The 69,214-nt window shown below is 47.2% G+C and overlaps 5 protein-coding genes, 1 non-coding gene and 1 pseudogene across 9 annotated transcripts; all 7 read left to right on the top strand.

Annotated features, from left to right (window-relative positions):
- Positions 1–20,224: 20,224 nt before the first annotated feature.
- LOC120681490 (zinc finger CCCH domain-containing protein 32-like) lies at positions 20,225–23,952 on the top strand. The gene is made up of 3 exons (XM_039962991.1): positions 20,225–20,604; positions 21,483–21,593; positions 21,707–23,952. Exons 1-3 carry the CDS (start codon positions 20,476–20,478, stop codon positions 23,549–23,551), a joined length of 2,085 nt encoding a protein of 694 aa, XP_039818925.1. The 5' UTR covers positions 20,225–20,475; the 3' UTR covers positions 23,552–23,952.
- Positions 23,953–26,785: 2,833 nt separating this feature from the next.
- On the top strand, positions 26,786–30,862 carry LOC120683195 (annotated as a pseudogene).
- Positions 30,863–42,340: 11,478 nt separating this feature from the next.
- Positions 42,341–46,484, top strand: LOC120681805 (polyamine oxidase 5). 4 transcript variants are annotated; one of them, XM_039963418.1, is made up of 11 exons: positions 42,877–43,047; positions 43,139–43,232; positions 44,132–44,244; positions 44,329–44,404; positions 44,500–44,613; positions 44,693–44,780; positions 44,873–44,958; positions 45,042–45,144; positions 45,281–45,378; positions 45,460–45,889; positions 45,971–46,484. In XM_039963418.1, the coding sequence occupies exons 4-11, from the start codon at positions 44,391–44,393 to the stop codon at positions 46,289–46,291; spliced, it is 1,254 nt and encodes a 417-aa protein (XP_039819352.1). In that variant the 5' UTR covers positions 42,877–43,047; positions 43,139–43,232; positions 44,132–44,244; positions 44,329–44,390; the 3' UTR covers positions 46,292–46,484. The 4 variants fall into 4 exon arrangements, with proteins under 4 accessions (XP_039819349.1, XP_039819352.1, XP_039819350.1 ...); XM_039963416.1 differs by having other exon boundaries at positions 44,316–44,404; XM_039963415.1 differs by lacking the exons at positions 42,877–43,047; positions 43,139–43,232 and adding an exon at positions 42,341–42,836 and having other exon boundaries at positions 44,316–44,404.
- Positions 46,485–49,931: 3,447 nt separating this feature from the next.
- LOC120680766 (polyamine oxidase 4-like) lies at positions 49,932–53,410 on the top strand. The gene is made up of 10 exons (XM_039962291.1): positions 49,932–50,451; positions 50,668–50,783; positions 50,921–51,009; positions 51,111–51,224; positions 51,312–51,399; positions 51,492–51,577; positions 51,687–51,789; positions 51,935–52,032; positions 52,256–52,685; positions 52,793–53,410. Exons 1-10 carry the CDS (start codon positions 50,424–50,426, stop codon positions 53,102–53,104), a joined length of 1,464 nt encoding a protein of 487 aa, XP_039818225.1. The 5' UTR covers positions 49,932–50,423; the 3' UTR covers positions 53,105–53,410.
- Positions 53,411–54,266: 856 nt separating this feature from the next.
- On the top strand, positions 54,267–56,988 carry LOC120680767 (probable adenylate kinase 6, chloroplastic). The gene is made up of 4 exons (XM_039962292.1): positions 54,267–54,664; positions 55,289–55,429; positions 55,887–56,159; positions 56,573–56,988. Exons 1-4 carry the CDS (start codon positions 54,356–54,358, stop codon positions 56,714–56,716), a joined length of 867 nt encoding a protein of 288 aa, XP_039818226.1. The 5' UTR covers positions 54,267–54,355; the 3' UTR covers positions 56,717–56,988.
- Positions 56,989–57,417: 429 nt separating this feature from the next.
- Positions 57,418–57,490, top strand: TRNAA-CGC. The gene has a single exon. It is a non-coding gene; the product is annotated as a tRNA-Ala (tRNA).
- Positions 57,491–59,709: 2,219 nt separating this feature from the next.
- On the top strand, positions 59,710–62,266 carry LOC120680571 (WAS/WASL-interacting protein family member 3-like). The gene is made up of 2 exons (XM_039962077.1): positions 59,710–60,893; positions 61,668–62,266. The coding sequence occupies exons 1-2, from the start codon at positions 60,056–60,058 to the stop codon at positions 62,009–62,011; spliced, it is 1,182 nt and encodes a 393-aa protein (XP_039818011.1). The 5' UTR covers positions 59,710–60,055; the 3' UTR covers positions 62,012–62,266.
- Positions 62,267–69,214: the final 6,948 nt, after the last annotated feature.

The raw sequence follows: 69,214 nt of genomic DNA, 5'->3' as shown, positions 1-69,214 counted from the left end.
ATATTCTTAGAGAATAATTTCAAAAACATAGTTCAAACAAAATTTTGCCAAAACCAAAGTTGTAGCATTGTTGATGTGAAACAACTTTCAAGTGCAAATATTTTCGAGTTTCGATACAAAAGTCGAAGAAAATTTGAATTTAAATCGAATCGGGATTTAACGTACATTCGTCGGGTTTTCAAATTAACTTTTGATTTGAGTCTCAAACGAGTTGGTGCCTGAAGCGAAAAATATAGAATTTGAAATGCCCTACAACTTTCGTATTCAAGGTTTTCCATGTTTCAAAAGGAATTTTTGAGAAAGATTCAAATTTGAATTCAATCAAATTTTTCTCTCTCTTTTTCTCTCTACTCTCTCTGCTCTCTCCTCCCCTGTTCTGCCGGCCGACCAGGGCCGCCGGCCTCACGCCGCGCGCCGCCCGCCCGGCCAGGCCACCTCCCCGGCACCTGGTTCGCCCAGACCGGCCACCCCAACCCGCTCGACCTCGCCACGCGGCGCCATCCCGTGCACGCACGCCAAGGATCGCCGCAGAGGCGCCACGGCGACGCCGTGAAGGCCCGGCCGACCGCGCCACGCTCCTTCTCGCGCCTCGACTCGCCTAGAGTCTTCCCTCGAAGCTCAGAGACGTTCCCGACTCGTCCTTCTCCCCTCCTGAGCCCGCGCGCCACGCCCCGCGAGCCCCTGTTGCCAGGAACAGCCGCCGCCGCCACCATGGCCGCCGCCCCCTTCTAGGTCGCCGCGGAGCCTCCTCCTCCGCCCTCCCTCGTGCCCCACAAGCCCCGCAGATAGCTCCCTTGGCCTCCACCGGTGCTCCCCGACCCGCTCGCCGCCGCCCCGGGCCACCGGACCGCCGCCGCCGCCGCCAACTGCCGCCGCCGCCGCCCCTGTTCCGCGGAGGCGCCACCACCGGCCGTCCCAAGCTCAACCGAGGCCACCCCAAGGTTGCTCTCGCTCTCCTCTTGCTCCTCCCCCTAGCTCCCCTCGCCGCCGTTGAGCCCCCACGCCGGATTCCGGCCGCCCGCCCTTCCTCTGTTTCTCAAACCAGCCAGGGACCCGCGGTGAGAAGAAGAAAGAAGTCCAGGGGCCTAGATGCAAGTTTTCCTTTTTCTTTTCTTTTGTTTCCCAAAACAGCAAACTTTGAAAATTCCTAGAAATTCGTAGAAAAATCAGAAAAATGCAAATCCAAATGTTTTGGAATCCTTGCAACAAGATCTACAACTTTCATTACATGCACATATTTATTTTCTGTCTGTATTTTAATCTAGGAAAAAGATTAGATTTCAAAGGCTATAATTGTTCTAGGAGTTCTACTTAGAATATATAGGTGATTTTTGGCTGGTAGGTAGTACATGCCATGTTTAGTGTTGTGTAAAATTTTGAGAACCAGTTGACCTTTGTAACTAGATGAAACCCTAGTCTTGGCTAGATCTAGTAAAATATTTTGCTTTTTATTTCTGGATTCTATGACTTAGATATATGTATGAAACTTTTTCTGTGTATTTCCAATACTAAATGAGCACCACTGTCCAAGTTTCAATATTTTTAGATTTGTGTAGCTATTTCTTTGGGTTAATGCTTGTTTAGTAGATATTAATTATGATAAATAGTTTATGTTGATAATAAGTCATGAATATATTTCTGAGTGTTCCTTTTGCATATTTTAGCTTGTCCATGGAGTTTGAGCCTCTGTTCATGATTAGAACAGGATCTAAAAATGAATCTTGATGAGCTAATGTATGTTTTGTTTATTTTCTCCTATTAATTTCTGTGCGTAATAAATCCTGAAAAATTCACAGTAGCTAATTAATCCCTTTTTAGACCTACTGTTAAAGTTTGAGATTGTTTTATACTCTAGTCTAATCTGTATAATTCAATATTGATCTAGGAGTTGTCTGATTACATGATTTGTCTGGTTAATTGGCTACAAGATTTAGGATGAGTTTTGCAGGATAGCTAGTACTGTTTACCTTCTGTTTGAAGTAACTTTTGTTGAGTTTATTACTGTATGTGTGTTGAGTTACTACTCTATAAACGATTGCCCAGTAAAATATGAATGAAAGTGATTCACTTAACTTCGGGTTTTGTTTGCATTACACCGTTGTTGTGAAATAATTCATACCATCACAGCAACTCACCTATGTGCATCTCATATAGATACTACTACTCTCGCTGACGGAACTTACGAGCTGGTGCCCGAGTCCGAGAGTGAGCAGCGCGAAGCTCAAGTTAATCTAACGGAAGCTGCGCAAGACCCGAACCCGAGTTCGGAAGAGCCCAGATCCAGTTACGCCCGGGAAGGCAAGCCCCGGAGCATGTCCTACTATTTTAAATTTATGCAACTTATTATTGTTCCTATCTATTTGTGCATTTAAGTTTACAGGAGTTGACTGGAACCTTAATTGCATAATCCTAGGTACCGATGTTTGAACACTAGTATGTGTAGGTCGCTAGTTGGCTATGCTAATGTTTCGGTAGAAGTCGAGTGATTTCCTGTTACTCGCGAGAAATATAGGAGTTGGATGTTTACTACCTGCTGCAACTATAAGGCCTACGGGCGGGACTGTGGTACTTGGGATGTCCCGTCTGTTTAGTGAAATGTGATAAGGCCGCAGTGTGTGGTAGTGGTAGTTAAGCGTTTGAACGTACTAAACACATGCCGAGAATATGGTAATCGGTAAGCTTAAGTACCTGATTGGCCCGGCAAGTGGACTTCTCCCTCACCTTCTTTGAACGTCGTTTCTCATGCGCGCACATGCGGGTGCAGAGTCGTCGTACTCTGTAGTCGAGGACGGTGACCCTGATCCACAACCCGGAAAGAAAGGGGAAATGTTGCACGTGTGACTCTGGGAGTAACCACGTGACGTGTGTTTAGGTCTGCCTTGCAAGGTTAACAAATTCGATTCGAATCGTCCGCCTCTCACGGATAATGGGACTGCTTAACTCTTCTGCTACATAGAGTAAGAAGTGGAACTTGATGACGATGATGAATATGTTTGATTGATGAAAGATAATTGTTTCCCACCATGTATGCTATTGGATAGATGCTCATCTAGAATGGTTAATTGAACTAGAACATGAAAGCTAAAATATGAAATTAAGGATCTACTCTTTACTGCTTTTCGGCAAAACAAATCCCTCAAGCCAAAAGTCTTGCATGTCTAGAGAAAGGGCTAAGTATACCCTTAGTCGGGTAAGCCTTGCTGAGTATTAGAATACTCAGCCTTGCTTGTGGCTATATTTTGTTTCAGGTGAAACCTTTGAGGATATGAATGCCAGTTTGACCTGGCCTTGCACTCTTCCGCCTGGTTGGTCCGTGGAGTGGGATACGTTCCCGGCCAATGATGACAAGAACGAGTGATGTCTTGTATCGGGCTTTCTCGAGACATCCGTATCGTCGTTAGTTCTCGTGTTTACTTTCCGCTAAAATAAAGAACTCTGATGAACTTTTGTTACTTTGGTTTGAAAAGTACTTTGTAAAATTGGAACTTGGTTTGTAATTCTGTTTTTATGTCAAACTCTGTGGTGTAATATATTGTGAGGTGTTGTAATCTCTGAACTCGCCTTCGTGTGAGTTATGCTGCTTTGTTCGATCCAGGTTTAAGTGGTTTTATCGGGATTTTACCCGACAGCACTGCCGGATTACTCCGTTTTAAGTGTGTGTTAACCCCGATTGTCGTTTTGATGATGGTTAGCGCACTTGAGCCGGTTTATGTCGGGCGGGGCTGCCACAGCTGGTATCAGAGCCGAACAAAGCGTGCACCAGAGTTAGTGACGAGTTTTTGAAGGATTTTATTAAAATTTTGACAGTAATACTTGCGTTTGTAAAATACGTTGGTTCGTTAAGGTGGTGCCTAGTTCGTAAAGCCCTAAGGGAATTATGGGAAGTTACTAGGTGGCTATCTAACTTATGTCATTATATATTTGACTTCCAGCACTTTACTTTTCGTCAGACCTTATTTTGTGCTCAATCAACCCTTGAATTCTGTAACGACGCACCTACGCTAAGGTAAGGAGGTAAGGATCCTCAGTCAGCTGAGGGAGTCTGACCTTCCCGTCGGTGATGCGAGCCGAACGTTGCCCTCAAGCAATGGCTTACTTGAGGTGCTGCCAATATATCAACTATCGGTTGATTATATTGGGAGTAAAGTATACTCAGTCAGCTGAGGGAGACTGACCTTCCCGTCGGTGATGCGAACCGAACGCTGTGCTCAAGCAGTGGCCTACTTGAGCTGCTACCAATATACCGACCTCGGTCGATTATATTGGGAGTAAAGGAACTTGTGAATACGCCGCTGAGTAGCGTATGTTTAACGTTGGCCATACGGCGGAAAATTGTATGGCTGCCGTTTCTATAGTAAATGGCAATGTATGGGTGAATATGTGGGCAACTGCATATGCGTTACCCATGTGGCGTAGGACACATGGGGGCCGTTCGTGAGTGCTGGCACGAAGGGTCCAGTCGTGGATATTCATATATATACATGCTATGCATCTTTTGCAGGTACACTAACCGCGATTACGTTAAGTTAAGAACGGTTAGAATTCGGCTAGACATATATAGGGAGAGACGTAATTTTGTGCTATGCTACCGGCGCTAACCCCGTAAGTCCAAAGCTATTTGGCAGTTGTTTGTTTTGTGAGGACGAATAGGTCGTGCATGCATCATGATCTTAAATTGGAAATCAATCAAAGTACACGGGGTAATGGGGAATACTGAGGTTTGCACCTGAGCACGTGATATTTTTCACGATTAAGGTCTATCTAGACTCTGTTCTGTCTGCCGTGTTTGAATATAGGAAGTTACCGAACTCAGCAAATGAATTTATTTGCCGAAGTGCTTGAGTAGAATACAAAGGCGTAGAATGTTAAAATACCCCTCTGCTGTCAAGTGTTGTTCTTGAAACGAACAGCCTTTTGTCCATGTTGTTAGATAATTCATACAAGTTTCATTTATCTGCACCTATTCTTTTGTACTTTGGAGCTTTGCATCCCAATTGCTTACGAAGGAATTTTTCTTATTCCAGATGGTGGGATCAACGCGTGGTAATCCGGAGGGTTTCGTGAACGCGAGTGGTAGCGGATCACAGCAGCCGCCACCCCCACCACCAGGCATTGCGGAAGTCCTGGCCGCCCAGACTGAGTTGCTTCGCCAACTTGTCCAAGGGCAGCAGGGAGGTGGACACCACGCCCATCAACCTCAAGCTGCTGGTTATCAGGATTTCTTTGCAACCCAGCCTCCTCTGTTCCACAAGACAGAAGAACCACTGGATGCGGATGCTTGGATTCGCACAATCGAGTCCAAGTTTGCACTACTTCCGGTGCCATGTTCGGAGGAAAATAAGACTCTCTTTGCCGCACAACAGCTTCGCGGTTCTGCTCGTCTTTGGTGGGACAACTACCATGGCATGCTTCCGGCCGATCATGTTGTTACTTGGAATGAATTCAAAAATGCATTTAGGGACCACCATATTCCAGAGGGTCTTATGGAAAGGAAACTGAATGAGTTCCTGGCTCTCACTCAAGGGACTCGTACAGTTATCCAGTATGCTCAAGCTTTTAATGGTCTCTGTCAGTACGCGGGTTATCATGCTGACACAGATGCTAAGAAACGTGACCGCTTTCGCAGAGGACTCAATACCAAGCTCAAGGAACGTCTGAATCCCATTAGGGTTGACACATATAATGAGTTGGTTAATCTGGCAATTACACAAGAAGATTGCATTGTGGCTCATCGTGCTGATAAGAAGCGGAAGGCTCCACCTGGACCCTCGAGTGCTCAGTCACCGAGGTATCGTTTCGTGCAGAATGTTTCTCCTACAATTCCTCAGAAGGCCCCTCAGCCAGGGCGTTGGGTTATTAGGCCGCCACAGCAGCAGGGTGGAATGCGACCCCCTGTTCCTCAGATAACTAGTCCCAGACCATTTGCCCCACCACCAGCCCGTCCAGGCGATAAAAATCGTTGCTTCAACTGTGGGAGTTCATCTCATTTTGCTCGGGAGTGTCCGCAGCATAAGAAACAAAACCAGGGTCAAGGTTCTATTCAGAACAACCAGAACAAGGGAAGAAGGCAGACTGTTCAGGTCAGGCAAGGGCGGGTCAACTTCACCACTCTTGCAGAACTTCCTGAGGGTGCACCAGTGATGACGGGTACCTTTTCTATCCACAACAAGCCTGCAGTTATACTATTTGATTCCGGTGCATCCCATAGTTTCATTAATGCAAAATTTGGTGCAAAAGTGGGTTTGGATTTTTGTCACACAAAAGGGTCTTATATGATATCAACACCGGGTGGAAAAATTGCTTCCAATCAGATTATAAGAAACGTACCCCTTAAGCTGGGTAGTAAAATTATCAGAACTGAACTGATCCTTTTGGCACTTGAAGGCATAGATATCATTTTGGGGATGGATTGGATGACGCGACATGGAGTAGTCTTAGATATTCCTTCCCGAGTTGTGGAAATCAATTCCTCTACCCATGGAGCCACTACTCTTTATTTGCCCTCCCAAGAGTGCACCAATTCTTGCGCATATGCCACGAGTGAATCCAGAATAGAAGAAATCCCAGTGGTATGCGAGTTTGTCGATGTTTTTCCGGATGACTTGCCAGGAATGCCACCGGATAGGGACATCGAGTTTATTATTGAGTTGCAGCCAGGCACTGCACCTATCTCAAAAAGGTCCTATAGAATGCCACCTAAGGAATTGGCCGAATTAAAAATTCAACTGCAAGAACTTCTTGACAAAGGTTTCATTCGCCCCAGTGCATCACCTTGGGGTTGTCCGGCCTTATTTGTGAAGAAAAAGGATGATAGTTTGAGATTGTGTGTGGACTACCGGCCTCTCAATGCGGTGACAATCAAAAATAAATATCCCCTTCCCCGCATTGATGTTTTATTTGATCAGTTGGCTGGAGCTAGGGTGTTTTCAAAGTTGGATCTTCGTTCTGGATATCATCAGATCAAAATCCGACCCTGTGATATTCCTAAAACAGCCTTCTCTACAAGATATGGACTATATGAATATTTAGTCATGTCCTTTGGCCTCACAAATGCACCTGCCTATTTCATGTACCTTATGAATTCGGTGTTCATGCCTGATCTTGATAAGTTTGTCGTGGTCTTCATTGACGACATCCTTGTTTATTCCAAGAATGAGGAGGACCATGCCAAACATTTGCGCATCGTTCTTCAACGTCTTAGAGATCATCAGTTATATGCTAAGTTTTCCAAATGTGAATTTTGGTTAGACAGGGTGAAATTTTTGGGTCATACTATATCCAGTGAAGGCATAGCCGTTGATCCTAGTAAGGTGCAAGAAGTGATGGACTGGAAATCTCCTGCTTCCGTTCATCAGATTCGCAGTTTTCTTGGTCTAGCTGGATATTATCGTCGATTCATTCCGGACTTCTCAAAAATTGCTAAGCCTATGACCGAACTGTTGAAGAAAGGAATCAAATTTGTTTGGGATGAAAGATGTGAGAAAGCTTTCCACACTTTAAGGGAGTTGCTGACTAAGGCCCCCGTCTTAGCTCAACCTGATAATGCCAAGCCCTTTGACGTGTATTGTGACGCGTCTGGTACAGGTCTTGGTTGTGTGCTCATGCAAGACAATAGAGTCATTGCCTATGCTTCACGATCTCTTCGGCCTCATGAGCAGAACTATCCCACTCATGACCTCGAGTTAGCAGCCGTCATTCATTCTCTGAAGATTTGGAGACACTATCTTATGGGCACTCATTGCAATATCTATACGGACCATAAGAGTCTCAAATATATCTTCACCCAAGCCGATCTAAATATGAGACAAAGAAGATGGTTGGAATTAATCAAAGACTATGATCTTGAGGTGCACTATCATCCGGGCAAGGCCAATGTAGTCGCGGATGCACTAAGCCGCAAGACTCATTGTAATTGCCTAACGGTGGAATCTTATGACCAGACACTGTGTTCTGAAATGAGAAGACTAAATTTGGAAATGATTCCCCAAGGCACTTTAAACCATATTTCCATTGAACCAACCCTCCACGATCAAATTATCATGGCGCAACTACATGACGAAGGCATTAACATCATCAAGCAGATGCTCTCCCAAGGGGAAGAAAAATATAAATGTTTCCGCCAAGACCACAATGGAATTCTATGGTTCGAAAGCCGCATAGTCGTTCCAAAGAATCATGAGCTCCGAAAGCAAATCCTCGATAAGGCACACCTTTCCAAGTTTTCCATTCATCCAGGCAGTAACAAAATGTATCAAGATCTTAAACAAAACTTCTGGTGGACTAGGATGAAAAGGGAGATTGCTAAATATGTTTCCGAATGTGATACCTGTCGGAGAGTAAAAGCCAGCCACTTGAAAGTAGCCGGCCCTCTTCAACCTTTGTCTATTCCATCATGGAAATGGGAAGACATAAGTATGGATTTCATTGTTGGATTGCCAAACACCTCTCAGAAGCACGACTCCATTTGGGTTATCGTGGATAGACTTACAAAGACGGCCCATTTCATCCCAGTGCACACCACCTATAATGCCAAGAGATATGCCGAGATTTATCTCGATCGCATTGTTTGCCTACATGGCGTACCTAAAACGATCATTTCTGATCGTGGCACCCAATTCACAGCACGCTTTTGGGAACAATTGCAAGCTTCTCTTGGTACCAAACTGATTCGAAGCTCAGCTTATCATCCTCAAACCGATGGACAAACAGAGAGAGTAAACCAAATCCTAGAAGACATGTTGAGGGCTTGTGTTATCCACTTTGACAAGAGTTGGGATAAGTGCCTATCTCTAGCAGAATTCTCGTACAACAATAGCTATCAAGAGAGTTTAAAAATGGCACCATTTGAGGCCTTGTATGGTCGAAGGTGTCGTACTCCTTTGAGCTGGTCGCAAGTTGGAGAACGAGTGGTATTTGGACCTGATCTTGTAACCGAGGCAGAAGAAAAAGTGAAGGTAATCCAAGCAAATATTAAAGCGGCACAATCTAGGCAAAAGAGCTATTTTGACAAAAGAAGAGATCCCTTGCAATTCGAAGTTGGAGATCATGTATACCTTCGGGTTTCCCCAACCAGGGGTGTACAAAGATTTGGAGTGAAAGGAAAACTAGCTCCCCGATATGTAGGCCCCTATGAAATCATCGAAATTTGTGGACCCGTGGCCTATAGAGTGAAACTTCCTCCGCAACTATCCACCATACACGACATCTTCCATGTTTCTCAGCTCAAGAAATGTGTCCGAGTTCCCACGGAGGTTGTTGAGCAAGAGGATATACAGGTAAAACCGGACCTTTCCTATGTGGAATATCCTATTAAAGTTCTGGATCAGAAAGAAAGGGTAACAAGAAGAAAAGTAGTTAAAATGTACAAAATCCAGTGGAGTCATCACACTGAAGAAGAGGCCACTTGGGAGACCGAAACCTATCTAAATGAACATTACCGTGGTTTTCTAGCTTCCCTCCAAGGTACACACACCTTTCACACTTAGCCTAATTACTCGAATCTCGGGTCGAGATTCTTTTTAAGGGGGGTAGGCTGTAACACCCCAGGTGTTTAATTAGTTTAACCAGGGTCGTTAGCACCAAATCTTGTACCTTAACCAAGAAACATCAAAACAAATAAATGTGTGCATGTGTGTATTTGTGCATAGTTTGGAAACCTTAAATAATTTTTAATCCAATGCTAGTATGCATATGAATTTGAGTTGGCATGTCTTTAACATCACGATAAATCAAAGTCTAGTTGAAATCAAAATGAGAAAGTGAAGTTTCGCGCATGAAATGATGAATCATTTGAATCAAGGTTTTAGAGATTTAAATTGTATTCTTTTCAAGTTTTGAACAAATATTCTTAGAGAATAATTTCAAAAACATAGTTCAAACAAAATTTTGCCAAAACCAAAGTTGTAGCATTGTTGATGTGAAACAACTTTCAAGTGCAAATATTTTCGAGTTTCGATACAAAAGTCGAAGAAAATTTGAATTTAAATCGAATCGGGATTTAACGTACATTCGTCGGGTTTTCAAATTAACTTTTGATTTGAGTCTCAAACGAGTTGGTGCCTGAAGCGAAAAATATAGAATTTGAAATGCCCTACAACTTTCGTATTCAAGGTTTTCCATGTTTCAAAAGGAATTTTTGAGAAAGATTCAAATTTGAATTCAATCAAATTTTTCTCTCTCTTTTTCTCTCTACTCTCTCTGCTCTCTCCTCCCCTGTTCTGCCGGCCGACCAGGGCCGCCGGCCTCACGCCGCGCGCCGCCCGCCCGGCCAGGCCACCTCCCCGGCACCTGGTTCGCCCAGACCGGCCACCCCAACCCGCTCGACCTCGCCACGCGGCGCCATCCCGTGCACGCACGCCAAGGATCGCCGCAGAGGCGCCACGGCGACGCCGTGAAGGCCCGGCCGACCGCGCCACGCTCCTTCTCGCGCCTCGACTCGCCTAGAGTCTTCCCTCGAAGCTCAGAGACGTTCCCGACTCGTCCTTCTCCCCTCCTGAGCCCGCGCGCCACGCCCCGCGAGCCCCTGTTGCCAGGAACAGCCGCCGCCGCCACCATGGCCGCCGCCCCCTTCTAGGTCGCCGCGGAGCCTCCTCCTCCGCCCTCCCTCGTGCCCCACAAGCCCCGCAGATAGCTCCCTTGGCCTCCACCGGTGCTCCCCGACCCGCTCGCCGCCGCCCCGGGCCACCGGACCGCCGCCGCCGCCGCCAACTGCCGCCGCCGCCGCCCCTGTTCCGCGGAGGCGCCACCACCGGCCGTCCCAAGCTCAACCGAGGCCACCCCAAGGTTGCTCTCGCTCTCCTCTTGCTCCTCCCCCTAGCTCCCCTCGCCGCCGTTGAGCCCCCACGCCGGATTCCGGCCGCCCGCCCTTCCTCTGTTTCTCAAACCAGCCAGGGACCCGCGGTGAGAAGAAGAAAGAAGTCCAGGGGCCTAGATGCAAGTTTTCCTTTTTCTTTTCTTTTGTTTCCCAAAACAGCAAACTTTGAAAATTCCTAGAAATTCGTAGAAAAATCAGAAAAATGCAAATCCAAATGTTTTGGAATCCTTGCAACAAGATCTACAACTTTCATTACATGCACATATTTATTTTCTGTCTGTATTTTAATCTAGGAAAAAGATTAGATTTCAAAGGCTATAATTGTTCTAGGAGTTCTACTTAGAATATATAGGTGATTTTTGGCTGGTAGGTAGTACATGCCATGTTTAGTGTTGTGTAAAATTTTGAGAACCAGTTGACCTTTGTAACTAGATGAAACCCTAGTCTTGGCTAGATCTAGTAAAATATTTTGCTTTTTATTTCTGGATTCTATGACTTAGATATATGTATGAAACTTTTTCTGTGTATTTCCAATACTAAATGAGCACCACTGTCCAAGTTTCAATATTTTTAGATTTGTGTAGCTATTTCTTTGGGTTAATGCTTGTTTAGTAGATATTAATTATGATAAATAGTTTATGTTGATAATAAGTCATGAATATATTTCTGAGTGTTCCTTTTGCATATTTTAGCTTGTCCATGGAGTTTGAGCCTCTGTTCATGATTAGAACAGGATCTAAAAATGAATCTTGATGAGCTAATGTATGTTTTGTTTATTTTCTCCTATTAATTTCTGTGCGTAATAAATCCTGAAAAATTCACAGTAGCTAATTAATCCCTTTTTAGACCTACTGTTAAAGTTTGAGATTGTTTTATACTCTGGTCTAATCTGTATAATTCAATATTGATCTAGGAGTTGTCTGATTACATGATTTGTCTGGTTAATTGGCTACAAGATTTAGGATGAGTTTTGCAGGATAGCTAGTACTGTTTACCTTCTGTTTGAAGTAACTTTTGTTGAGTTTATTACTGTATGTGTGTTGAGTTACTACTCTATAAACGATTGCCCAGTAAAATATGAATGAAAGTGATTCACTTAACTTCGGGTTTTGTTTGCATTACACCGTTGTTGTGAAATAATTCATACCATCACAGCAACTCACCTATGTGCATCTCATATAGATACTACTACTCTCGCTGACGGAACTTACGAGCTGGTGCCCGAGTCCGAGAGTGAGCAGCGCGAAGCTCAAGTTAATCTAACGGAAGCTGCGCAAGACCCGAACCCGAGTTCGGAAGAGCCCAGATCCAGTTACGCCCGGGAAGGCAAGCCCCGGAGCATGTCCTACTATTTTAAATTTATGCAACTTATTATTGTTCCTATCTATTTGTGCATTTAAGTTTACAGGAGTTGACTGGAACCTTAATTGCATAATCCTAGGTACCGATGTTTGAACACTAGTATGTGTAGGTCGCTAGTTGGCTATGCTAATGTTTCGGTAGAAGTCGAGTGATTTCCTGTCACTCGCGAGAAATATAGGAGTTGGATGTTTACTACCTGCTGCAACTATAAGGCCTACGGGCGGGACTGTGGTACTTGGGATGTCCCGTCTGTTTAGTGAAATGTGATAAGGCCGCAGTGTGTGGTAGTGGTAGTTAAGCGTTTGAACGTACTAAACACATGCCGAGAATATGGTAATCGGTAAGCTTAAGTACCTGATTGGCCCGGCAAGTGGACTTCTCCCTCACCTTCTTTGAACGTCGTTTCTCATGCGCGCACATGCGGGTGCAGAGTCGTCGTACTCTGTAGTCGAGGACGGTGACCCTGATCCACAACCCGGAAAGAAAGGGGAAATGTTGCACGTGTGACTCTGGGAGTAACCACGTGACGTGTGTTTAGGTCTGCCTTGCAAGGTTAACAAATTCGATTCGAATCGTCCGCCTCTCACGGATAATGGGACTGCTTAACTCTTCTGCTACATAGAGTAAGAAGTGGAACTTGATGACGATGATGAATATGTTTGATTGATGAAAGATAATTGTTTCCCACCATGTATGCTATTGGATAGATGCTCATCTAGAATGGTTAATTGAACTAGAACATGAAAGCTAAAATATGAAATTAAGGATCTACTCTTTACTGCTTTTCGGCAAAACAAATCCCTCAAGCCAAAAGTCTTGCATGTCTAGAGAAAGGGCTAAGTATACCCTTAGTCGGGTAAGCCTTGCTGAGTATTAGAATACTCAGCCTTGCTTGTGTCTATATTTTGTTTCAGGTGAAACCTTTGAGGATATGAATGCCAGTTTGACCTGGCCTTGCACTCTTCCGCCTGGTTGGTCCGTGGAGTGGGATACGTTCCCGGCCAATGATGACAAGAACGAGTGATGTCTTGTATCGGGCTTTCTCGAGACATCCGTATCGTCGTTAGTTCTCGTGTTTACTTTCCGCTAAAATAAAGAACTCTGATGAACTTTTGTTACTTTGGTTTGAAAAGTACTTTGTAAAATTGGAACTTGGTTTGTAATTCTGTTTTTATGTCAAACTCTGTGGTGTAATATATTGTGAGGTGTTGTAATCTCTGAACTCGCCTTCGTGTGAGTTATGCTGCTTTGTTCGATCCAGGTTTAAGTGGTTTTATCGGGATTTTACCCGACAGCACTGCCGGATTACTCCGTTTTAAGTGTGTGTTAACCCCGATTGTCGTTTTGATGATGGTTAGCGCACTTGAGCCGGTTTATGTCGGGCGGGGCTGCCACAGCGGGGCGGGGCGGCGCGACGACCAGCGCAGCCGGGCAGGGCCGGGGCGCGCAGCAGCACGGCACGGATGCCGCGCGGACAGGGCCCGCGGCGGCAGCATGTCACGGATGCCGCGCGGACAGGGCCCGCGGCGGCAGCAGTCACGGCGGCGACGGCGGCGGTCGTGTTCCGGCGTCGGCGGTGCACGATACAAAGGGGAAAAAGGCCGGGGAGCACGAGTGACTCACCACGAACCCATTCCTGGGGTCGATTTGAGCGGAGGATGGCCGGAGAAGCGGATCGACGAGAGGGGGCGGAGCTCGGGTTGGGCTCTAATGGCGGCCAGTGGTAGGGTTAGAGATTCCGGCCAACTCAGTCGGGGAGGAGCTCGGGTGAGGGTCGGGAAAGGTGGAGGAGGAAGTGAGGGAGCTCGGAGCGCAAGGAATCGAGAGATGGTCGAGCGGCGGCGGCGGATTCCGGCCGGCGGGGCGAGCTGCTCGGGGAGGAAGAAAGGGGCCGGGGGAGGAAGCGAAGATGGACTTGGACGTCGGGAAAAAGGATGTGGCCGCGGGGTACGACGAGGCGACGATGGTGCGGACGCCGAGGATGGCCGGCACGTGGCCACGCTTGCCGGCGACACGCAACGCACCGCGATCCGTGCAGACCGCGTAACTGGTCTGACCGGCCACTGAGACAGGTCGTACCGGTCAGGCTGAGCTAATCCAGATTTGACTAATTTGATTCATTTGGAATTTGCTAATCTAGTTTAGGGATTTAATGATCCTCTAAACACCAGAGGTGTTACAGGAACGTTGAACTCCACGTCTGTTTCCATACTCCATGTAATGGACAACGTTAGTTCCATGGAGGCATAGAGCACTAGAGCATAGCCTTGCCAGAAGCATATGGAAGAGTGGAGCCCTTGGGACCATGGCTTCCCTCAATCGCTCGTGCTATCTTTTTTTTACTGATGTTACTACATGAATTTGTTGGAACTCTATATGAACACTTGTTTATATAGATATTGGTTTCTCCGTATAATTATTAAGTTTTATCGTTCCGATAAATTAGAGGATACGAGTGCCTTGCGCGCGCCTTGGCGCGCGTAATTTATTTACTTGTTTGCGTTTGGCAATATAAGTTTATATAGAGGTTTGTAGTAGATGTATAGACAAATGGATATATATAAATAGAAATAGGATATTTATTTTTAAAACAAAAAAGGCAAAAAATAGCAGCTGAAATCCGATGTCTCAATCTCGCCGTCGAAGACGGCCGGGAGCGGTCCTTGGGCATCTCCTCACCATACAATGCGCGGCTATCACGCCCGACCTGCGGCACCGCGGCGTACCGGAGCGAGGCCGGGTCGCCCGCCGGTGATGGCATGAACTCGCCGCACCCGTCGAGGGCGTGCCCAGCGGCCCGCCCAAACTCGCCGCGTGGCTCTCCGGCCTAGCTTCACTACTGTCGTTGCAGTAGAGCACACACCCATTCGGAGGCCACCAAAATTACCGGTCGAGAGTTCTAGATTCAGATATTTTGCAGTGACCGAATGGAGAGCTGACGCGTGGACCATTCGTGTCTCAAGGCTTCAAAGATAACGATGGCACGGCTGTAAGGATCACCGGGGTGTCCGACCCTAGAGGGGGAGGGGGTGAATAGGGTCGCTAATCGCTTTTTAACCTAGGGCTCAAACTAATTGCATAAGATAAACCTAACACGTCCTATACATGCTAGTTATGACTAACGTTTATCTATGCTACTCTCTACTTACCCCTAAAAGACTTGCAACCTAGCCAATCCTAATCAAACTAACTAGGAAAGTACAGGTCCGCAAGATAGAGTAAATGCGGAAACGTAATGCGGTAAGTAAAGAGGTAAGTGCAAGAGGGATGCAAACTCCCGAGTAGACACGGTCATGTAACGTGGTTCGGCACAAACGCCTACGTCCACGGGACACCGAGGCTCTTCCGATCACCGTCTTGCACTACGCCACCAAGGCGATGCCGGCAAGCAAAGGCAAGTGCCCCTAAGACACCGAGTCTCGTGCACCGCCACCGTCTCTCTCGGTCACCCGGCCGTAATCCACTACGGAGCTTCTCCACCAAGGAGGGGGCCTCCTCTTCCCCCGCACAAAGTGTCGTTGCCACTCCACACAAAGACGGAGGGTCACACGACAGATCACAAGTTGCTTGCCGCAGCAAGACTTCTCTCAAGGGAGCTCTTGCAAGAACTAATCCCTATTACAAGCACTAATCACTCTCACAAGTGTGCTTAAGCCTATATGATGTACAATGAAGCTCTATGGTGGTTGGAGATGATCTTTAGCTCTTATATACTTCCTTGAACTCCAGCCACTCTCAAATGACCCGACCTTGGGGGTATATATAGGCAGCACAAGCAAATATAGCCGTTGGAGAAAAGCTGCCCGAAATGTGCTTAACGCCGGTTAATCCGACGTACCCCAAAAGCCATCATCGGTTCAACCGGTGTATGTAAACTGCTACTTGAAAAACTAGCCGTTATCAATCAACTGGTGTATCGCCGGTTTAACCGATGTAATCAACCGGTGTATGTAATATTAGCATCGGTTTAACCGGTGAGTGTAACTTCTTCACGTTCCTCCAAAAACCACCTCTCTGGACAACTGAACCGATGCAATTGACCGATGCATCGTTGGTTCAACCGGTGTAGGCATTTTCCTCGGTCTTCATCTGCCAATGCACCGACGTATACAATTTCCGTAGCGTCGGTTCATCCGGTGTAAAACCCTAGCCCGCAGACCTTCTCTGTGATTGCACCGGTGAGTTCATTTTGCCCTACGTCGGTTTAACCGATGATAGCAAAATGCCTCGATTCTTGTCCCTTGGACCGAAGAGCTGTCCAGAGAGGTGGCCCTTCGGGCCTTGCTACGCCTCTCTTCTCTTTGTCATCACTTGAACCTAAAAGCCTGAGAATAGTCATCTTAACAATCACATTAGTCCAAGTGTTGTGTGTGTCATCAATCGCCAAAACATTATATTGAAATATGGCATGAGAGGCCATTTTCGCTACAATCTCCCCCTTTTTGGTGATTGTTGACAACACAACCAAAGCAAGCAAGATGAATTGCAAGAATATGAAATTGATACAAATTTGAGAAGTTAGAAACTACTTAGCTTGCTTGGATGACATTTCAATGCCCATTTTAAAAGCCCTTGATACCAATTGTAGAAAGAATTGTAGAACAATGGCTTGTGTGTGGTTTGAACCATATGAGCAATGAAAAATTTGTACCTTAGTCTATGGGATCATCAAATTGCACTTCTCTCCCATATTGACTAAGTACCTCCCCCTATCACCATGCATCCTTTTGCATTGCATATTCCATTCCTCCCCCCTTGCTAATGGCATCATTTGTTTGCTTTTAGGGTACATTTCTCCCCCTTTGTCGTCAAACACCTAAAAGCTTCATATAACCACTAGCAACAAAGAGCATTAGTAGCAAAAGAAATTTACTAGCGATAGAGTGTTTTACCTAGCCATGCCTCCCTATATCATTTATCTCTTTAACCTTTGGGAGTTATGGCTTGGTCTTTTTCCTTTGTCCAATCTTTCTTGATCCATTGATACCAAATGTAAGGTTAATTGCGATGCGCATTATCTTGATATCGAAGGATTGAGTGTATTACCATATGGACAAAAAGAAGTGTGACTGCAACAAATATCACTTTGAAAAGCATGTTAGTCACAAAAACACAAGCTATAGAGTTAGCTCCCCCTAAATGTGTGCAATAGTGTTTGAATCACTAAGCAAATGTATGCACTTATAATTCACATAATGGGGATCAAACTCTACAACTCGAAAAACACGACACCAAATGAATACCAAAAAAGGATTGATACCAATTGTAGACTTTGGTATTTTCTTTCGAAAATATGTGTCGTGGAGAAGCAACGGTTTTCGCCCATGTAGGTTGCACTAGATAAGAAGTTAGTACTAAAACAACCAACGGCTTTCAGGGCGCTGCCCTGAGACCCGCGAGGGGCGGCTCCCCCTCGACCCCAGTCCGCTAACCGGGTAGCGGAACCCCCATAGAGGTGGCCCTTAGGGCCTTGCTACGTCTCTCTTCTCTTTGTCATCACTTGAACCTAAAAGCCTGAGAATAGTCATCTTAACAATCACATTAGTCCAAGTGTTGTGTGTGTCATCAATCGCCAAAATATTATATTGAAATATGGCATGAGAGGCCATTTTCGCTACAACGGCCAATCACATGCACCGTCAATTTAGGATCAAATGGTGGGAATCTTTTTTTACTGACGTGGCCGGTCTGCCCTTGCGCGTAAATTTTTTCTTTGATTCCGTGTGGCAATATATTTTTCATTAGCATTTGTCTAAATTCATGTGGTAGGATAGAACTGTGTTTCGTTGGTTTGGCGTGGGAAATTCAAGGATATTTGTGGAGGTAAGGACCGCGGGTTTATTTGCCGGGAATGCAAGGGTCTAAATGCAAAATGTCGGCAGCAATGGTTAGCCATTGGGTTGCGATCGGGTGGTCGAAATAATTTGGGCCGACGTGGCCTGTCTCAGCTTGTGCCGAGCATCGAGGATATTTTTGAGGTAAGGACCGCGGGTTTATTTGCTGGAAATGCAAGGGTCTAAACGCAAAATGTCGGCAGCAACGGTTAGCCATCGGGTTGCGATCGGGTGGTCGAAATAATTTTGGCCGACGTGGCCTGTGTCAGCTTGCGCATTGTGCGGCTTTGCCACACAGAAATATGCCCTCCTTCTATTTGTTGTTGTATTGTGATTTGGTAAAAAAATTGAACTGCAAGAAGTCCGGGGGATTTTCGTAAAATTGGTAGATTGCGGGGGTTATTTGGTAAATTTGGTGTCCACGGAGTACCGGTCAATTATTGAAAAGTTCAAGGGTTTTTTCATAAAATTAATGGACTTCAGGATCATTTTAACAAAGTCCGGGAGTTTTTTTACAAAATTCACGGAGTACGGCACGATTACTAAAAGTAAGGCTCCACAAGGTCTGGGGGTTTTCATTAAATTGATGGACTTTGGATTCATTTTATCGAAGCCTGGGTTTTTTTTAAAATTTATGTCCCTATCTGTGCTTGCCGTCGGATCGCCAGATCCGACGGCCAATGTTTTCCGGTCTACGTGACCTGCCTGGCCGCGCGCCGCCCCTCGGGGCTTTGTCATATAGAAAAATATCAATTGATATTTGTATCTAGCGATGTAATGTTCAGAGATCGTGCAACATTGAAGACTAATGATAATATAGGAAAGTTCTGATGACAATACTAATGCATGAACGTGAACTGAGCTAAAAAGGTTGGTGTGAGTGGAACTAGGTGAATTGAACTAAACGATCGAAAATCTATGAAAAAGGAAAAAAAATAGGCTGGCCTCGTGGTAGCTGGACTCTGGAGGCATCTCCATGGGTTAAGAACATCAGCTAGCAGTGGTTGATTTGATTGAACCGATTCATGGAGACCACGGCCGTGTTTGTTTGCGCTCTGTAAAGTTTTTGAAAAGGCATCTTTCTGTATTTGAAGTACTAAACATAAACTATTCATAAAAATAATTACAGAACTCGTCTGTAAATCGCGAGACGAATCTAATGAGCCTAATTAATCCGTCATTAGAGGTTGTTTACTGTAGCATTACGGTAGCAATTTAGCATCTAATTACAGCCTAATTAGGTTCATTAGATTCGTCTCGCCATTTACAGACAGCAGTCGCAATGCGTTTTTTATTTCGTCTAGATTTAAATCTCCATGCAGGTGCCGGAAAAAAAATTTGGAATTTGGATTTTTGCATCCAAACACGGCCCACATGTGCTCCAAAATAATATAGATTCTCTCTCCTCCGATTTCATTTAATGCAATTCTGATAAAAAAAAGCCCACTGTCCTCCTTTCTCTTTGGTGGTTCAGTACACCCAAGATAGCTTTGGGCCGTGTTTAGTTCGGTAGGGTGTAAACACAAAAAAAAATTGTGTTTCGAATCTTCCTAAATTGAAGTACTAAATGAAGTCTATTTACAAAATTTTTTGCACATATGGGTTGTAAATCGCGAGACGAATCTAATGATGCTAATTAATACACGTTTAATCAATAATTAGCGGATGGTTACTGTAGCATCACTGTTGCAAATCATGGATTAAGTAGGCTCATTAGATTCATCTCGCGATTTACAGTCCATCCATGCAAAAATTTTTATAAATAGACTTCATTTAATACTTGAAATTAACAAGATTCCTTTTCACTTTAATGCATTTACGGCTTTTTTGTGTTTACCGGGTGGAACTAAACACACCCTCGATTCCTTCTATTTTGCAGGAGTCGACTCTCAACGACGAGTCGAATCTTCTCTCTCATCGTAAAAATCGTCTCTCTCCAGCAGATGAATCGATTCATTTCGGTGCCACGTCAGCCCATAATTTGGCCACCGGAGAAGCTCTAACACTAACGGTCAACAATGCAGATTTTTTTTTCCTTTTCAAGACGAACGGTCAATACCGAACAACAAACGCTCCGCCTCCCTAGCCCGGTGGTTGCTTTGCTTCCTGTCCGTGCGGTGGCTCCTCCCCCGTGCCCCGTCATCAATATACCGTCGCGTCGCGCTTTCTTTTTGGTTTCGTGTACGTTTGTTTAAACCCGCGGGCTGGCGAGGAGAGGCAGAGGCTGCTCCAACCCACCCAGTCCAGAGTCCACCCGCGCAGCCAGCCAAGGGCGCGGGCGCGGCCCATCCCACCTCCCCTTCCCCAACCCTAGCCTCCGCGGCGGGGATAGATCTAGCCCTCCGCCCCCGCCGCCAGGCCCGCCGAGCCCTAGCTTCCCTCCCGAACCGCTGCGGTCGCGATCGCCGCCGCGTCGCGCGGGGCGGAGGAGGATCCCGCGGCGCCCCCAGCTTCGAAACGGGGGCCATGGAGGTGGACGGCGCCGCGGGGACGGCGGCGGCGGGCGGCGCGAAGCCGCTGACGCCGGAGGAGGAGGCGCTGCGGCGCAGCACCGACTGCGTCTACTTCCTCGCCTCGCCCCTCACCTGCAAGAAGGTACGCCGCGCTCGCCCCCCGCTACCGGTCTCCTCCACCTCTGATTGCGAGTCTGTTTGGTTCCCCGGTGGTATTTTGGGCGATTGGAGCATGCTATTCTATGCACGAGGCGGGTTCGGTTCGGGGATAGGCCCTGGGGTAGGGTTTCTGGCCTGGGTACCTGGGAATTTCGCCGTGAGAACATCGAATTTTGTTTTGGTTCTGCACGCATGTCTTGTTTAGGAGCAAGGGCGATAAGTGGAACCGTATAGGATTGCGATTTGAGCAGCATCAGGGAGTTTGAGAAATTAACACACGTATGTGCAAGTGCAAGCCTGTGCATTTTCCTTGTTTGTGATGCTAGAGCCAGGTTAATGTGTGCCATCCAGTTGCGTCATCAAACGCTATGATTGTAGCAACAGGCTTACTGGGAATTGAAATTCCAGAGGATCGAACAGCAACCCCTCTACCGTAGCTATGGATTTAACCATACATCTTTTATATGTTGGAGAAGGTTGTGGGAGATATTCTGGTGCCTACAGCCTCAATGGGCTTTGCTCGATTAGTACAAGCTGCTGTTTTTCCTAGCATTGATGAAAGAGTACCCTTATGTAATGATTTTATGTGACCGAACATGTACAATACATTATGAAACCAACAACCAAAATCATGATCTGTCAGAAAGCCGTCATGCTTGGCTCTCCACTGTTTCTTGTGTGTATAACTTCACACATTGTTAGCTCATTCAATTTTTAGCATCACATTCATAATTGTGCTTGATTAGACTATAACGCTATCTCATTCGTAACAGAGTTGGGTTTTTAATTAAAATTCATGTTTGCCTGCCATTGTTTCTTATGAACTTTAAACTAATCATTATTTCTTTTTCCTTCCTTTAGGGTAATGAATGTGATTTTCGTCACAGCGAGGGTGCCCGGATGAACCCTCGAGACTGTTGGTACTGGTTGAATGGCAGTTGTTTGAACCCGAAATGTTCATTTCGCCATCCGGTACGTCTATTTCTATTTTCTTAATATCTAGTATTATATCTATGCAAATCATTTGCACATTTTATTTGTTGAAATTATTTTCTGAATTTTGATTTTCGTTTTGCCTTCTCCAGCCAATTGATGGTCTCTTTGGTGCCCCAACTCCTGGAATACCTCCAGTTTCTTCGCACTATGGTGCTTATAGCTCGGGCAAGCAGATGGTCCCGTGCTATTACTTCCAGAAAGGGAACTGCCTGAAGGGTGATAGATGCCCTTTTTATCATGGACCGCAAGCGGCTGGTAATAATACCACAGATCAGGCGGTGAAGGTTTCGTCCTTACCTTTGGAACTGCCCCAGGCTAAAAAGAATGAAGAAACTGCGGCTCCTAATAATTTAACTCAGCAAGGTGCTCGAATAATTGATGACAGGAGTATGGTCCATATTACTAAGAGTGGTGTAGGTGTAACACCTACTGAACTAGCTTCCAACGCAGTGGAGTCTAGGCCCAACTCAGAGCAGGCACCCAATAGTATACCAGCAGCGAAGAAAAGTTTCACAGTTGAGGAGGATCATCCTATGCACTATCAGAACCAGCTTCCTGTTGAAGGTGATTCTGTCCAAGACTGGAACCAAAATTTCCAAATACCCCCAACAGATGACCTGCCACAGAATAGCAGGGAGGCTGATGATTTTTTGGGGGAGTCTTCTCCTGGTTTTGATGTTCTTGTAGACAATGATGCAGATGGTGCTGCTTATTTACATGACGAGGAAGATTTTGGAAGGGATATGTACCCGGTAGAAGATTATGAATATGCTCCAGCTGATTTTGATACTCAGGCCCATCATGAAAGTGAACAGTTCAATGGAATGGGCGAGAATGGACAAATTGGACAACTTTATGATGGCTATGATAGGAAACGGCACAGATCCTCATCTGAGAGGAGCATAGACAGACCTTTCCATTCAGATAGAACGTTTCACCACAGAGGCCTTGATCGTGATGAGATAGATGGGTCAGATCTACGCCATCAGCTCCGCAGGAGACGGATAAATGGGCCTTCTACAACCATTAGCCCAGAACGGGCTAATGGGGGGCGGCACTGGAGGGATGAACACTACAGAGAAAGGGCACATGGTGTTCACCACATGCACAATGATCGCCGTCAGGGCCCACGAGGAAGCACTCTGAGTTCCCGTCTGCAGGCCAGAATAAAGCTTCCTGGAAGATCACCTGATAGAGTTGAAACTCGCTTCGAGGATGAGCGAGACGGGAGACTCCGGGGGAGATTCTCTCCAGCTAGACGGGTGGATTTTCATGGTGGTAGGAATCGAGAGCCTGGAAAACATCAGGAAAGGAGCCACCAGATATCAAGTGAGCTCGTCTCAAGTGTCAGGCATGCAGATGGCCTCTTTAGAAGAGATGCAGTGGATTCAGCTCGCTTTCCTGCTCGTAGAAACTTCGGAGAGCCAAGGAAGGCAAATGGAATTGTGGAAACTGAAGTATCTCTTGATTTTGAGGGTCCGAAACCCCTCAGTGTCATCTTGCAGAGGAAAAGAGAGGCAGCAGGGGGTAATAACTCATCTTCCAACTATGAGAAATCTGCTGAGGTTGCAGTCATGCGGACTGGTTTTCTGGTTGAATCTGAGAAGAAAGGATGTGCCAACACTATCATGTCTGAAGATTGCAAGAGTGGATTAGGTGATGAAGAGTACAAAGAGGAAGATGATATCCCTGTGGAGGGTCATGGGCAGTCTTCATCGCATGGTGACAAATTTGAGGGTGAAGATGCTGCTGAGGTGGATCCAGAAGGAAATCAAGAGGCAGATAACTATGACCAGAGAGAGGGTGAGTCAGATGACTACGAGACAATCGAAGGTCATGACTACAAATCTGAGGACGAAAATGCATACCAAGATGACGAAGACCTCGACGACGATGATGACTTTGCTCAGAAAGTAGGGGTTGTTTTCTCTTGAGCTCTACTGTGTCACTGCTTCTGTTGCTTGAGGCAAAGCGTTCTACGTTGTCGTTGCTCGAAGCAAAGCTCTGAAGTGCCTGCTTAGCTTAGCGCATCTCTTGGATGAGTTCATCGGGCGCTTTATGTTTCCATTTTAATTTTGATAGTGCCAACGCCTACTATTTTTTTTTAGGCTGATAACTGATAAGTATAGGTCAGATATGAATCGAGGTGGCATTCATAAACGATTGTGGTCTACATGTGAACAGCTGTGCTTTGTTCAGCCTATCTGACCTACCCTCGAACTCTGTATTGTATTAGTTTCCTTACTAACAGCAGTATATTCCTTGGATCAGTTTATGCCGGAAATGAAAAATTATAATCAGTCCCCAGAAGAGGGGCTTTGTTTGTGTTCACAAATATCTTGTGATCTCTGCAGGATGGCTGAGTTTTTTTTTTTAAGATTTCTCCTTTTTCCCCCCGGGGGGGGGGGGGGCATTAAGCTTTGAGGTACGACTGTCGTTGGTTTGAATCGTTGTGAAGCCTTGATAATCTTCAAGTTTTGGGGCAGTAAAGTTGTCACCATGAATGGTGTTATGTCACTTCGTGAAAATGGCACTCTGCTGGAGTTGCTGATGAACACATTTGAAGAACAATCAGCAACCAGAGCTGAAGAAATGTCGATATGATCGTTCAACGTCTGTATCTGAGCTCCCATTTTCAAAAAAGATATGGGATCCTGTCCAGACTACAGGTGGCCAAACGGGCCGCCTGGGAACGGCCCGAGCACAGCGAGGCTCGCATGCCGGGGCACGGCGGTGCCGCCGTGCCGTCCCGCGTAGTGCCACCGTGCCGGCATCCCGGCCCAGGCACGACCCGGCAAGGGCGCCGGCGTGCGGTGCCGTGCCCCAGGGCACGGCGGAGGTGGCCGGCGGCCCGGCGCAGAGCAGAGCAGGGGAGGACTGGAGGAGGGGATGTCGATGGCGGCGGCGGCGGCCAGGGAGGTAGGGACGACCTGCGCCGGCGGGGGGCCGAGGGTGGCAGCGGCGGCCGGAGTAGATCTGCGCAGGCCAAGGGGCGGGGGCGACAACGACCTGAGGCGGCGGCGGCCGGCGGACGCGGGCGCGCAGCAGCTGCGCGTGGAGGCAAGGCAAGCGCGCGGGCAGCGGGCGGGCGGTAGGAGCGGCGGCGGCGCGTGAAAGGGGTTGACGGGATGCTGCCTGCTGGTCCTGGTCGATGGAGAATTGGAGAGAGAGGAAATGATTTAGGGTTAGGGATGGGGATCGGGGAGGCGGTGAGGCACCGCCGACCGTCCATCGCCGTGCCGCCCCCGTGCAGCTGCCTTGAACGGGCCGTGCCCGTGCTCGGGCCGCGTGCCGCGATCGTGGCCCAGTCACGGCACTGGGCCTGGCACGAGCACGAACAAGTCCGGGGCGGATTGTTCTTGGGCCGTGCTAGTGCCGGCCCATCTGGCCAGCTATAGTCCAGACTACTGAAAATCCTGAATGAGCCAGTATGCCACGAGAGGATTATTGGCTCCTCTGTTGACGGTCAGTTGTAAAACTGCTGCTCTTTTAATCGGCTAGCAGATCAGGAAAACATATATCGGCTAGGAGATCATGTCCTGATTTCTGAACGATTCTCCCTATCAAAGCAAACGAAGATCGAAAAGTCAGTCACAACGCGTAAATTATTGGAGACGAAATGTTCACGCTCAAATAAAGACAAAATTCAGAATGGAAATATTTTCTGAAAAATAAACTCACGATACATCCGAAAGAGGACAAGCAAACAGGAGACTAGAGACAAATGAGAGCCAGGCGTTCTCCGGATGGATGACTATACAGCAGGGTTAACAATTTCGGCGAAAATTGCGGAAAATTTTCCGTTTCCGCTAGTTACCGGGAAAAGAAATTTCGGTACTTTTCGCTATTTTTCGTTTTCAAATTTAAAAAAATTTGTAAAAAATTGGAAAAAAATATGATAAAAATCTAGGTGTTTTTCTAAGCAAATAGGACTAGAACACACTCAAATCTAAGATCATTTGCTAGGCTAAAATTAACATTTAAAACCGTAATTTGAATGACTCGTCATTTCATGTGCAAAAATTTGTTTTCTCCCCTCGACTTCAACTAGACTTTGGTTTATCATGATGTTGGTGAGGTACCTATTCAATTTCATACGCACATAAACGCTTCTTCTTTATTTGTCAGGAATTTGCTTGTGGTTTGGACATGACATGGGCATGTGTGCAATACACGCGCACGTTTACTCTTTAATTATGTCGCTTCTGCTAGCTATACGCAGAAACCATGAGAAATTGTAGTAATGTAGAATTAACTCTGACGATGAATCCTTACGTATCATGCATGTGAATTGTTTTTTTCCTGTAATAATATCTATATGCATGCTTTTCCTTAAAGTTAGCGACAAAATTTGTGAGAGACCGTAATTATTTTAGGATGGCAAGTAGTAGGAGTAAAGCAGATTGGAGTATTTGAGAACTTGAAAATTTTAACCAGCTATTAATATGTTTTTCATGACCGAACTCACACTTTAAAATAAAAGTTTGTCTTATTTTACAATGTATGCGCAGTCAACAGAATAATTTCTAACATTGTTACACAAATTAAGCTTCCTTGTCAGATGATGAATATATATAACAATTGGTGTACTCTGTTGTATTTAAATGCAGAGAATATGCTACATGGACTTAGTATGGACTATGCCTTTGCCTTTGTTGTATCTTTGGATTGTAATAATTCTAATAGACTTTGGATGTATTGTGTTGTAATAATTTATAGGCATATCCGCAATAATAAGAATAATAAAAGTCCAGTTGAGGCCTAAGAGAGAAAATGGAAGTTGTCACATGAAATGACAAGACTTTTAATTGGTAGTTTTTGAAATAATTAAATAACTTTCAAATCATTGCTCAAATGAAAAAGTTCGTAAAACAAAAGTTGTAGATCTCGAAAAACTGAAAAAAGTTGGTATTCAAAAGTTTTTCATTTGACCTCGGGAACAGTAGGAAAAACACAAATTACATAATTTTCCGGTCGAAAATCACCGAATTTCGGTCGAAATCACCGAAATTTCGGTCGGAATTCATCGGAATTTCGTTTTTTGAATTTGAGGTCCCTTTCCGTTCAGAATTAGCGAATTTCGGCGAAATTTCGGCCGAAATTTCGTTTCCGGCAAACGGCGGGATTCGAAAAAAAAAGGTAAACCTTGCTATACAGTGGCTACAAAAAACACTGTACTTCCGGAGGCTAGATAGACTAGAGAGGAGGCTTCTAGGCTTCCAGCTCGACGACACAAAGCCGAAGAGTCTCGCCTGTGTGGTTTCGAGCGTGGGAGGGGAATTAGAGATGGCGGCGAAGAAGGTGCTCCTGCTCTGCGGCGACTACGTGGTTTCCTCTCTCCGCCTCCTGCTGAATTAGTTGTGTTTGGATCATGAATCGGCCATGGATTGGTCTGTCCTGAGACCAAATCGGTTCTTGAATTGATGGGTTAGGTCATGGTCCCGTTCCAAGCGCTGCAAGCGTATGGGGTCTCCGCGGATGCCGTCTGCCCCGGCAAGAAGGCCGGCGACGTCTGCCGCACTGCCGTCCATCTCCATCAGGGGATCGGCCACCAGGTACTTTGGATTGATCTCCTGTTCATTAAACTTTTGCGTGGATCCATTGGGTAGGGTTAGTTTTGTCGGTTTTGCTTCCAGTGAGATGAATCGGACGAAAAAAATAGAGTTGTGTAGCAAACTTGTTCCGTGTTTATTAGATTGACAGTGATTCAGTGAAGAGTGGAGACTTACACAATCTAGTTTGGATGCTGCGTCTAATTTATTGACTACTCCTTGATATTCAAATTGCAGGCAACTCATGTTTCTTTAGTCAGGGTAGGTGAAAACATTTTAACTGTTTTGACTTCTGAGAAGAATCTGCTTCAGGAGGTTTTTTAGGATTAACCGGTTTGAGATACACAGCTGTTGCCGACCTGCATTTTTAAATGTAGATGGTCACGGCGGATCGGGGGGGGGGGGGTGGGTAAGAATGAAATAGAGAGGAGGAGGAAGAAAAGGATGAGCAAATGAGCCCCCCTTGCTTCTTAGGCTGCCTCCACCACTGAAGATAATACTTGGTCTCTTAATTTAATTTGAACATTTAAATTCAATACTTCTTTAAACATTGAGAGAACTGCAAGAGAGTTGTAAAATCATTCCAAAGTTGTCTATGTATTGGTGATTCCCATATTCCATGTTATATAAGATTCACATATTTGGCAATAACAATGAAGATTTGACTGTGTATTTGAATTGTAGTTGTTGACATTCATGTACAGTCAGATATTTGGAGACTTGTCTAGCCTCTAGTTGTCTGCCTGTCTATTCCTAAATGGTGTTGCTTCTGTATAGTATAACTGACCTTGAGGCCCTTGTAGTATTGTAACTCACTAACATGCTCTGTCATGCTCCTATTGCTTACTTCCACTGGCATCTACACTGATCTGGCTTGGATTGTTAGCTGTAAGAATGAGCCGTAGTGTTACTCCTTTTATCATTGTTTGATGTTACCTTAATTCTTTATAGTTGCTCTGAACCTTTGAAAAGCCTGCATGCATTATATCGTTTTCATATGTCATGCAGACATACTCTGAGACAAGAGGACATAATTTCGCACTAAATGCTTCATTTGATGAGATTACTGCCAATGGATATGATGGATTGGTAATCCCTGGAGGCCGTGCACCAGAATACCTTGCAATGGATGAAAAGGTGCTTGACATAGAAAGTTCTCTGATGCTAAGAAACCTATTGCATCAGTTTGCCATGGACAGTTGATTTTGGCAGCAGCAGTAGTAGTTCAGAACCGTATCTGCACAGCATATCCAGCTGTTAAACCAGTTTTGGTTGCTGCTGGTGCTAAGTGGGACGAACCTGACACCATGGCAAAATGCACTGTTGATGGCAACCTCATCACTGCAGCGACTTACGATTCTCATCCTGAATTCATCAGCCTATTTGTCAAAGCACTTGGAGGCTCCGTGGCAGGCTCAGACAAGAAAATATTGTTCCTCTGTGGGGTATGCATCGAGAAAAACCCATGTTCTTAAGTCTTTCCACATTCGTATATACCTTTTTAACTATCTTTGTTTTATATTTCACACTGCATAAATGGGAGACACCAAACTGGCTTTCTCAGACAATCTAATTCATATTGTGGATCTTCGTATACCTTTTTTTGTCACAAGCAATTACCACTTTGCTGAACATTTTTGCTTAATTGCATCGTCATTAATAGGACTACATGGAGGATTATGAGGTCATGGTGCCATTCCAGTCTCTTCAAGCTCTTGGCTGCCATGTCGATGCTGTTTGCCCTGACAAGGGTGCTGGGGAGAAGTGCCCGACAGCCATTCATGACTTTGAAGGTGATCAAACTTACAGTGAGAAGCCTGGTCACGATTTTACTTTGACAGCATCATTTGAAAATGTGGATGCTTCAAGCTATGATGCACTTGTGATTCCTGGGGGACGGGCTCCCGAGTATCTGGCTCTGAATGATAAGGTCATTAGTTTGGTGAAGGGCTTCTCAGATAAAGGAAAGCCAATTGCATCAATCTGCCACGGCCAGCAGATTTTATCCGCTGCTGGAGTCCTTAAAGTACATCTTGATCTATATGCTATCATTGTTCTGTATTAATTCAGTTTCATTTGATATGCCCTTTAGCCCTTAGCTTACGATTGCGTACTGTATTCTTGGAGTATTTCGTGGAAAACATTGATGGGCATATGAGCTGACACTTCCTTGCTGGTTGATTGATTGATATGCAGGGGAAGAAGTGCACCGCCTACCCAGCTGTGAAGCTCAACGTGGTTGTCGGTGTTCTGTAGCAGGGATACCCACTCCTACTACAGTAAGGTAGGACTCGCGTAGTCATCCGTAACTACGCCATGAGGGGCGAAGCAGCCAGGCCACACGAGTCAGGCTCTTTCTTCACTGGGCCATCGGCCCCGGACCCGCTCCCCGCTCTGGGACGGGTCCGGTGATGCCACGTGTCCTTGAGGAGGGGAAGCTCCGAGCCAACAGCCGAGGGCTCGGACCCCCCCATAGGGGTCCGGGACCTCCTCGCGCCCGTCCGGACCTCCCACGTGCGTAGAACCAGCATATCGCCGGGGCGGGGTCCGGGGGCGCCACGTGTCCCGCAGGCGCGGGCGCGAATCTTCCGCTGGAAGACTCGCCCACCCACCGCATTCAATGCGGGTGGTTGAGGCGTGCTCTGCCGCCGCGGCACGCGGGCCAGCCTTTGTCAGGTCTCACTGTAGACCGCGTATTACCGAGGTACACAGTGCAGCCGTCTGCGCCGCACCCGCGCAGAGCCCGTCTGCCGCATTAATTGGATACGACGGCACGGCACTTTTCCATCATACCGCCTACGCCGCAAGCTACACGGCCCGTTCAGCTATGCTGCAGGCAACGCCGCAAGCTACACCCTGGTGCCGTTTCGACAAGACGGTGCATGGATATGCTGGACGGAGGAATCCTGTAGGCAGGCAAGGAAATCCAGGAATGAGATCTCCTTCGCCTGCAACGCCATAATGTATGAACAATATGCTATTTTATACTACATCGATTGGGCCCACCTGTCGGGGACCCAACGGCTATGTACGTGCCTCCCTTGAGATATAAAAGGGAGGCGCTCGCTGCACACATCAGACTCTCTCAAGCTCTCTCAAGTTCTCTCAAACTCTCTCGAGACGAAGGGAACACAAGCAATACAACACACAGTGGACATAGGGTATTACGCTCCGGCGGCCCGAATCACTCTAAACATGCTATGTTCATCGTGTTCTTCCAGCGAGATCGAATTAGTCCTAGCTAACCCCCGAAGCTAACCCCCGAGTACTCATCCTCTGGGCTTAGACGGGTGCATTATGTCACCCGGCTGTGGGTTTGCACACCACGACAGTGGTGCTCGGGGGCGGAACCTGGCTGGAGCCTGACCCGATCCACCGCTGCTTCACGGACGGCAACCTTGTGACAGGTGCAGCTTGGCCCGGGCACCCGGAGTTTGTCTCCCAGCTCATGGTTTTGCTGGGCATCAAGGTCGTCTTCTGAAAATCTGAACTGAAGGATGAGGAGAAAGGCTCCAAGCGTTCCTGGGCGCAGCAGAGGTTGACTGTATAGCTTCGGGCCTCCATACAGACTAGATGCCCGATGGTACTCAACAGTATACCCTGGTTGGTACAGTTGTTCTTACCGGTGGCTCCAAGTTTCAGACTTTGGTACTGGTTGGTACTCCACACATCTGGTGAAGAACATTCTCTCTACACTACTATACTACTAGATAGTAGATACCCTGGTTTGTAGTCGTTTGGGCTTCGCAATTTCTGTGTTAATGTGTGTGGTTGGACCAGTGTCCAGTGGGCTTTCTCTGGTCGATAATAATAAAGGCCTTTTTCCGAGCTAATTTGATTGGGCCTACAGCTGCCCAACAAACCTGCTGCTGGCCTGCAGCCGGCGAATCGCTCCTCGAGTCTCTTCCACGTGGGGTAACGGATCTATTCCACAATCCAGTTTATTTAATTCTTTATTTTTTTAGCTTAAAATTAGATGAGATATAAGAGCCCAATCCATAAATTTTATATCTAGAATAAAATTTATGACCTTTTACCAGACGCCGGAGCCACCGCACTCTCAACTCCGCCGCCTCCGGCTTTCCCCTCCGCAATGCTGAGTTTCCGGATGACCGCACGCAAGGAAAGTTACGGTCGACATGCCCACCACGTGATTCCCTCCCCCACCTGCTCCCTTCCTCCTCTATCCATTTTTTTTCTCTTTCTCATTCTGGATCTGGATCCAGGCGAGCCGCCCGGCGCTGGCCGTCCGTCCTCCTCCCCATCCCTTCCTCTCCTCCATGGCCGGCCGTCCTCCTCCCCATCCCTTCCCTCTGCCTCCCCCTTCCTCTCTCTCCCTCCCTTCCTCTGCTCCATGGCCAGCCGTCCTCCTCCCTCTCTCTTTTTTCTCTGCTCCATGGCCGGCGGCGGGGGAGGAGAGGCGGGTGGGGCCCCTCTGCTCCGTGGCCGGCTGCGGGGGATGGGAGGCGCGGCGGGCCTCTCTCTGCTCCATGGCCGGCGGCGGGGGAGGGGAGGCGCGGCGGGCCCCCTCTGCTCCATGGCCAGCAGCGGGGAGGAGGAGGCATAGCAGGCCTCTCTCTGCTCCATGGCCGGCGGCGGGGAGGGGAGGCGCGGCGGTCCGGCGGCAAGGAGGTGAGGGGTGGCGTGGCGGCGGCAGGGACGGGAGGCGCGGCGCCGGGCCAGCGGCGTGGAGGGGAGGCGGCGGGGTTGGGAGGAGGCGCCGCCGCGCCAGATCCAGTTTTTTTTTTGCAAAAATTTTTGAACAATTTTTTTTTGAATTCCTTTTTGATTTTTTCGAATGAATATTTTTTAATGATACAAAACAAAATTGAATTTTTTCTGCTCTCCTTTTTTTCTCTTCTTTTTTTTGCTTGAAATTTTTTTGGTCTCCAAAATTTTTCGTCAAAAAAATTTCTGTCTCCAAAATTTCTCTTACAATTTTTTTTTTCTAAAATTGGAAAATGACATAAAATTATTAAAAAAAAAAAACAAACAGTCGGGAGATCGACCGTAGAGAGCCCCTCCCTACGGTCAACCGTAAATTAGCTATACCCTTTCCCCTCCTCGCTTCCAAGCCAATCCAGAAGGCAGCGACGATACCACCAAGCTAAGTGCTAGTTTGTTGGTATTGGTTTAGGTCGACGGCAGGTAAAGCAACCAAAGCCACATTGCAAATCCCAACCGAAAAAAGGGGGCAGGCAGAGGCAGCACAGGCAAGGAGGCGGGCAAAGCGAGCGCAGGCAGGGAGCACTAGCTAGGCTAGTGCCAGCGGCTGCCGCGCCGCGCCGCTTTCCGGTCACGACCAATATCAGACGGCACTCGCGCCAAGCCATGATGAGGCGGCCACTCAGTGGCTGGCGTGCAAGCTTCCAGCTCCTAATCCCTTTCTCTCAGTATTTTGTTTTCAATAATGGAGTAACTTGGCTAGACGAGCGCTTCGTTAACAAGGAAAGAGACTTTAAAACAAACAAAGCAGGACCTATAAGCCTGCTAATCCCGTTCGGCCGCTCGCCTTTGCCGCACTGCTCATCCGTCACACAGATGACGCCGCCGAGCGGGAGTTTTTTTGCTTTGGCGTCCTCTCCTCCTACCTCCCTCCTTTCCGCCGCGTGATTCCTATATAATCTTGCAAATGGGTTGGAAACAAAATTATACCCACACCCAAGGCGCGGAGCCACGTGGGGCGCGCAAGGCCTGCCCCCTAATCCTTCCTTAGCACCATTAATACCCTCTAATGAAATGGTTGATTCTGCTAACATGTCAACCAGTAGAAACGTTGATTTTGCTCTTTTCAGTTTTGGCGGCTGGAGCTGCCGAAGAAGAATTGTGTCCGTACACTGCCACAATGGGGACTGTACAATGGCCTAGTGCTATTGTTGCCAACTCCTATTTCGAATGGAATATCCTAGCTGGCTAGCGCGATCAGTGCCCAGTGGGTGACTGCAAGTTGCCGCTACGGAGATGCACGCATGGTCCAGACGGAGAGGACGGATCGTATCCCTTCCCATCAATCAGAGCGTTTCCGGGCTTTACCGGCTTGTTAAGCGACCAAAAATCTCATCATGCACAATTCAGATCCGCCGCCCTTGTGCATTATCCTCGAGTGGTAGCCATCATCTAGCAAGGCTACATTAGTGATATGGCGCCCGGTTGCTTTACTGGGCAAAAACTAGTATAATTCTAACACGTAAGTAAGTCTGTACTAAGCATAGCAGCTACTAGCTCAACTGCAAAAGAAAAACCCTTTATTTACGTGATAGCTTTCCAAGGTGGCATGTTTGGGCGTCGTAGTTTGTAAAACTGTGGTATTAAAACATTGTAGTTTTATATGCTAAATAAATGCAAAACAATGTGTTTTAAAAAGTCCCGAATAGAGTTTACAAGACTCCGAAATGACTACGGTTTTGACAATACTAGAAAATCAAGGGGTGTTAGATTGAGACGAACTATATTTTAAATTGTTGCCAAGACCATAGTCACCTTCAGTTCCTAACATTTAGAAATATGGTTTGTAAATTTATAAATATTAGAAGGTTTGTTGCATTTAGGACCCAACAACAACTTTCAAATATCAGAGTATTTAACAAAAACCATAATATTTATCCATAATTTTGTTAAAACACTTTTCATCATGCATAATTCAGATCCGCCACCCTTGTGCATTATTACTCGAGTGGTAGCCATTATCTAGCAAGGCTACATTAGTGATATGGCGCTCGGTCGCTTTACTGGGCAAAAACTAGTACAATTCTAACACGTAGTTAAGTATGTGCTAAGAACAGTAGCTACTAGCTCTCCTGCAAAAAAAAAAGAAACAATATTTACGTGATAGCTTTATTTCCAAGGTGGCATGTTTAGGCGTGGTAGTTTGTAAAACTACGGTAAAGACTGTAGTTTTATATGCTAAATAAGTGCAAAACCGCTCGTTTCAAAAGTCCCTGATAGAGTTTATAAGACTCCGGAATGACTATGGTTTTGACAATACTAGAAAACCAATGGGTGTTAGATTGAGACGAACCATATTTTAAATTGTTGTCAAGATCATAGTCAACTACAGTTCCTAGCATATAAAAATATGGTTTGTAAACTTATAAATATTGAAGGTTTGTTGCATCTAAGACCCAACAACAACTTTCAAATATCAGAGTGTTTAACAAAAACCATAATATTTATCCATAATATTGTTAAAACACTTTTCATCATGCACATTTCAGATCTGCCGCCCTTGTGCATTATTCCTCGAGTGGTAGCCATCATCTAGCAAGGCTACATTAGTGATATGGCGCTCGATCGCTTTACTGGGCAAAAACTAGTACAATTCTAACACGTAATTATGTATGTGCTAAGAACAGTAGCTACTAGCTCTCCTGCAAAAAAAGAAAAGAAAAAAATTTACGTGATAGCTTTATTTCCAAGGTGGCATGTTTGTGCGTGGTAGTTTGTAAAACTATGATATTAAAAGATTGTAGTTTTATTTGCTAAATAAGTGCAAAACCGTGTGTTCCAAAAGTCCCCGATGGAGTTTATAAGATTCCAAAATGACTATGGTTTTGACAATACTAGAAAACCAATGGGTGTTAGATTGAGACGAACCATATTTTAAACTGATGTCGAGACCATAGTCAACTACAGTTCCTAACATTTAGAAATATGGTTTGTAAACTTATAAATATTGGAAGGTTTGTTGCATCTAAGACCCAACAACTTTCAAATATCAGAGTGTTTAACAAAAACCATAAGATCCATAATATTGTTAAAATACTTTTCAAAATGCACAATTCAGATCCGCCGCCCTTGTGCATTATTCCTCGAGTAGTAGCCATCATCTAGCAAGGCTACATTAGTGATATGGCACCCGGTTGCTTTACTGGGCAAAAACTAGTACAATTCTAACACGTAAGTAAGTCTGTACTAAGTACAGTAGCTACTAGCTCAACTGCAAAAGATGTATATATATTTACATGATAGCTTTCCAAGGTGGCATGTTTGGGCGTGGTAGTTTGTAAAACTATGGTATTAAAAGACTGTAGTTTTATATGCTAAATAAATGCAAAACCGTGTGTTTCAGAAGTCTCCGATGGAGTTTATAAGACTCCGAAATGACTATGGTTTTGACAATACTAGAAAATTAATGGGTGTTAGATTGAGACGAACCATATTTTAAACTGTTGTCAAGACCACAGTCAACTACAGTTCCTAACATTTAGAAATATGGTTTGTGAACTTATAAATATTAGAAGATTTGTTGCATCTAAGACCCAACAACTTTCAAATATCAATGTTTAATAAAAAGCATAATATTTATCCATAATATTGTTAAAACACTTTGCATGAAACAAGACCTAACAATGTTTTTTTAGAAATAAAACAAGATCTAATTTTGTACAAAATGACAGCGGAAATTAGCTAGTCGAAGTGGGACCTACACGCGGCATCTGTCAGCTACGGACTGCCCTCGTCGTCGTCATGCTGGCTGGGCACTCATGCAAGCAGACAAAACATCGGCAAAGCTGCAAGATACGCCCCCGTCCATAGATGGCCTGGAAAGGGCGTTACGCCACAAATAAACTAGGCTCGGCACCTAATCTATGAGTAGGATGGAATTCGTTCAGTACATGATAGCTTTTCAAAACTCTGCATCTTCCAATCATGAACATACTATAATCTCAAAAAAGGAGTACGTCTGCAGACCTCATTGCTCAGGAGATATTTTGCTCCGGCAGTTGGTTGGATTTTGTCTTTTGTCCACCCATTTTAAAAGTGCCATAGAATTTCACAGAAACTCACCTGATGAACACTAACACTAGTGTGCAACCAAAATCAGCAATATAGCTAGGTAAGTGCCGTAATAACGATGTAATAAAGTATGAAAAGTTAGATGGGCGTATCAGTGTCACACCCTGAAATTTTTGAATTTCAGGATGTGATTAAAATTAAAAATAAAACAACAATTTTCTCATAGTTTTTAAAATTTTCCAACATTTATTTTCTTTACAGGGAATTTAGTACAAGAAAATAAATATTGGTTGTTTTTCCAAATTAAATAGGGTCTTTTTGTTTGTGTTGCATTTATGCTGCAGTGCATTGTCTATTTGTTTGGGTTTCAATTTGAATTTGAATTCCTTGAATTCGAATTTTAATTGAATGTGTTTGTTTCTTCTCAAGAAAATGCCAAACCTTTTCCGTTTCCCTAACTCGTTTTCAGCCCGGCCCAATCCCTCTTCTCTTTTTTTTCCCGCGGCCCAGGAAACATCCACGCGCCGGCCCACTCCCTTTCCCCGGCCCAACCCGGCCTCCCACCCCTTCCTTTCCTCCCTGCCACCGACAGGTGGGGCCCACCTGTCGGGGCCATCCCCGAGCTCGGGACCGACCAGGACTCTCCCCGAGTCCAGCCGCGCCCCGATTCCGCGATGCGCCGTCCGCGCCTTGGCGCACGCCAAGGTGGCCCCACCTCGCCCCTATTTAAGCGACGCCGCCCCCCTGGAACCCTACCGAGCCGCCGTCGCCGCCCAGTTCGCGAAACCCTAGCGCCGCCGCCATTGATGAGCTGGAGCTCGGAAGCTCCACGCCGCGCCGTCGTTCAGCCGCCCTTCTCGACGTTCACGCCACTCCAGAGCTTCGGGTCGTGGTGAGCAACTTCGCTGGTCCCGTTTCCCTTTCCCTCGCGTCTCCTCGTCGCCGCTCTAGCTCGTCGGAGCTAGGCACCCGTGTGCCTCCGCGGAACGCCCTGTTCCTCTCGTCGTAGCGCCGAGCCGAGCCTGCAATCGCTTTTGCCGCGGTCCCCTCTTGCTCCCAGGCCGATCCGCGCCTAAATCCGAGCCCCAGAGCACCAAAAACGGTGAACTTCGGCACCACGCCGCCGCTCGCCGCCGAGCGCCGCCGCCCGCTCGCCCGATCGATCCCTGGCCGCCCGATCCCAATCCAACGGATGAGATTAGATCCAGCCCGAGTCAAAATCCCAGGATACCGGTCAACCCTAGGGATTTTTGCAAAAGAGCCCCTCAGTTTAGTGCAAATCAACCCGCACTCCAATGCAGTTCAAAAATAATTGCGAAAAGGTCCTTTCTTTTCTGTTTCAGCCCCTGTCTTTTCCAGATATAGAAGCCGCCGTCCAAGAGCTGTGGTTTTCAAGCTAGCCCCCGAGTTTAGGGTTTAATTTCGTTTTAGTCCCTGGTTTCTTTAGAGCTAGCCCCTGGAAGTTTAAATCTATCGCAAACAAGTTCTTAGAACCTTGTTTTAGCCATAACTTCTTCGTTTTAGCTCCGTTTTCATCAATTCTCTCGCTCACGTGATCCATGCAACGTGTGCGATAGCTTTATGACCTTGTTATCATCTGTGAGCACAGTTTTCTGTGTCTTGCAAATCTTTTCCGCTGGCTCTTAACTCTATAGTTAATCGCGACTAGATCCTTGAAGCATCGTTTGTCCCATAGAATCGCCGTTTTAGTTCCGTTTTTCGTGTTTCTTGCGCTCTCGTAACCGTAGTAGCGAGCCCTATCCTTTAGTGCGTTCTTTTAAAGCTTTTCTTTTATTTTGGTGTATTGTTCTTAGATGTATCTTTTTGTTTGCTTTGTATGTTTGCCCGATGATTGCTTCGAGTAGAAGGATAGTTGTTCGAAGATTGAAGATCAAGAATTGCAAGTGAGCAAAAGCTGAAGAGCAGTGAAGAGCAGTAAGACTAGCTTTTCGTTGGAGAAAGACAAGTGACCCTAACCATACTTCTATCTATGCTTTATTTACAAGATGATATGATTTAAATGGAACATGGAGAACCACCCAAAAAAACCGTACAACCACAATACTATATGGCTCTGGTCTTGGCTAAGTAATTAGATGAACTATATGTTGTGTTGGGGTTGTTTCGCTTGGTGGTTATGAGTTTGTGTTGTGGAGCGGGTGAAGGAAGCTGTGTCTTCTGAGGGACCGCAATGGCAGGGACCAACACATACATATAGGGATTCTTTGTAAAGGCCTCGTAGCGTCCCTATGCAATCACACCTCGAAAGTGTGGTATTGTGCCTGATCAGCACATATGCGTGGTTGGGTTCAAAGTTCTTCGGAACTTTTATGCGAATTGTGGTGAAAGTGTACAACTTCTGCAGAGTTAAAAACTAACCGGTTAGCCGTGCTCACGGTCAAGAGCGGCTTGGACCCTCACATGATTAATAAACTTAAAGATGGATATAAATCACATTCTGGTTATTTCTTGTGGCCTTGCTGAGTACCAACCATAAGTGTACTCACCCTTGCTTATTGCTGCTCAGAAGGAGAAAATTGTGGTGAAGTCTTTTGAAGATGATGCTGAGTTCTAGGCGTACGCAACCCCCAGTCGATTGCCTGTGAAGTTTGGAGCCTTCGTTTCCAGGATAAGCTGTATAACTCTGATAATCTTCTATTTGTTGTAATTCTTTTTTACGTGATATTGTTACTGATTATTCACTTATGATGTCTTCATATGTATAAAACTTGATCATGGCATACATATAGTTATGTATTCGGTTTTATCCTTAAAACCGGGTGTGACAATCAGCCTCACAATGAAAATGAAAAAGAAATCCAAATACTCCTCAGCATGTACAAGGCAAAGGAAAGAAATCCGAACCCTCACAATGAAAAGGGAAAAGAAATGCAAAAGGAAAGAGAAAGATACCCTTAATGCATGAATTAAAATTCGTATTAACTATAATAGCGGCAAAACCGTGAGCCTTTCTAGTTTCACAAAAACTCACATGATCAACACTAGTGTGCAACAAAAATCAGCAATATAGCTAGGCAAGTGTCCTAATCCTCGTCAATGTCGTCATCTCATCCTCCTCAGCATGGACAAGGCACAGGAAAGAAATCTAAATTCTCAAAATGAAAAGGGAAATTCCCTCAAAAAAATGAAAAGGGAAAAGAAATGCAAAAGGAAAGAGGAAGGTGCCCTTAATGTCGTCATCTCGTCCTCCTCAGCATGTACAATTTCGCCATCAACTGGGCTGGCTGGGCCTGATGAATATTCGCATCGCGCTGTGCTGTCCGGCTTTAGATCACAAAACCGGTTGCAACCTTTTCCCCACATGAGAAAAGTGAATCCATGAGAATTATCGGAGCTTTTCATTCAGAAGAGAAAAGACGAGGCCTGGATGGGACGGCCACTGGCAGACTTTTGCAGAGCCGAAAAGGATTCCAGCGGTACGATGAATCTAACCAGCAGAACACAAAATGCACACCGCGATTCCAATAGTTCAATTCTCTGAATCTCTTTCTTTTTTAGAAAAAAAAAGAGAGGCAAATCTCTGAATCTGAAGTCGGTGAAGTGAAAAGTTTTGCTAGGAACATGCCATTGGGAACCCGATGGCATGCAATATCCTGAAAGCCTGGTTTGGTTTGACAGCAGTTGGTGATTCTGCTCATCGATCATCACAGCTAAACAGGCTTACAGGCGTGGTGAGCACAGAACGTGTGCGACAGGACAGCTAAACAGGCGTTCGTGGACCGTGATGGGGCCGGCTGTGGGCCACAGGTGCAGTGATATTTTGCAGCTTGATTGGCGACGAGGCGGGAGGGAATCCCGTCGGCCGCTCCTTTCTTCCCCCCTTTATCACTGCGCCTCCGTCGCCGTTGGTCCGGTCTCCATCTCATCACCATTTAAAAAGTGCGCAGTTGGCCAACGGATCCAGATGATATTTCCATGGACGTAGGCAGCACAAGTCTACAGTCTAACAGGACGACGTACTATCTCATCTCTTGCAGACCGGCCCGTCAGATTCCTTGTCACCGAACGTCTCTGATGATCTGATCCATCCATCCGCATTTGGGTTAGTTTCCGACTCAATACGCGTTCTTGCATCTTGTGCGCCGTCTATATTTTTCCTTGAAGAATGCAAGAGTAACCATCTTTGATATGAGCTGACGACGAGCAGAACTCAGGCTTTTTTTTTTTTTAGCATAGCAGAACTCAGGCTTGTTCAGAATTCAGAAAACCAAGTTGCACATACAACGTCTGAAGTTACAGTCTGTCGTTTAGAATCGTTCTTTCTCGCTATGTCTGCTAGATGGGCAGGTAGCATGCATGATCCATGTAGAAAGGGCACCCTGCAGTATACACTAGCTAGTATGCCGCAGTAGCAAAAGAAAAAGCGAAATAAAAAGATGGGTCCTGGGGCTTTGCACTTTTCTCCCTCAACAGAAATATCGGGGCAGCATCGACATCCATCAATCAAAGGGTCAAGATCATCACGGATCCAGAGACGTGGTCAATCGTTGCTAATTGTTTTTGGTAATGGCGTTTAATTATGGATTTCGACAAGGTGTGCCCATACAATACGGGCACCGCTAATTTACGGTCAACTGCACGGAGGGGTTCCGTGCGGTCGATTTTCCGACCATTTATTTTTTTCCTATTTTAGTAAGTTTTTTTGTTGTTTTTTGATTTTAAAAAAAAATCAAGAAAAAAATTTTGAGAAAAAAAGACAGAAGAGAAAAATTTTAGAGAAAAAAATTTGAGAAAAAAATTAAGATGGAAAATGAAAGAAAAAAATTGGAGAGCAGAAATTTTTTTGAAAAAAAAGGAAACAGGGAACCTTCAAGAGAAAAAAATTTTGCAGTGGAAAAATTTTGCAAAAAATTTTTGCGACAAAAAAAACTCAAAACCTAGGAGCTCCGCCTCCTAGCCGCCGCTGGCCCGCCCCGCCACCTCCCGTCGCCGGAGCCGCCGCGCCGCGCCTCCCCGCCGCATCCAGGGAGGCGGATCCGGCAGCGGCGGAGCTGGAGGAGCCCGCGGCGACGCCGGAGCGCGGATCCAGCGGCGTGCGGCGCGCGGAGGCGGATCCGGCGGCGCGCGGCGGCGGGGAGCGCGGATCCGGCGGCGGCGCTGCGCGGGAGGGGGCAGGGGGAAGGGGGAGTGAAGGGGGAAGGGGAGGGTCGCCGGGATCCACTCGGAGGGCGGGGGGAGGGGGAGTGAAGGGGGAGAGGGGAGGGTCGCCGGATCCACTCGGGAGGGCGTGGGCGAGGGGGAGTGAAGGGGGAAGGAGAGGGATCGGGGGAGGGGCGGACAGACTCGGGTGGAGGCGGACGGGCCGGGGTGACCGTAAGTTTGGAAGCTTACGGCCACCCGCATATTCATCATCGCGCTACAATACAGACCATGACCAACAGAACCATGTAGTATGGTCATGGAAGTTGTGGAGAGTTAAACATGGCAGATGAAGGCACCCATTGCAGAATCAAGCAAGCGGCAACGAGTGGTGTGTACATGCATTTTGATGGAGGTTGGAAGATGCATGCATGTACTTCACATCGTAGCAAAAGGGGCGACTTGCTTGTCTTTATGGATCGGACGGAATGGAATATACCACCACCAGCTCATGCACCTGGCCTAGAGAGATGGCAGTGCTGTCTGCTGCTCCGTGCCGCTACTTGCGTGAACTCTCTTGCTCCGGGTATCTTGGCAATTTGGAGAGGGCCAAGAACTGCGTATCTCCGCGGTCACATGGATTGTAGACACGCTGCTCAGTTTTCACGTGCACGCAACCATCATATATATGATGGATTATTGCGTGTGTGTGTTGCCGATGACGGCTTTCTTGGCCCTTTGACCCGAGACTATTGATCAGGCAGCTAGCAAGGGATGGAAGCTGTTGCTGGACTCGTCATATCATCATCATCATTCGGACGGATCGGAGCTGCAAGGGATGGACACGCCGCCCGCCAAATTCTCACCGGCTGGTAATAATCACACTGCATGCAAAGACTCTGCTCCTTCCTCCGATCCATCCGTTGTTCCCAAAGTGCTCGCCGGGTGGTGTGGCCACTGTCTTCTTCCAAGGCCTCCTCCAGCGGTCCGACACAGCACTGGCTCTAACGTCGTGAGGAGAGAGAATGGAGGCACAGTGCACCAGAACAGTGCTGTGAGAGAGGAGGGTGTCTCCACGCTAGCGTCGAATGTAGAGACTGTCTCTCTGTTTTTCAACTGTGCAGCAAATAAAATAGTCCCCCTGCTGGCTCTAGGCCACCTCATTGGAGAAGGCCTAGGGTCGTGGTCGCGGTGGATCGCTGCTGCATCGACCGACAATCTATGGCGCAAGCGCAAGCACACCACTCGGCTCGGCCGGCCTCAGCCCGAGTCCGGGCCGGCGGCCCCCGAGCCGAGGCTATAAAAGCCACGCCTGCACCGCGCCACCCCCGCACCCACCGAGAGCCGTAGCCGTGACAGACCAACAGCCAACCGAGCCCCTAGCTACCAGGCCTCCCCCCTCCCTCCACCGCGCTCGGCTCGCGGCGTGGCTCCGAGGGCGGCGACCGCCGGTTTGGGGACGTCGGCGGCCGCGGGGGGCCTCGCCGGCGGCGAGCTGGTTTGGGTATGAGAGGGGTGGTTACGCATGCGGCGCCGACAACCAGCGTCCCCTGCGGATTCATGGACGGCCTCCTCATCTTCGTCTTCTACCTCTCGCTTCCTATACGTGGCGGCCGCGCCCAAGCGTTAAGCGCCCCCGATTGCTAGCCGCCGCCGCCGGCCCCGATCGGTCGGTCCGCCCGCATCCATCCCGCTCGCTCCGCGCACACCACGCTCTCGTGTCACGGATTCGGGCCGGGCCTCCCCCCGTCCACGCGCAGCTCGGATCGGCTCAGCTTCGTCTCGTCGCCTCACACCATGGATCAGCCACCGAGTGGCTTCGCCGCCGGAGGTGCGTGCGAGATCAAATCACTCTTCCCTTCCCCTGCTTCCCCTGCTTTTATTATTTTTCCCCTTCTGATGAAACGCTTCGCTTCTACTTTCGTCCAAGTGGGATTCTTCGATTTGATTTGGTGGGAGCTACTTAATCTGAAATTGTTTGACGTCCGGACACGATTGAAATCTGCCTCTTAATCTGAAATTGTTTCCAGTGGCATTGCGGAGTAAGAAATCCCAGTAGTAATAGCCGGATTGAGTTACGCCATGCGTCTCTGTCATGCACTGACGTCCTAATCCTTGTTGACTGTATGACAGCCGCTTGGTGTCTTCTCCAATGCTAAAAGGGTGAAACTGAAATGATGATTGCGGGACGAAAACTGTGATTTGATTTCTTTTAATTTTGCAAAAGGTGGGGCCTCTTTCATGCCGGGGAACGTGATAATAATTTTGTAAAAGGGGCTTTCTAAGTTGATTGATCACTCGGCCTTAAAAAAATGATTGATCACCCAATTCAAGTCATTGTGGTGGCCGTGGCCTCGCCTGAATCATTGTAGGGTGCATACCGAAAAGTTATGTCCATCTCAAGGATCTAGAATGAAGAATATTACAAGGAACCTCTAGGGGGGGGGGGGGGCAGAGGCCCATTATTATCTTAAGGATGACTCGGAAATTAGCAACTGAAAGGGATGTAGGAGTAGGTTCCAAACTAGAGGCCACTAAGCTGTCAAATAAAATAAATGGGCTCCTTTGCTCCCTGTAGAGATATTGAGGAGAAGCATCCCATGTCAACTTGCTTCCTTGTTCTTGTTTGCACTTTTGCAGAATACCATCTTTGTTTTTTTTTTGGTAAGGAACAGAATATCATCACCATCAGTTCATCCTAGTTGATGCTCATTGTATTGTTCTTCAGACAACTGTTTTTTTATCTGAGTCCAAAATCACACTTTTCATCTCTAATCAACCATAAAAGAATAACTCATGAGGTACATTCCTAAGATTATCCTGACCCCAGAAGACAAGACAGTCCCCTTCAGCTAGCCAGCCACTGCATGTAAGACGGCCAAACTAGGCAATCACCTTCAGCTAGCCACTGGGTGCTTAGAGAGCCGAACTTTTCCCGCTCGTAATTTAACCATTAATTGACCGATGAAAACGATAGAGATAATAATTTCCCTGAATGGACCATTTGCTATGTGCTTATGCAGGTGATACTAGTTACAGTTTTAATGCCTTATTGGCTTTAATATGTGAAGTCTCTATAAAATTGATGGTTCTCATGCAATGGATACCTTTCACGTTTGCCATCAGGTTTTTTCAAGCACATTGATGGGCAAAACTCGTCTCCCCCTTCTGTAATTGTAATAGGGGGAGGGATTTCAGGCATTGCAGCCGCTCGTGCTTTGTCGAATGCTTCATTTAAGGTAAATTTCTAGTTTATAGTCCAGAAGAATGTCACGCTGTTTGGTACTTACACAAAGTTAGATAATTACAGGTCACACTTTTAGAGTCGAGGGACCGACTTGGTGGCCGTGTGCACACTGACTATTCTTTTGGATGTCCAATTGACATGGGCGCATCTTGGTTAGTTGCATCTCAGAGCTAATATTTAGTTGATTTTATCCACCTTGGTTTAAGTTCGGTGCAGTGTGACATTATGCTTATATCTTGTGATTCAGGTTGCACGGTGTATGCAATGAGAATTCTTTGGCACCATTGATTAGGATGCTTGGGCTTAGATTGTATCGCACAAGCGGTGATAACTCTGTGTTGTATGACCATGATTTAGAGAGGTATACATATCCATAATGAACTTCGGTCTCTCTAAGTTGGTGGGGAAACTTCACCTACATTTCTGTTTTATGTTTTCAGTTATGCCCTATTTGATAAAAATGGTCAGCAAGTTCCCCAGGAGATAGTTACCAAAGTTGGGGAAACATTTGAGAAAATTCTGAAGGAGGTACTGCAATCCTTGGGCCTTAGATATTATCTGTCCAATGCTTTTTCAGAACTACGAGTCTATAATAAGCTCACTTCTTGTTAATATCTCAGACAGTCAAAGTAAGAGATGAACATGCAAACGACATGGCTCTTATTCAAGCTATGGCAATAGTGTTTGACAGGAATCCACATCTGAAGTAAGTGGGAGTTATGATTCACCTAATTAAATGTCTTACAGTGGTGAGTTCAGGTCTTTGATGTTGTGCAATTACATTTGCAGGCTGGAGGGCCTGGAATATGAAGTGCTGCAGTGGTGTATATGTAGACTGGAGGCATGGTTTGCCACAGACACGGATAATATATCTCTGAAGAACTGGGATCAGGTATGCCATGCAGAACTTTGAATTATTCACATGTCAATACAGAATATGCTTTATTCGTTCATCATATTTTCCCGATCAGCACTGCATACAAGAACACAATTGCATGACAACCATGCTGAGCTTTGCAAATTTGCAGGAACATGTGCTTACTGGTGGCCATGGTCTTATGGTGAATGGCTATGATCCTGTCATCAAAGCTCTCGCTCGAGATCTTGATATCCACCTCAACCACAGGTGTGCAGAACAACCATGTGACACTCTGATTGTCAAAAGATAATTAGCTTATTATCTCCTTTTTTTGTGTGTGTTGCTCAGGGTCACAAAGATCATCCAGCGTTATAATAAGGTTATTGTTTGTGTGGAAGATGGGGCTAGTTTTGTTGCAGATGCTGCCATAATATCTGTCCCTCTCGGGGTACTTAAGGCAAATATTATCAAGTTTGAACCTGAGCTACCAAATGAGAAACTTTCAGCAATTGCCGATCTTGGCGTTGGCATTGAGAACAAGATAGCTCTCAAGTTCAACACTGTATTTTGGCCCAATGTAGAGGTACTAGGTCGGGTTGCCCCAACATCTAATGCCTGCGGTTACTTTCTCAACCTTCACAAAGCCACAGGAAATCCAGTTCTGGTATGCATGGTAGCTGGAAGATTTGCATACCAAATCGAGAAGCTATCGGATGAAGAATCTGTAAAATTTGTTATGTCCCAGCTCAGGAAAATGCTACCAGAGGCAACTGAACCGGTAAACCAGCAGTGAAGACGCTGAAGCTTTCTAACTGCACGATGGTTTTTGAAAATCCTAACACCCGCCTCTCTTCTCCAGGTTCAGTATCTGGTTTCACGGTGGGGCAGTGACCCAAACTCACTCGGTTCCTACTCATGCGACCTAGTAGGGAAACCAGCTGACTTGTATGAAAGATTCTGCGCTCCGGTGGGCAGCCTGTTTTTCGCTGGGGAGGCCGCCTGCATCGACCACTCTGGATCGGTACATGGAGCTTATTCTTCAGGCATTGCTGCTGCAGAGGACTGTCGAAGGCGTCTCTCGACGCAGCTAGGCATCTCTGACCTGTTTCAGGTCGGGAAGATTGTTATGAGGGAGGAGATGACTGAAGTCATGGTCCCCTTCCAGATATCCAGGCTGTAAGAGAAGGGTGTCATCTATTTACTTGTAGTCTGTGTTATCCTGAAGCAGCAGAGAGGGTGAACACTTAGCAATGTAACTGCTTCGCCGTATGTGTTACCTTCAAAACTGTTGTATTATCGAAGCTTTGTTGTTTGATGTAACTTCAAAATAAGACAAGACCTTGCTGTTGGAATTTATGGATGTTTCTGTGGTTCATCGACGACCGCAGTATTCTGTCCGACACTGATCTCTGTAACACCCAGGGTGTTTAATGTCTCATGATGGTCATTAAGCTCATAAGAAAGAATTTTGAAGTCAAATAAGGTATTATGAGCCAAATTGTTAATTTGTGGAGCTTTGAATTCGGAAAAGTTCAAACAAAAAGTGAAATGTTCGGTTTGAAGCGTTTGAAACTTAGGGGGGTCAAATTGGGATTGATTACAGGTCATAAGAAACCCCAATTGGCAAATCAAAATCAGCACCTTGGAGTTACTGTTCATGATCTGAAAATTTCAAATTGTAACTGAACTGGTGCCAGTAACCTTAAAAATGCTTTTCTGGGGAATTTTTCATCTAACTCTTGGACAAAGAGTGGAAAAAACTGAATGTACAAATTTTAGATGATCTATTCAGTAGCTGTTCAACAAAGAAAATAAGGTTTGCATATTTAAACTTAAGATAAAAAATGGCAAGATACTGCTGTCAGTTCTGGTTGGCAGACACAAATATTTCCAAGTCTGGAATCTGAAAACAGTTTCTGCTATCTGTTTTTGGAAGTATTTTCTGAGAAATTTTGCATATAAGATTTGACCACAAAGCTACAAAATGGAATTCACTATCTCTGGAAAACTTTTAACAGCAGTTCTTGTATCAAGAGAAGGAGTTTTACACATTTAAACCTGAGCTCAAAGATTGCTAGTTGGTCTGTTTCTGAATTCGAAATACCAGTCGAAAATGGCTATCTGAAAACTGAAAACAGTGAAAGTGGCCAAATTTGGGAAAGAATAAAATAGTATTTTATGAAATAACTTTGGGTAAAAAATACCCAATTGGAAATATGGATGTTCAGGCTTTACAAAAGTAACATTTTTGCTTTTGTAAAGTGGCAGGAAGTTCCTCAAATTCGAATTAAAAATGTGCCAGTTTAAAGAGCAAGTCTGAAACCCTGAAAACAGCATGTACCCGATAAGTTCAGGTCGATTTTTGACCAAGTTTGAGGCCGAATTTGAGGAGATGTCTGAAAGAGATGTTTTAGAAAAAATTCAGGGCTACAACTTTTATTTTGGATGATTTTTAAGTTTGGTAATGAAATTTGGAGAATAAAGGGTTCAAAGATCAGGGTTTAGTGCTAAATGGAACTCGATTCAGCAAATTCATCCAGCTACAGTAAACTGTCGAATCCGCGCGTCAGCTAGGCAAGGGTTCCACGCACAAGCAAGCAGGCATGAGGTGGTAAAGGGATCACGGTAAAATTTTCAAATAAATACTCTGGGGAAGTGATCATCGTCTTCCTCGCGGCATTGTTTTCCCCGTGCCCGAGCTCCACACCTCGCTGAAATTCCCCATCCTCAGACCTCAGATCGCTTCCATCAATTCCTTGCAACTACATCATTTCCAGATCACCACGAACCAGTTTTGGGGGAATCAATTCCCTCTCTTCCACCACAGCCGTCGTTCTCTCTGTTCTGCTTGTCGCCGTACAAAAGAAGCTAGCCACCGGTGAGCACAGGGTTCTTGGAGTAGAGGGTTGGATTGGGATGGCCTGGGAGAGTGAGTTGTGTGCGATGATGGTGTTTTGAGCTGCTGGTTGGGCCGATCGGAGCACGGGCAACAGCCATGGCCGAGCCGCGGCTATGGGGGTTACCGTGGAGCGGGGTGCTCCGGTCAGCTTAGGAGCGAGCTAGACGTTGTGGCGCAGGGGGTCTAGGCGAAGGCCGTGTACCCGGGGCTGGTCGCCGACTTGGTCGCCGCCGGCGAGCTGCCGGGAGCTGCCGCTCCCCTGCCCATGGTTCTGACCGTGGAAGAAGGAGAGGGAGCTGTTAAAAGAAGAAAAGAAAAAGAGAGGGGGCTGAGTGAAAGAATGAAGGAGTGGGGTAGAAAGGAATAGGAAGCAGGAGGTTTTTTTTTGGTAAAACTGCTTAGAAAATTCTTAGAATTTAGATTTAAATTCTGTTTTCTTCCACAATTCCTTATAATTTGTAAACCCAAATTGTGTAGAACTATTTTATTTTTCTTTTATGCATTAAAACTCTTAAACTCTAAGAAAAATAAAATAAAAATAAAATATTAGGTACTTATTTCTATGCCTTTTACTTAAGATATTTAAATAAATACTTAATAATTATAAAATATAAAAAAATTATGAATAATGTTTTATTCAATCACAAAAGCTTGGTAAGTCATAGGAATTAGGTTTTGAGGTAGAAATTAATTATGAGACCCTTGTATTTAATAAAGGAAAATGCTTAAGGTTCCACCACTTAAGCTATTTCGGGAGCATTATGGTCCTCTGCCGACAAACTAGCTATGCAAGATGCGAAGGATGCTACACCAACAAGGGGGGGCATATATATGCTCCTGCTGTCCTGCAAAACTAAGGCAAACGGAGGATGTATACAGTTGCAACTAGCTGCAGACCAGTTGGCATATGGCACGACCGTTTGGCACCGATGAGTACGAGGATGGTGGTGGCAGAGCTCTTCTCCTCTCCGAGTTGAACGTCCCGTCAAACCCCCCCCCCCCCCCCCCCCTATAAATTAGTAAATTGCAGTGCCCAATACCCATATCTGCGTGTCCGCGAATAATTCCACAAATCGACTGGCCCAAACCAGACGCGTTATATTCAATCCGCTGTCTCGTTTGATGCTGCAACATGCAATTAATTCCTATTCTATTCTGTGTCGCCGTCTCTCGGATGAACCACAGGACGGACACTCTTGAGTTCGCTGGCCCTTTTGATTTCCTAGAATGCTAGGGAAATAATAATTTGATCACTAATTATAGTGTCAAACTAAGTCAGTTTACAAAACTAATTTCAGAAGCGCTAGAAATCCTGAAAAATCTAATGAGACCTTTGACCGCGTAATTAGAGGATGATTACTGTAGCATCACTGTATGCAATCATTAATTAATTACCGTAATTAGATTTATCGGGAAAAGTTACACTCATCTCTTAAAATGTTTTGCAAATAGACTTCATTCTAGACTTCATGCATGAAAGATTTTTTTCTCAGCTTACGTGCACTAAGATTCATGGAAGGAATCCAAACAAGGCCGCTAGCAACCCAGCAATTTTTCAGCCAAGCAAATTGGCCAAAGAAACGTCACGGCTGGATAGGAGGCTGCGTGGAGATGTTTGGGTGCATTAAGGTAGTCGCTAGACTTAAGAAAAAAGCTAATAGTCCTACGTAAAAAATTAAAATGCCACGAGCTCGCCGGGGGCAAAATAGGAAGTCGCCGGGCCGGCTATAGAAAAGGGAAAAAATCTGAAATGCGTGGGCGAAAACGAAATACCCGTCGCCTTGCGGACCCGGAGACCCCCACGCGGGCACGCAGAAGCAGCGCGCCAGCCGTGTCGTCGCCGACTTCTCCTCCACGCACAACCCCCCCCCCCCCCCCCCCCCCCCCCTCGTCTATTTAAGGCCGCCTCCCACCTTCCCCGCCCTCAGCTGCAAACCAACCAAAGCCACCCTGGTCCGCAAAGCGTAGCCGCAAAACTCCATCCCATAATCCACACGCACGCCATCCAGATCAGAGCCACCGGCCAGAGGAGAACAAAAATATCTTCTCCTCTCGTCCCTCCATCGGATCGGTTCCCCGACTCCTCCTGCCGCCGATCGATCGAGAGGGCGACCGCGGCGTGTGCGGGGCACGAGATTTTGCCGGTTTGGAGCCAGAGAGGGGTATGAGCTGTTTGGCGCACCGCCGCTGCTCCGACGCCGCCCGCCGCCAGGACGGCCTCCTCGTCTTCGTCTTCTTCCTCTCGATTCCCATACGTAGTATTAGTAATTCCAATTTAAGTAGTAGTAATAGTAGTAGTAATCTCTTGTAAACTGCGCTCGCCCTCGCGGTTGCGAGTACGGGGACGGAGGGACCTTCTGTTGCTTGTTCCTCTTTCTCCTCTTCTTCCTCTGCGGCATTGGCAGCGGTGGTTATGGATCCCAATGGCCTCAAAACTGGAGGTACTAAAACATTTCTCAAGCACCCTGTTTTTTTTTGTTCAATTTTAAATATTTCTCGATCTCCATGATTTTTATTATTCAGACCATGTAGACATGTAGTGTTCAGAATGCCGTACTATATTGTTGGTATGCAGAGAGTCGTAGAAGCTCGTAGATATTTTGTACCATCTGATTCTCTTTGAATCGAACGCTGATTTAAAAAAATTGGAAATTCAGGCCTTTTGCTCCCAACCATTGAAAGGCGGTGCACATCGCCTCCATCAGTCATCGTGATCGGCGGTGGCATCTCTGGCGTGGCAGCTGCTCGTGCTCTCTCCAATTCTTCATTTAAGGTAACTGATGAGTGATGTAGATGTACTTTCATCAACAGTGAGTCAGTGATGTAGATATGCTGTGTAGCATCAGTCCGATGCTCATATGTGGTGACTGGTGAGTGTTCTTGTTACCGACTCCGATTCTGCATGATCAGGTGACTGTTCTGGAGTCCAGAGATCGTATTGGTGGACGTGTTCATACTGATTACTCATTTGGATGCCCAATTGATATGGGAGCCTCATGGTTAGTTGCCTTGCCTTAACTTGAATTGTTCATCACGACCACTGAAGATTTCCCTAGTGTAAGCTCTTACTTACCTTTTCGTTGGTCTTTGTCAAATTCAGGCTGCACGGTGTATGCAGTGAGAATTCACTGGCACCATTGATCGGCTATCTCGGGCTCAGGTTATATCGCACCAGCAATGACAACTCTGTTCTGTATGATCATGATTTAGAAAGGTACCTATTATCTGATATACTCTTCATTTTACACTGTCATCTTGATCATGTTCATGCATCTCATTGTGTTCATTGATTCCTCTGCAGCTATGCTCTCTTTGATAAGGATGGCAATCAGGTCCCAAAGGATACAGTTGATAAAGTTGGAGAAACATTTGAAAGAATCCTTGAAGAGGTACAGAGTGAACTCATTCATATGTACTACAGTGCTTTTGGTGCTCCTTTTAAGAGTATTTTTAGCTGACTCTCTGCTGTGCTGCATTACAGACGGTGAAAGTGCGTGATGAGCAGGAACATGACATGCCCCTTCTACAGGCTATTTCTATTGTGTTTGAGAAGCACCCCCATCTAAAGTAATTTTTCTTCTATCACTGTGTCATGATACCTTGTTAAAATTGAATATAAATCACGAAATCTTCTCTTTGGCTAGTACTTTACTTGACATGGTTGCCACTTTTGTAGGCTGGAAGGGCTAGATGATCAGGTCCTGCAATGGTGTGTCTGCCGGCTCGAGGCATGGTTTGCTGCAGATGCAGATGAAATATCTCTCAAAAACTGGGATCAGGTTAGTGCGATGCCCTGGAGTGAAGTGAAACTCAACCATTTAGCTGACTGTAGTATTCTGTAGAAATATAGGCTCTGTATGATAAAACTTAGGGCAGGTTAGGTCTAGCAAGTTAAGTCTGACTCCTTTTATTTTCGATCTGCAGGAGCGTGTTCTTACTGGTGGTCATGGGCTGATGGTAAATGGGTATTATCCTGTTATTGAGGCTCTTGCTCGAGGTCTTGACATCAGGCTTAATCAAAGGTTTGTTTTCCTCACGTATCTTAAACTGTTGGGAGTGTACTCTTGCCAAACATGTTTCCTTGGTTATTATGGTTGGTGAATAGAACACTAGCAAAAATATAATTGCACTGAATAAGCATCTGAATCTTCATTCTGTATGTCTGAAAGGAATGATCACAGTTCCATTTTTACTTCATCCAATGACAAATAAAGTTGCTTACTGTACTTGAATGATTATCTCCAGGGTCACCAAAATTGCCCGGCAATACAATGGAGTTAAGGTCACTACTGAAGACGGCACGAATTATTTTGCTGACGCTTGCATAATCACGGTGCCGCTCGGTGTGCTCAAGGCAAACATAATCAAGTTCGAGCCTGAACTGCCCCCATGGAAGAGCTCCGCCATCGCCGACCTCGGTGTTGGCATCGAGAACAAGATTGCCATGCACTTCGACAGAGTCTTCTGGCCCAACGTTGAGGTGCTAGGAATGGTTGGCCCGACGCCTAAAGCTTGTGGATACTTCCTGAACCTCCACAAGGCCACTGGCAATCCGGTCCTCGTGTACATGGCTGCTGGAAGGTTCGCCCAGGAAGTGGAGAAACTGTCGGACAAGGAAGCTGTCGATCTGGTCGTTTCTCACCTGAAGAAGATGCTTCCAGATGCTACTGAACCTGTAAGCTGTCGCTGCACATGCCGGTTTCGGTTTATGTAAGCTGTTTCTGAATGTTTTTGTTCGTGTGATTGACGCATTTGCATGTGATGATCTATTTGCTATTGCAGACGCAGTACTTGGTGTCACGCTGGGGCTCTGACCCGAACTCTTTGGGGTCCTATTCGTGCGACCTCGTCGGGAAGCCGGCCGACGTGTGCGCGAGGTTCTCCGCCCCCGTGGAGAACCTGTACTTCGCCGGTGAGGCGGCCAGCGCCGAGCACTCGGGGTCCGTGCACGGCGCGTACTCGTCGGGCCTCGCCGCCGCCGAAGAATGTAGGAAGCGGCTCCTGACGCAGAAGGGCGTCCGGGACCTCGTCCAGGTCGCGGCTTGGGAGGAGGTGGCCGGAATTGTGGCTCCCCTGCAGATTTGCAGGACCTGAGCTTGGAGCAGCTGCGCGGCCGTTTGGCCTTGATCGACTCGATCACTTCGTTGACTCAGATTGGGGCAAAGAAGCCATGAACTCTCCGAGTCGTCGCGAGCAAGGATTGCACAATCTTATTATCATGTCGTATATGTGTATTGTAAACGTGTTACTGTCCTTTTTTTTAACAAAACGTGTTACTGTCTTGATTGTGAATAAGTGGAGATCAACTGCAGATCTTCAGCTGTCGGACACTGAACTCTTATAAAATAATGTTATTATGACTATTACTCTTATATAAAGAATTTGAAGCAAGTCTGGTAACGTGAGTTGTTTCTGATAAAAAAATCGTTCAGAGTTAACAAGGCATCGCGTTGGCGAATGTTAAACGTAGTGATTTGTAATCGCGTAGCAGATAAAACCATAAAACCTTCTAAAAGATCTGTGAAACTGAAAATAACTCACATTCTACCTCAAGACGTCTAAGTCCCATGGTGAAGCTACTACTCATGGAGCTGTGCCAAACATCCCTAGATCCAAGAAAGTGCCAAACATCCCTAAGGCCATTCTTAGTGGGAAGTTTCATGGGGTTTTATTCTCATTAAATAGCATGCCATATAGGATTTTTTGATGACATGTCATCAAATTTAAGAAGAGATAGAGGAAACCAGTTTCATCTAGATGAAACCATGTCTACACGGATACCAACTCTTGTTGAGTCATAAATGCTACTTGGAGCCTATGAAACCGTGTTATGAAATTATGCATTATTGTAGAATTGGTTTCAAATACCATTTCATTTCTTAGTTGCTTATGTGGCTATCTTGGAAGCATTAATATGAAACACTTCATTGGGATTAGCCTAACAGAAGTGCTAATGGGGACTCAGCAAAAATATAAAATGTAAAATTTAGCACCTAACTTTAATGAGCTCGAATTTCTTTAAATTGATCGAGACAGTCCTTGGATGCTTCTGGAAATCCCGGGAGCCCAGCTAAGCTTGACAATCGACCAGGCAGAATCTTGCAAGAATCCACGTCGAACCCTTTCCGCAAACGACCACGGCGATTTCAATCCAGCACGTGACACTACCGCTCCATTCTGCGGGGCCCACCATCATGGCCCACTCGTCACTGACTCAAAGCCCGCGTCCTTGCACCTAACACACCTGACACCCCCCTCCTCTTCTCTCTCCTGAAGTCACGACTCACGAGGCCGACCAGAGAAAAGCTCGAGAAATATCTCTCTTCGTACCCCCGAGCCGGCGAGATGGCGGGGATCTCTCGCGCGATCCGGGTCTGCGCCGCCGCGTCCCGGCGGACCCTGGCGGCCGCTTCGGCGGCGGCCCTGCCGAAGGAGGCGCCTGCGGCTGGGGTGCGAGCGCCGGCGGCGGCGACCGGGCGCAAGGGGCGGGATCGGGAGGACGGGAGGCGAGTGCAGTGGGTGTTCCTGGGGTGCCCCGGGGTGGGGAAAGGCACCTACGCCAGCCGCCTCTCGCAGCTGCTCGACGTCCCGCACATCGCCACCGGCGACCTGGTTCGTGACGCGCTCGCGGCCCCTGGCCCCTTCTCCAAGCAGGTAATTCAGCCTCATGGATTAGATTGCAGGGGTTACTAGGTACTAAGATTAGTTGGGTAGATGGATCCGATGCATCAAGCGCTAACTCGCTACTAATAAGCTCCAAACAATCATGTGGCGCGTGCATAGATCAAAGTTGCTGTATTTGACCATTGCTGTACCATTCTTATCATCCTCTGCAAACGGTAACAAGCTAGCCATCACAGAAACTAGCTCTACATAATTCCCTTGTCGATAGGCAACGCTAGTTAAATTGGAGGCACTACAGCTCAGGAAGCTGCGGACTGTTTTTTTTTTCATGATGAATTGCTTTGCTTATAGAAAATAACAAAATTAGTTGACTCATAGTACAATCTCGGCATAGAAATACTTCATAACCCCTCATGGGCTTGTGAAGTCTATAAGTGCTTCCACAAGTTGTTTGTTGTTTCACTAAAAATTAAATGTAAAGATGAAGCTAATGGTTTGACCTTAAGCTTAGTCATACTTAGGCCATTATAAACATGTTGAATTCAATTCTACATACACCATAACCATAAGAACCTTTTTTGGCGCCTCCCCTCTTTTGTCATCTTTCTTTTATTCCATTTTCTTGATTGTGTTGTTTGTGTGCTTCTTTTCCAGCTTGCTGAGATTGTCAATCATGGAAAACTGGTGTCTGATGAGATCATCATAAATCTTCTGTCAAGACGCCTGGAAGAGGGAGAAGAAAAGGGTGAATTGGGATTCATCCTTGATGGCTTTCCTCGGACCATAAGACAAGCGGTGAGCTAGTTATTTGATCTGACCGTCAGTATGCAAAAACACATACTTGCCTCTTATCACGAAGCATTTTTCACTAGCATTTTCTTTGGAGATTTTACCATGTCTGAACCAGGGTAGAAGCATGTTTTATGTGCTTTTCAGGACCAATAGTGTGTAGCTTGGTCATAGTGGCGCTCTTAGTTAAAGTATTTCAGTATATTAGCACCATTGTAGTATCCTCAGTTCTGTAATTTCCGTCTAACTTGATAGTAGTCTCAAAGCTGACTAGCCAAATTTCATTAACCTAGCACAAGTTGGTTAGAGTTAAATAGTTTTCCTCCTCAGTAGCATTCAGCATTGTAATGTAGCCTTGGATTTCTAACTTAACATCAACATACATTAACTTGTGTTCAGTGAGACTTAGGCACTGGTGTAGAACGCTAGTTGCTGATATTATTTATATCATGTGCTTTGTTAGGAAATACTTGAAGGAGTCACAGATATTGATTTGGTGATCAATCTCAAGCTCCGAGAGGAAGCCCTGCTTGCAAAATGCCTTGGTAGAAGAATGTGCAGCCAGTGTGGAGGAAACTTCAATGTGGCCTCCATTGATATTGAGGGTGAGAATGGTGGACCTCGAATGTACATGCCTCCGCTGCTGCCTCCTCCACAGTGTGAATCGAAGCTAATTACTAGACCAGATGATACTGAAGAGGTGGTAAAGGAGCGATTACGGGTGTACCATGACTTGGTATATTCAACTGGACTGAGATTGCTTTTTCAGAGTTGTATCTTGCTCAGTATTTTATACCGTTTATGCAATCTGAATGCTCCATTTGTGCTGGTGTGGTGTGGAAAATGATTGTTTGTCATTGATAACCATATTATTTTCTTTTATTTAAAAAATGGATACCTAAGAACATGTAAGTCATGGAACATGCATTCAGCTCTAACATTGTTGTTGCCCATTAGGGGAATTTACAGCCATGGAGCTGATTTGGCATTTAGATGTTTTGTGAAACAATTCAGTAAGGAGACGGCACAGAATCACACAAATAATTCTAACTTGGATTGCTATAAGCTCTGAATGCTTCAATGTTTGACTGTAGCATGTTTGCTGCCTCCCCATCATATCCTTACCAAGTGAGCTGTTAATCTTTGCAGACTGAACCAGTGGAGGAATTCTACAGAGCACGTGGGAAACTCTTGGAGTTCAATCTACCTGGTGGAATACCCGAATCCTGGCCGAAGTTATTGGAAGCCTTGAATATAGAAGGCCCTGACAACGAGAGATCTGCCGCAGCATGATTTTTGTTTTAGGAATGCACATTGCGCATTTGTAGCCTATGTCAAAGGTAGTTACCTTGTAGTAGTCCATTTGGGGTCAAATTATCATGGTGTAGCACTCAATTGTATAGCTGATTTATCATCGATGGGCAAGATCGATGAGTGTGCTGGTTGTTATCATCCAACGAAAGGTCTGTAAAAGCCCAAAAGGCAAGAAATAATTGTTTGACGTTGAAACATTCATTTGTACTAGCTTGTATCACACAAGTGTTTGTGGAAAGAGTTACACACCAGAAGCGATGGCGCTATGGTTAAAATCTTGTCCTGCCAGTACGCAAAAGGGCCCCCTACATGGCGCCATGTGTGTTCGACACGATTGTCCGAACTTGCACGGGACCAGTTCCAAACTGCTGCTAACTGTTTTGTCTGAATAGCCTGCTGGAACTTTTAAGTCTTCAACGGTGGACGAAGCGCAATTTTTCTACCCCGGTCCGGTCATAGGGCGCTTTTTTTTTTGAAAGATTTCATAGGTCGCATTTTGATTCCCCCTTTCCCATACCAAGCCTAGCCGAACGATCAAGTTCTGCACTGAACTCCGATGATATGGCACGTCTGTCTAGCGCCGTGACGCGAATGCATCTTCAGCACAATAGTAGGCGGAAACAGCAGCTACAGAAATTGGATGCTTTGAAATAGGATAAACTTTGCCGTTCGTCTGCATTGGGGGTGTAGCTCATGTGGTAGAGCGCTCGCTTCGCATGCGAGAGGCACGGGGTTCGATTCCCCGCACCTCCACCGCATTCTGTGTTTTTTTTTTCAGTTTTCTTTTAAAGAAAACTTCAGCGGTAGTTGAACACTCGAATCTGAAGGAAAAAAAAAAGAAAGAAACTTCAGCGGTAGTTGAACACTCGAATCTGAAAAAAAAAACAAAAGAAACGTAGAAACGCGCCAGGACAGAAGACGGCAGGCCAGGCTGGGCCGCGATCCCGGCGTAACTCCCCCTTATCCATCCGTTCAGTTTCACTTCACTTTCGGCCCAAATGCCTGGCGTTTCAGCTCAGGTTTCTTTATGCCGCAAAAGGCATGCTACGAGCTAGCAAAAAAAGCCAGGATTTGGTGAAGAATGTGCTGTGCAGTGATTGTCCCCCCCCCCCACCCCCCCCCCCCCCCCAAGCAATCTACCATCCAGCATCGCTAGTGTGCTGCCCAATTTGACACTAGGCATCTAGGCCGATTGCGCTAGGGGATCAGCGATCATTCATCCCATTCATCCGGGCCTCATTCTGTACTGGCCGCCGGCGCCGCGGCACACCAAAGAGGTGGAGAGGAAAAAGGAAAGGAAAACAAGGTCTTGTTTAGTTGCACCCATAAATTTTTTGAAATGAAATCTTTGCACATTTGAAGTATTGAATATAGATTAATTATAAAACTAATTACAGAACTTATCTGTAAACTACGAGACGAATCTAATGAGGCTAATTAATTCATCATTAGAGTATGTATACTGTAGCAATTTAGTGTCTAGTCATAGCCTAATTAGGTTCATTAGATTCGTCTCGCAATTTACAAGCAAACTATACAATTCGTTTTTTATTTCATCTAAATTTAATACTTCATGCATGTAAAATTCTTTTTCGATGTGATAGATTTAGAATTTTGAATTTTGCACTAAACAAGGGCCAAGCGGAGCGGCGGAAGGAGATGGTAAAGGCCAGAGCGCCGCGTCTACGAGTAGAATTCCTGGAGTGGTGGACCTCGGCCTACTAGCTAGCTAGAGGTGCTCGGTGCTTCTGCTTCTGAAAGCGTTGCGCAACTTCCAGTTCAGAAAAATAACTCCAGTGCAGCCTGTTTGGGGACTTTGGCAAGTGAAGTACATGATTGCCATGCACATTTTCTTCCGTCTGAGATCGAGTCCTGGATTCATGTGTGCTTGCAAAATCCCCGGCAATGTCAAGGATCCTCAATGGAAAGGTCATTTTGGGGGGGGGGGGGGGTGAGGTGACCGCACTCTGTGAATTTTTTTTTTCAACTTCTCTTTTGTTCACGCAGCATGGAGAGTGGAGACACGGTGCTATGCATCGGAGCACGTCCAAAGGATTTACCACAGCGCCTCTCGTGCGGAGACTGTTGGTGGCGCCGCATATGTACAAGCACGCACAAACACTCGGGGAACAGTGTCTCCTTTTTCCTAGGCGCGGAATAGGGCACCCCCTCTGCCCCCTTCTCGCGCTCGGTGGAGGTGAAACGGCGTGGCCGGCCGGCCGGCCGGCCAGTCACTGCTGTTCGGGAGAGGGAGGGCCCCCGGCCCTGCCCGGAAATGAGGACGACACGCCGGCAGCTACGGGACACCCGGTGGTGATGCTCGCCGCCGCTCCTCCCGCTGCCCAGCTAGCTAAAGTGATCACTGATTTTACTTCAAAAAAAAAAGAGGGATAACTGATGATCAGTGATCAGATCCACTAGTTAGCTTAGGGCACTCCCAATGAAGTATTAATGGTAGTTTCTATCTCTATTAAATAGTTTGTCAAATAAGCAAAATGGTGATATGGCAGCCTAGTTAATGAGAAAAGAGAGCACAAATCATAGAAATGGTTTCCTCATGGAGAAACCATGTCTACTTTTGACCCAATGCACAAGAAACCATAAATTTACCATTGGGGAGAAACCACTAATTTTTATGGAGTTAATGCAACGCTCCCCATTGATGGAATTGGGAGAGAGAAAGAGAAAATAATTATTACTCAAAAACACTACCACTGTGAAAAATGGTTTCTATAGATGATTTCTTTTGCTATGAAAACCGTGTTAGTTTCTACCATTAGGACTGCCCTTACAAACCTATCAGTTTGACAAATGATTAGGCTAGCAACTATAGCTTGCACGTTTGATTACCCGCCCTTTTGTCTAGTAGTGCAGGCCCTAAGCAAAGTTCGTAAGTTACTAGCAAAACTGAAAAGAAACCGCGGGAAATGAGCAGGAGATGGAGGAGGGGAAAGGAGATGGCTCTGGCCTCTGGCTCTGGCACCCTCTCCTCCTCCCTCACATGAGCGTGGGAGGTGAGCTGTGGCGTGGAGCTCAGCGCGGCCGCAGCGGCGCAGGCAGCCCCCACTCACATCGCATGGAGCACCCTGCCACACTCGTAGCCTCGCACAGCACACTCACACACTCAACCGAGCTGAAACGCCACACTTAACGCCGCCCGCTCCGGAACCGAACGCCGTGCCGTCGCATGTAAATACGGCGGGTCTCGCCCCCGTCGCCAGCGCGTCCGCACCCAACCACACCTGACACCTCGCAACCCGATGCCCAGCGCCACCGCGCCAACCCAGACGCGAGCGCCCTAGCTCGGGCCGCCGGCTCATGTCGGCCAACACCGTAGCCAAGGCGGCGCCGCCCATGTCCGGGTCCTCCGACCCCTCGCCGTCCTCGTCCGCCGCGGCGTCTCCGCTCGCGCTGCTCCGCCCGCACCCGCACCCGCACGCCCACGCCCATGCCCATGCGGGACACCTGACGCCGCCCTCGCCGGCGTCCGGGGCCCCCGCGCCGCCACCGCCGTCCCCGGCGTCCGCGCCGCGAGACTACCGCAAGGGCAACTGGACCCTCCACGAGACGCTCATCCTCATCACGGCCAAGCGCCTGGATGACGACCGGCGGGCCGGCGCTGTCGGGGCCGCCCACGGCCACGGGTCGCCCACGACGCCGCGGTCGGAGCAGCGGTGGAAGTGGGTGGAGAACTACTGCTGGAACCACGGCTGCCTGCGCAGCCAGAACCAGTGCAACGACAAGTGGGACAACCTCCTGCGCGACTACAAGAAGGTCCGCGACTACGAGTCCCGCAACGCCGCCGCTGCCGCCGCCGCGGCGCCGGGCGGCGGCGGCGGCGGTGCGGGCGCCCTCCCGTCCTACTGGTCCATGGAGCGGCACGAGCGCAAGGACCGCAACCTCCCCACCAACCTGGCGCCCGAGGTGTTCGACGCGCTGACGGACGTGCTCTCCCGCCGCGCCGCGCGCCGCGGGGGCGCGGCGATCGCGGCCGCCGCGCCACCTCCGCTCGCGCTGCCGCCGCCGCCGCCGCCACCACCACCGCCTCCAGCGCCGCCATCACCGCCGAAGCCCATCGTCGCGCAGCCCCGCGCCCCGCCGCCGCCTCCCCTGCCGCTTCCGACGGCGGTGGCGCCGCCGGCGACGTCGGTTTCCGGTATGGTCGGCACGCCGCGCCCGTACTTAATACCAGCTGCTGTTACATCTATCTACCCGTCCATTTACTGTTCGTTCGGCTGACACGTGGGCCCGTCGATCGCGACGAGCTTTATTTAAGCTTAGCACCAGGCCGTTATGACTGGGGGGAGATGGCGCCGAGAGTTCGCTGGTGTAATTATTTACCTCACCGGGGGGTCGCTTTTTAACTTTTTACTGTGGGCTCTTCCCGCGCGGGTGGCAGCGGTGATAATGCCGGCTGCGAGAATAAAGCTGCGTGCAGCTCATCTCATGGCAAAGTGGGTGGCGAATCCTGCTGGACTGGACTGGGTTTGCACTCAAATAAAAGTTTAGTTTACGTGGGTTTACGTTTACCTGCAGTGAAGGTAGTAAAAATGAAAATCCATGGCTTAGCAAAGAAACAAAGGTTGTTGCAATCACTTTGTAAAGGCATCGGCAAGATCCAATTGTAAAGCCTGAAAGCTTGGAGCCACAGTGCAAGCATGCAACGAACTAGCAAAGCGCACCTTTTGTTCTTTCTCCTCGATCACGCATGCATCGCCCGGTGTAGTCGTACTACCGTCAATCTGGGCATTTCTGACACTTAGCTTTGTAGTTAATTTACATGCTAGCTGCAGTACGTGTAGTACACTCGATCATAAGATCAACCAGGAAATGAACTCGACTTACTGCTGTTACTGTTAGGTTTTATGTATACTATATATTCTGCTAACCTACTGTTGTTACTTGGGTGTGTGTTTGTGTGTATTATTAGCTGAGGGGCTGACGGGGTCGTCGGAGTCCGGCGAGGAGGAGGACGGGTCGTCGGAGGAGGGCGTGGAGCCGGAGCCGAAGCGGCGGCGTCTGAACCGTCTGGGGTCGAGCGTGGTGCGCAGCGCGACGGTGCTGGCGCGCACCCTGGTGGCGTGCGAGGAGAAGCGGGAGCGGCGGCACCGGGAGGTCCTGGAGCTGGAGGAGCGGCGGCTGCGGCTGGAGGAGCAGCGCACGGAGGTTCGGCGCCAGGGCTTCGCGGGCCTCATCTCCGCCGTCAACAGCCTCTCCACCGCCATCAACGCGCTCGTCTCCGACCACCGCAGCGGCGACTCCGCCTCCCGGTGACCGCCTCCGCCGGTCGTCGATCGCCTAGCTCGTGCCGTCCACCGTACCTAGCTAGCATTCGCATTGGCATTTGTGCATGTGCAATCCGAGAGATCGATGTAAATAAGGTGATGATTGATTGTGTTGGAGAGGCTGTGACTAGAAATTTTTTTTGGAGCGTTGTTCGTTGCATTGGTCGCGTGCATGCAGGCATCATCGCGACATGCCCATGTCCTACCTAGGTGCCTTGCTGGTTTGATGAGCTCCTTCCTCTTCCATCTACTGTTGGTGTGGTGGAATGGTGTGGGTGGGTATTATGTCATCGATGAGCTGCTGGTGCTTCTATCTTGGGTTCTGGGTTTGTCGCGGGCGACGATCATTAGCGGCGCATGCAGATGCTGGACGGGATGCTAGCGGGGGGGGGGGGGGGGGCAAGGCCGAGCCCTGAGCCAGCCTCCGTCTCGCCCGCCGTGGGGCCTCTCCTCCCTCCCTGACCGGTGGCCTGCTGCTCGACGCCGCTGCGCTGCGTGCAGGAACTCCACTGCTGCTGCTGCTGCGTCTGCCATGGCTTTCTTTCTCGCTCTCGCATTGGAGGATGAAATGGAATCAAACTGCTAGCTTGGAACTAGTACTAGTAGCTAGCTAGCTACTAGCTCTCATGGAATAATGGCGCTTCTGCCCTCGTGCTCGTTGTAAAGAATTGCTACAAGTACTGACACCGTCCTGCTGGCGCACCATATGCAATCGATCCATGGAACGACCACTGTAGGTATATATTACCGCTAGCTTTCACAAACAGAACTACTGTATTGTACGTATAGCTTTTGTACTGTACGCACGTTTTTTGCTATATCGGCCGCGCCACACATGCAGGTGCAGGCACTACGTACGCCAACTGTACGTTGTGCCGTACCAAAGTCACGGCCTCAAATGCCTCGGTCGTCGGTACGTGCGTAGAGTCGCCGTCGTTCTTCGAGCCGGCGACCGGGCGGCAGCAATGGCCGGCGACTGGCCGTGTTCTGCCGGGCACAATCAAGCCCCGACCAGCAGTGTCAGCAGACGATCATCACATGAAGCTAAGGGCACGTACGGCAGCTGTGGACGACCGTGCCCCGGCCGAGGCGCCAAGCTCATATATAGCTCTATCTCTAGCTAGTAGTCTACCTAGCTAGCTAGTAGAGATTTGTCTCTGGTTCTTGACCAGCTTGCTGTGCATGCATTCGGAGACCGCCCTGCCCCTCACGTACGTACGCTAGCAGCTACCGTGCCCCCCAGCCTTTGGTCGCGTAATCGCTGCAGCCCGCCCAGTACACGCGTGCGTGCAATCACCGTGTTCGGCTGGTGGGTAGGGCTCCAGATCTACAGTAATTCCTTCTCACACCACTCCAGCTCCAGCCTCCAGCTCCAGCCTGCCGAACGCGGTGAATACAAATGCAAATGCAAAATTGATCTTCGTCTTCCTTCGTCCGTCGAGGCGTCGACGTGGTGCCGGAAATGCCCTCGCCGGACCGTGGCGACGACGGGGTACGTAGAGGGAGGAGCTACGGGCAAACGTCGTCGGTCCAGGCGCGGTCTACGGACTACTCCTACTGGAGAGAGAGAGAGACGGGGGTGCGAGGCCGGAGAGGGAGCTTGGAGACGGGTGGACCGCTGCGTTGTCGGCTTCCGCCCATCATCTCCCAGTCCGCTCTCTCTCTGAGTCAGTCTCTCTCTCTCTCTGCGCTCAGTCTGCACCGCACGGCTGTAGGGGCAGCCTGGTCTTTTCCTACTGCAAGGCTACACGTCGCTCGGCAGAAGGGAGGACGTCCTGCTGGGCAGTTGGCCGCGCGCCGCTGGATGGGATTGGACTGGAGCGGTTACCCATTTCACTGATCACCTGAGTACTCAGCTCAGCAGCTGGTATTTTAATAAATAAATAAATAAATAAACAGCTTAGCTGAACGTTTCGAGCTTCTTTTCGAACGTGGAATGTTCATAACGAGCTAGTTTATTTTTTGTTTACATCAACTGGACGTAGTTTCCTAAAAACTAAATAGAAATTAGTGCAGCAGTAAGCGTTCATAATATGAGAATTGGAAGCATCTGGCTTTCGACCTTAGCACTTAGGAGGAATAACACAAATAGTCTTTCAAAAAAAAATAACACGAGCAGTCAACCATGCTAAAGCAATCTGATTGCTACAATATGAGTAGTGAGGAATAGTTTTCGCAAACGAGAAAAATATAGTGAGGACTGAACATTAGCTTCAGCTAAAATGTCTTGAGCTGATTAGTACTGTAGCAGTACTGTAGCTAATGAGGTCTTTGACCGTATGATTAGATAATATTTAGGCACAGTTACTGTAGCATCACTGCAACCAATCATGGTGGACCTTGGCTCGTTAGATTCGTCTCGAAAAGTTATACCGATCCATGAAAATGTTTCACAAATAAATTTCGTTTATTACTCCATGCATGCATTCGTGTTTTTTGTAAAATTTTACAAAACATGGTGAAAAGATATCAGAACTGTGAACAGTGTTCATTATCAATGGTAGCTTCCATGCCACCCTAACCTAAAGACCTAGCTAGACTAGAACATGGGCGCTAAACACCCGAGAAAAAGAGGATCAGGTAGCGCTAAGCCGGGGGGCCCATGATGTATCCATCCTGATTAGGTGCCCACGCAGGCCAGGTGATGATTTTGGGTGGACACAGCCACACAGGCGGTGGGGAACGTAGGGATTTGTCCTTTTGGTGTCAGAAAAGCCTGACAATCTCGGCTGTCACCGCTCCCAGGTCCGTAGTCAAAGTCCTTGACCGGAGGGAGAGATGCCATATGTCATCGCGTAGGCCGTAGCTTCCCTGCCTCTTCTCCCCGAAATGCCCCTGCCCTCTCCCATACGGCTTCACTCTTCTTTTTTTTGAAGTTACGGGCAAGAGTACTGCCGGATCATATAAAAAAGAGAAAAAACAAGTTTTTATAATAATTATGATTACATAAATAACCAAAAAACTCAAACTCTTAAGAAAGGGATACATAAAAGATTAACTGGCCGGTCGGCCCTCGCACGTCTGTCGCGGAACCTCCATTTCTTCCTTGATGAGGCCTAAAATCCGAGTCGCCGGCTGCGAAGTACCCTGAAAAATGCGCATGTTCCTCTCATTCCATATGTTCCAAGCAGTATACATTAGTAGAGCTGCCACCCGAGCTCTGTTCTCAGCACTTGAGGTTTGTACAGACGTGTTCCACCAATCTTCAACCTCCATCCCTGCCGTGGATGTACTGATTAGCCCATCAGTCCAATGGTGCACCAGAGCCCAAACCTCCTGAGCAAAGCAGTAATGAAGACATAGGTGCTTAGTGGTTTCTAGCTCCTGATCACATAAACAGCATACCGAGTCACACGCTATCCCTTTCACTAGCAGGTTGTCTGCCGTTTGTAGCTTTTCTTGTACCAATAGCCAGGCAAAAAAATGGTGCCTGCCTTCTGTCTTGGCATTCCAGATTACTTTGCTGTTGAAAGTGCAGTATGAACCAGCAAATTGAATATCATATGCAGACTTTGAGGAGTAGTGACCATTGGCTGTCCACTTCCATCGGATCTCATCTTGGACAACTGAGAACTGAACTGCTTGTACCTGTTCCCACATAAGTACAAACTCGGCCATCTCTGTTGCTGTTGTCATTCGCCAAAGACCTCTAGTCCACGTCTGATTTTCCACTTCCTCCCTCACCGTGAGCTTCTTCCTCCATGCTAGTTTGTAAAGATTAGGGGCCACATCTCTAAGGGCATGATCATCCAACCAAGGTGAATCCCAGAACAAAGCCTTTCGACCATCACCAATCGTCACCACTGTGCTGCATCTAAAAAGCTGCTTGTCCATCTCATTGCACGGGACATCAGTGCCCACCCATGGCCTATCCGAATCCACCCACTGGTACCACATCCAACGTAATCGTAGAGCCCTGCTGAACTTTTCAAGATCTAGCACCCCGAGTCCACCACAAGGTTTTGGTCTTTTTAGTTTTTCCCAAGCCACCAAGCATTGTCCACCTTGAGCTTCCGAGGTACCATTCCACAAGAAACCCCTTCTTATCCTATCAATTTTTTTAATCATCCATTTCTTCGGATTAAAGACTGTTAGAAAGTAAACCGGTAGAGATGTAAGCACGGTGTTCAGCAGCTTTAGGCGCCCTGCCCTATTTATGAAACGTCCTTTCCAAGCCGGCAGCCGATTTGCCACCTTATCAACGAGTGGCTGGATGTCGACACGCCGTAGCTCCCGTGTATGCAGAGGCAATCCTAGATAAGAGCAAGGGAAATTCTTGATCGAGCATGGGAATCCCTCCATTACCTCCTCCAAGTTAATATTGCTGCATCTAATTGGGAACACTGCACATTTGTTAAGGTTGATGTATAGCGAACAAGCGTTAGCTTGGCTGGTGGGAGTGCGGCAGCGAAAACCACCAGGTCGGGGGTTCGATCCCCGGCTCGCACAGGAAAAAAACTCCCTCGCTTGTCCCATGTACAAAGCATTGTGGAGCCCGGCCTAACTCACAAGGCGAGGGGGCCCCGTGTTCGGGTGGGGCAGGGGTTCGGGGGGTTTTATTGGCATGCTGTGAGAAGGTCATTCTACCTCTCAAACAATGCCGTGGGGGTGGTCTCACCCTCCGCAGGTCAAGTTTTTTAAGATTGATGTATAGGCCGGAAGCATGCCCGAACATCTGTAGTATGTCTGCAACCACTTGCACCTCTTCTTTAATTGGGTTTAGAAAAACTGCAGCATCATCAGAGGCATGCTCTCAGCTTGTATACTCGACCCCCATGGGTGAAAGAAAACCATCCCTTGTTGCAGTAGTAATCCAGTCTGGACTTCACCATGTCGCCATCTTTGAGCTTTTCAAAGATCGGTAAGTGAGAAATTATAGAGGTTGCCGTAGTACTCGCGGCTTTGTGTCGGCAGTTTTCTTGGGCCATGTTTAGTTCATTTTGCATTTTGCATTTTTGCATTTTTGAAAAGAAATCTTTAACTTTTGAAGTATTAAATGTAGACTAATTACAAAACTAATTACAGATCTCGTCTGTAAACTATGAGACGGATCTAATAAGCCTAATTAATCCATCATTAGAGCATATTTACTGCAGCATTACTGTAGCAATTTAGTGTCTAATCACGTCCTAATTAGGCTCATTAGATTCGTCTCGCGATTTACAATCCATTTGTGTAATGCGATTTATTTTTCGACTACATTTAGTACACTATGTAAGCGATTTATAAAAATTTTACATTTTGTGTTTTAGGATCTAAACAAGACCTTGATCCAAAATCTTTTTTTTTAGAAAATGAATACGTCTCCGGCCTCTGCAGCCGCACACAGCCAAAATCTATACTGTACTAGCAGCAGCTAGCAATTTAACTTATAAAAAAGCAGCTACCAAATCATTCTACACATGTTGTACTCAGTCCAACCCAAAATCCTCAAGTGTCACAAGAGAAACTCCAGAATAAAATAAACACAACCAACAAATGCAAGTGGTATGCTTTAGAGTTCAGAGACCGCGGCAGCAGCGGCGGCGGCACCGGCGCACCGCCTAGCGGGCCCTGCACGCGGTAGTAGTACTGGCGCAGGAGCACTGGTGGTGGCGCAGCGGCAGCAGCTAGCCCTCAGCATTGGATGCTAGCTCCACTCAGGTCTCCGGCAGTCCGGCCGTCACGGCCGGCGGGCCTGCAAAAGCTACGGCGCGGCACGGCGTGCAGTGGATCCGGCCCGCGCATGCAAGCTGTAAAAAGGCACGATCCTCCACGCACGCGGATCGGCCGATCGCAAGCTAGCATCCCGTCCCGTTCTGCAGCAGCTCCGTTCCGTTGCGTCCCGTGCAACGGCTGATGAATTGAAGCTGACGCTGACATGGTCGTCGCCGGCCAGCTCGTGCAGTGCAGTGCAGGCTTGCAGAGGTGATCGAGCGAGTGATCCTCCAGAGATGCGGCCAAAAAGCGCGGTACTTGGGCGCTGTGGATCGCTGTGCTTCAACCCGGCCAAAAACGCCCAACAGTTGAATGGTCCGTCCGAAGAGGAGGGAGGGATCGGAGGGCGGCCCAGGCCCCTCCTGCTGAGCTCGTGATGGATCCATGGTTCAGAGGCGAGCAGGGTAGTCATGGAGGCGCGGTGGTGTGAGAGGGAACAGTGGTCGACCGGTGGATGGATCGCCGATCTCCGGGGAAGTAATGGGAGTGGCGTCGCAGGCAGCGATGCCGGCGCGTCGGAGATGCCGGCACCGGCAGGCAGGGCTCATATAAAATGCGCGCTCCGCCGAGCAAACCAAACTCCCCCTCTCTCTACTCTCTCTCTTCACCATTGCACTGGAACCGGAGGCAGTCTAGTGTAGAGAGAGAGAGGGGGAAATGCATGGAGCAGCCACGGGTGCAATAATTCGGGGCCAGTTGCTGTGCCTGTCACACTGGCCAGAGAGAGAGTGGGGGGTTGTGTGTGTGGCCGTGTTTGGATAAAATCACGAAAACTTTTGCACAAAAAGACGAATGCATGTATGAAGTACTAAACGAAGTTTATTTGCAAAACCTTTTTAAGAATGGGTATAACTTTTCGAGACGAATCTAATGAGCCAAGTTTCATCATGATTGGCTACAGTGATGCTACAGTAACCGAACTCAATCATCCTCTAATCGTACGGTCAAAGGCCTCATTAGCTAGAGCACCTGCTACAGTACCACAGTTGTGGAGGTAATTTTATAATTAGATTTTATTTAATACCACTAATTAGTGGTCAAAGCTTCATTTCTCTCTCATCAAAACTTTTCTACCCTCCAACCAAACATGCCACTAATTAGTGTTTGCAAGTGTGGCAGGTGGCACCGGCCAATGCAACAGCGGCGGGCCCACGCTGGCAGTCAAACGTGCCCGGTCAAAACTCCGCCATTCCCACAGGCCGTAACCCCACACTAGGGACTACTATACGATTGCATGTGTGTGGTGTGGTGTGGTCTCTCACAGGCCGTAACCCCACTCTCCCTCTACCTCTACGGCTCTACCTCTCTCTCTCTGTCTGCACCGAGCCAGACTGTCTCCACACCGTTCAGTTCAGCCGCCAGAGGAGGTAATTACACACGCAGAGCACAGACAGAGGAAACTGTGCCCAAGCTGCAGCACTCCTGCTCGTGCGGTCGTGCCATCATGCGATGAGTTGGTGTTCTTTCACGAGTTCGTAGCAAAGCACGTCGACCT

The sequence above is a fragment of the Panicum virgatum genome, chromosome 7N, assembly GCF_016808335.1.
Source record: "Panicum virgatum strain AP13 chromosome 7N, P.virgatum_v5, whole genome shotgun sequence".
Lineage (NCBI taxonomy): Eukaryota > Viridiplantae > Streptophyta > Magnoliopsida > Poales > Poaceae > Panicum > Panicum virgatum.
The sequence above is the reverse complement of the archived record's forward strand: the minus strand, read 5'-3'. Positions and strand labels throughout refer to the sequence as shown.

Coding starts and splice junctions, on each gene's coding strand:
- LOC120681490 (XM_039962991.1), top strand. CDS start 20,476: ATGGAGGTGGACGGCGCCGCGGGGACGGCGGCGGCGGGCGGCGCGAAG. Junction 20,605..21,482: donor CGCCCCTCACCTGCAAGAAG/GTACGCCGCGCT, acceptor TCCTTCCTTTAG/GGTAATGAATGTGATTTTCG. Junction 21,594..21,706: donor AATGTTCATTTCGCCATCCG/GTACGTCTATTT, acceptor TGCCTTCTCCAG/CCAATTGATGGTCTCTTTGG.
- LOC120681805 (XM_039963415.1), top strand. CDS start 42,803: ATGGATCAGCCACCGAGTGGCTTCGCCGCCGGAG. Junction 44,781..44,872: donor TTGAGAAAATTCTGAAGGAG/GTACTGCAATCC, acceptor TTAATATCTCAG/ACAGTCAAAGTAAGAGATGA. Junction 45,145..45,280: donor CTCTGAAGAACTGGGATCAG/GTATGCCATGCA, acceptor GCAAATTTGCAG/GAACATGTGCTTACTGGTGG.
- LOC120680766 (XM_039962291.1), top strand. CDS start 50,424: ATGGATCCCAATGGCCTCAAAACTGGAG. Junction 50,452..50,667: donor CAATGGCCTCAAAACTGGAG/GTACTAAAACAT, acceptor TTGGAAATTCAG/GCCTTTTGCTCCCAACCATT. Junction 51,400..51,491: donor TTGAAAGAATCCTTGAAGAG/GTACAGAGTGAA, acceptor GCTGCATTACAG/ACGGTGAAAGTGCGTGATGA.
- LOC120680767 (XM_039962292.1), top strand. CDS start 54,356: ATGGCGGGGATCTCTCGCGCGATCCGGGTCTGCGCCGCCGCGTCCCGG. Junction 55,430..55,886: donor CTCGGACCATAAGACAAGCG/GTGAGCTAGTTA, acceptor GTGCTTTGTTAG/GAAATACTTGAAGGAGTCAC. Junction 56,160..56,572: donor TACGGGTGTACCATGACTTG/GTATATTCAACT, acceptor TAATCTTTGCAG/ACTGAACCAGTGGAGGAATT.
- LOC120680571 (XM_039962077.1), top strand. CDS start 60,056: ATGTCGGCCAACACCGTAGCCAAGGCGGCGCCGCCCATGTCCGGGTCC. Junction 60,894..61,667: donor GCCGGCGACGTCGGTTTCCG/GTATGGTCGGCA, acceptor GTGTATTATTAG/CTGAGGGGCTGACGGGGTCG.